General features: G+C 35.8%; 1 protein-coding gene across 1 annotated transcript; it reads right to left on the bottom strand.

Annotated features, from left to right (window-relative positions):
• Nucleotides 1–62956: 62956 nt before the first annotated feature.
• LOC127120178 (protein FMP32, mitochondrial) lies at nt 62957–68061 on the bottom strand. Its single transcript, XM_051050587.1, has 8 exons — nt 67887–68061; nt 67501–67785; nt 67208–67339; nt 66986–67045; nt 63770–63846; nt 63607–63663; nt 63435–63501; nt 62957–63339 (listed from the first exon to the last, which is right to left on the bottom strand). Exons 2-8 carry the CDS (start codon nt 67687–67689, stop codon nt 63220–63222), a joined length of 702 nt encoding a protein of 233 aa, XP_050906544.1. The 5' UTR covers nt 67690–67785; nt 67887–68061; the 3' UTR covers nt 62957–63219.
• Nucleotides 68062–72089: the final 4028 nt, after the last annotated feature.

Raw genomic sequence — 72089 nt, 5'->3', positions numbered from 1 at the left:
TCTTTACATTCAAAACAGGTAATATCTTTATTAGGTTTACCTTTTGAAGTTGACTCTGATCTATCCCCTCTGGGTCTTGATCTTCTGAAGTTGTTGTAGTTCCTTCTTTTCCAGAGTTGCTTAACTCTTCTGGTTAGTAAGGACAGTTCTTCTTCATCATCAGAGTCTTCAGGTTCAGAGTCGTCAGTATCTGCAGTTTCTGCCTGGAGAGCTTTGGTTCTGTCTGACTTCCGTCTTTCAGGTCTGGACTTCAGCGCCACTGACTTGTTCCTTTTCTGAGGCTCATCCTCCTCTAGTTCTATCTCATGGCTTCTGAGAGAACTAACAAGTTCTTCAAGGCTGATATTGTTCAGATCCTTTGATAATTTCAGAGCAGTAACCATTGGTCTCCATTTCTTTGGCAGACTTCTGACTATCTTCTTAACATGATCTGCAGTCGTGTATCCTTTGTCTAGCACTTTAAGACCTGCAATAAGAGTTTGAAATCTGGAAAACATAGCTTCTATAGCTTCATCATCTTCCATCTTGAAGGCTTCATATTTCTGGATCAACGCCAGAGCCTTCGTCTCCTTGACTTGGGAGTTTCCTTCATGGGTCATCCTCAGAGAGTCAAGTATATCTTTAGCCGTCTCTCTGTTGGTGATCTTTTCGTATTCGTTGTATGATATAACATTTAGAAGTATTGTTCTGGCTTTGTGGTGATTCTTGAAAACACGTTTCTGATCTTCTGACATTTTGCTTCTGGGAACTTCAGCTCCATTTAAGGTTGGAGGTTTGTATCCATCTGTGACAATGTCCCAGAGGTCAGCATCATAACCCAGAAAGAAACTTTCGATTCTATCTTTCCAGTAATCAAACTTTTCTCCATCAAAAACAGGAGGCTTGGCATTGTAAGAATCTTTCTCATTTGAGTGGGCCATTTGTTTTTCTCGCACTGGATCTCTCTACACGGTTAAGTGTTTGATTTGAAAATCAATAACAGAGCCGGAGCTCTGATACCAATTGAAGGTGAGAAAAACAAGAAAGGGGGGGTTTGAATTGTTTGAAAAATAAGCGCTATTGCAAAATGAAATCACACAATGATTTTATACTGGTTCGCTTATAACACAAAGCTACTCCAGTCCACCCGGCCAAGGTGATTTCGCCTTCAACAAGGACTTAATCCACTAATCTTGAAAGATTACAAACAACCCCTAAGAGAGAAGAAAATCTCTTAGTCCTCTCAAGTCTACAGACTACAAAGAGTCACTTGAGGAAATCAAATAAAAATTAGATACAAGATGTGTAATCTAGAGTGCTTCTAAGAAAGCAAATATTACAAACTTAAGAACAAATTTTTCACTTGATAAGCAAAAGCTTAGTGAAAATCTTTGAAGAACAAAGATGTTTTTCTTGAGCGTGATATAATTTCAGTATAGTTTTGGCTAGTGATTTCTTGCTTACTGAAAGTTGATTTCTTCTCTATTTATATAGGAGTTGAAGTAGTGTTGAAATAGAGTTGAAGTAGAGTTAAATCTGCTGGATAATGAGATGTAATTACGCCATTCCATAAATAGCTTCTGCAGGAGACTTTTTTCTTTTAGAAGTGACTACTTACCACAAGTAGTATCTTCTCTCTTGGAAGAGGAGATTAACGTCTCTTTCTAATTGAGGAAATCCATTTGCAGAACTTTAACTTGGCTTAAACGTTACTTCATCATGATTAACAAATCCATAATCAGAGTATTTGTGTTTCTGGAGAATCTTGGAATCTTGCTTCTGATGTTGATCTCTTGAGAGTTCAGATGGCGCTGATAACGTTTCTCCAGAATCAGAGCTTCTAGACTTTACTTCATGTTCAGATGCTTCTGATACTTTGCAGTTTTGTCCAGAGTCAGAGCTTCTTGAAACGAGATACCACTTTAGATGCTTCTGATACTTGATAATTTGTATCTGATCTTGTTGTGCATCTGATGACATCATCAGATTTATTTCTTCTTTCTTTAGAACCCTGCACACTTAGAAACTTTTCGTTAGGGTGCCATTTTTGGTTTCATCCTTTGTTATCATCAAAATCAAGGAATCTGTTGTAGAACAATTTTTGTTCTTACAGTCCTTTCCTTTTTCAGGTTTACTTCGAGCGTTTCCTTTCCCTCCTTTGGGATGAATAACGCACGGTGGCGACTCTTCTGTCATTTTCTTTCGCCGGTTGTTTTTTTGCGCACTGTATTTTTCAGGTTGCGACACTTAGTTGAAGGGGGTTGTGTTTTTGATAGACACATACCATGTTGCATAAGTATGAATCCTTTCTTGGAATCATGCATATTAAAGCGTCTCAACACTTTGTCTATGTATGTACGTTGACTTAGGCCAAGAAGTTTTTATGATCTATCTCTATAGATCCTGATTCCTAATATATGGGCTGCTTCACCTAGGCCCTTCATAGAAAAGCATTTCCCCAACCAAGACTTTACTTGTTGTAGGGTAGGGATATTGTTTCCAATGATTAATATGTCATCTACATATAATACCAGGAAGACGACCATGATCCCACTAACCTTCTTGTGGACACAAGGCTCATCTTCATTCTTGATGAATCCATATTGTTTTACTGTTTCATCAAAACAAAGATTCCAGCTTCTAGAAGCTTGGTTCAATCCATAGATTGATCTTTGTAACTTACATATCTTTTGGGCTTCTTCTGGTATGTCAAATCCTTCAGGCTGTGTCATGTACACATCCTCAAGAAGATTCCCATTAAGGAAAGCAGTTTTGACATCCATCTGCCATATTTCATAATCATGATATGCAGCGATAACAAGTAAAATCCAAACAAATTTAAGCATTGCAACTGGTGAAAAGGTTTCATCATAATCAACCCCATGAATTTGTTTATATCCTTTTGCGACCAGTCTTGCCTTATAGGTATGTACCTTACCATCCATGTCAGTCTTCTTTTTGAGCACCCACTTGCATCCTATAGGGTTAACTCCTACAGGAGGCTCTACTAAGGTCCAAACCTGGTTTGTGTACATGGAATCCATTTCATATTTCATGGCTTCTAGCCACTTCTCAGACTCGGGACCAGTTATGGCCTCTTGGTAGCTCACAGGCTCATCTTGATCCATGAGTAACACATCACCTTGATCAGTTATGAGATATCCATATCTCTCAGGTAGGTGACGTATCCTGCTTGACCTACGTTGGTCTTGTTCTACTTGAGCAGGTTGCTCTTCTACAACTACTTGTGTTTCCTACTTTAATTCCTCTATAGGTGTATAAATTCTTTATGATTCTTGAATTTCTTCAAGCTCTACTTTCCTCCCACTGATTCCTTTGAAAATAAAATCCTTTTCTAGGAAGACTCCAGTTCGAGCGACAAACACTTTGCCCTCAGAAGGATTGTAGAAGTAATATCCCCTTGTTTCTTTAGGATACCCCACAAATAAGCGTTTGTCAGATTTGGGCTCAAGCTTAATTGAAATTTGTCGTTTCACATAAACTTTGCAACCCCAAATCTTCATGTAAGACATATGTGGTTTATTACCACTCCATATCTCATATGGTGTCTTCTCGACCTTTTTGGATGGAACACGGTTAAGTGTGTAAGCTGTTGTCAATAGTGCATGTCCCTAAAAAGAGTTTGGAAGATCGACGTGACTCATCATGGATCAGACCATGTCTAACAAGGTTCGATTTCTTCTCTCAGATACACCGTTCCATTAGGGTGTTCTAGGAGGCGTAAGTTGGGATAGAATCCCACAATCTTTCAGATGGTCATCAAACTCTAGGCTTAGATATTCACCACCTCGATCTGATCGAAGAGTTTTAATATTCTTACCTAGTTGGTTTTATACTTCATTCTTGAATTCCTTGAACTTTTCAAAGGACTTTGATTCGTGTTTCATTAAATACACATAACCATATCTACTGAAATCATCAGTAAATGTGATGAAGTAGTAAAAACCTCTTCTGGATGGTATGTTCAATGGTCCACATACATCAGTATGCATGAGGGCCAAAAAATCATTAGCTCTTTCACCTTTTCCTGTGAATGGAGACTTTGTCATCTTTCCAATTAAACAAGATTTGCATGTCTCATATAATTCATAATCAAAAGAGTCCAAGAGTCCATCTTTATGGAGTTTGGGAATGTGTTTCTCATTTATGTGGCCTAATCGACAATGTCAAAGGTAAGTTGGATTTAACTCATTAAGTTTCATCCTTTTAGTATTAATGTTACAAATAGGCATTTCAAGATCAAGGACATATAGTCCATTGTACATTTGTGCAGTAACATAGAATATATCATTCAAATAAATGGAGCAACAATTGTTATTTATTATAAATGAAAAACCAAACTTGTCCAAACAAGAAACGAAAATAATATTCCTGCTAATTGCAGGTACATAATAACAATTCTCTAACTGAGTTATTAAACCACTAGGTAAAGTCAATACATGAGTTCCTAGGGCTAAAGCAGCAACCTTTGCTCCATTGCCAACTCGTAGGCCAACTTCACCTTTTTCCAAATCTCTACTCCTTTTTATCCCATGTACATTGGTACAAATATGAGAACCGCATTAGTATCTAATACCCATGATAAAAAAGTAGATAGATTAATTTCAATAACAAAAATACTTAAAGTTGAAGTCTCTACTCCATTCTTCTTATCTTTCAGGTACTTTGGGCAGTTTCTCTTCCAGTGTCTGGTCTTACCGCAATGGAAGCAAGTGTCGTCCTTTGCTATGCCTCCACTAGGCTTCAAAACAGGAGGAGTGGGTTTGAGTTTGGCAACTTCCTTGCCTTTCCCTTTACCACCCTGCTTGGCGGGCCTTTTGTTTTGTCTCTTTCCATTTCCGATCATCAGAATGGATTTCCCTTTTGACTTCAAATTCTGCTCAGCAGTTCTTAACATACCTAGCAGTTCAGGAAGAGTTTTATCCATATCATTCATGTTGAAATTAAGGATAAATTGACTGAAGCTATCTGGCAACGATTGCAAGATCAAATCAATTGCAAGTTCCTTTCTGAGGGGAAACCCCAACCTCTCAAGGTTCTCCACATACCCAATCATCTTGAGCACGTGGGGACCTACAGGGGCTCCCTCAGCTAACTTGCCTTGAAAATGGGCTTTTGAAACTTCAAACCTTTCATGCCTTGCCTGGTATTGATAGAGCATCTTCAGGTGTCCGATCATATCGACTGCTGCCATGTTCTAATGTTGCTTTTGCAACTCCGGGTTCATGGTAACTAGCATGAGGCAAGCAACTTCATTGGCATCATCAACATGCTTCTTATAAGCATCTCTTTCTGCCTTAGATGCAGAACTAGGAGGTTCCTCTTCGAGAACAGGTGTCTCCAAGACATACAGCTTTTTATCATGCTTGAGGACAATCCTCATATTTCGGTGCCAATCCAGAAAATTTGTCCCAGACAATTTTTCCTTATCAAGGATTGATCGCAAAATATTGTTAGAGATGTTTGTTGTCATGGTAATCTACATGAAAAATATGAAAATATAAGTATCATTATAATAACATATTTCATTAGACCCTCGCCATTTGATTCGGAAAATCCAGTTGGAAGATTTTCTAATGGGTCGAGATCCACATTTCACTTTGTTTTAAGTACGCGTAGGAGGATTACACAAAACTAGGTTATTTAGGTAGGAACTCCTTCCAATTGTATCTAATACAACTCTTGAATATTTTAGTTGGGTGAATAACTCCTTATTCCAATCCATCATATGGATCATTTCCAACTCTTGCTTCTAAACGTATATAATCTTATTATAATTTATTTAGTTAAGTTTGACCCATTGTTTTAGCAATTGGATATTACAATTATTCCATTGCACCTTACTAATATAGAATATGCTCCTCACGTAGGCGAAACCTACATTATTCGATACTAGTCTTGATGAGTGCTAAAACTTAGAAATCATAAACTTAATATTTAATTTAAGGGAATTTGCAATTATTTTGATCTCATTGGCTTATTTATAAATCGTCTCTCACATGCATCAACATACATTCACATGCATCAATATACATTCACATGCATCAACATACATACAAATGAAACAATTATGGCCCCTAATGCAATTGTTCTCTCAAGCTAATGAGAGAACCTATGCTAACCTAATAATGATCTAAGCTTCTCCAAGCAAGATCTTCATGGTTGTCCTCCTTTGATATTGTATTCTTCTCTTTCTTCATAACATTACATTACAGAAAAAAACTCGTTTTTCATACGAGGGAGTGAGATGAGAAAAGAAGTTACATTAAAAGATTAAAAGAGAGGCACGACACGTAGGTCGTATTTTAAAATCCTAAAAACAAAATAAATAAAAACTAAGGCCATAATCGATCACCACAAGACAATAATAATAAACACATTATTATTATTAATTTAAATTATGTTAACTAAATAAACCAAATTAAATTTCGGCGACTAATCACACTACACAGAGTTAGACGGTGGTTCCGCTGCCCGGTCAAGGGGGCAGCGCCCCCTACTGGGTTGTAGGGGAAACGCCCCAGCGTAAAATTTTAATGAACATTTCATTTGAAAACGATGTCATTTTTTGCATCAACACTTGATACTTTAAAGCACAACTCTTGTGCAGTCACAACCCTAATCGCATAACTCTTTGACATCACAACCCTTGTACCGTCATGAACCCTAATGCAGCAATTTCATACCGTCAAACACACCTCGATTTTTAATTCATTATGATTGATCAACACATCATTGTTTCACCATACTAATGTCGGATTTCGGAGTAAATGACCTTTGATCGCTCAAAGGAAAACAGTCATTAAGTGTTTGAATGAACGAAACATAAAAAGTATATCATATATACCTTATTTTGCATCAAAATTACTTATATCATATATATAAATTGATCGATCTCATTTGTGTAACCTATGGACGATCAATGTATCGTTGCTTCACCATACTAACGTCTGATTCCGAAGTATAGTCAACATCAATCATTCAAATCGTACACACATGATTCCAAATTTAATTACTCGTTTATTTTTAATTTATCCTGTCTTTTAATCGTATTAATACAGAAAATACAAAAAATAAATAACTATTAGAAGCATGGTTTCGTAAGTGGCTCTGATACCACTAAAGGAAAATTGCGATCCAAAATGCAGTGGAAATTAAAAATTCTCCTTTAGTGATCCTTACGAATGGGCATGATCAGTGATAGAAAGAGTTACCTCTTGTGGCGATTGAAACCTTTGGTGCAGATCTAAGGAGTGATCATGAGCGTTGAATTGTGACAACGCCTCTACTCAGTCCACACGAACGAATTCCTTCAGTCTCTGGTGGGCGCATTCTCGCTGCTCAATCCGAGGACCCCGAGATTGGGAACTTGCTTTAGGATGTCCTGTTGAGGGGAGTCAATGAAGGTCTTTTGTCCCGTAATAATGCCAAACCTTCAGTGGTAAACGTATTATTCGCGACTGAAGGGCTGAAGCTGGCGAACTTCTGTTCTTAGAACCTACCAGTGAGGGGCGGGCTAAATTCAGGAAACCTTAACCTCCAACCAACCCGGTTTTCTGGGGCAAAGCTTTGATCTTGTATTATATTCTTCAATGGGTTTTCTCTTCAGACAGTGCAACCTGACAGATGTTCAAGCAGATACAGCGATCCTGATTCCCATGCCACTGCACTGCATTCACATCATTTTGCATCACATCATTTTGCATTCATAATCATTCACACATGTTTATCCATTTCTGTGGGGTTTATATCTTCTTCTTGATTCTAGTCGGGGTTTTTCTGGTACTTTTTAAAAGGGATATTTTATCAAATGTGAGACTGGAATCAAGGGGGTAGAATGCCTTTTGGAATTGATAAACATGTCATTGCATTTGCATAGTCATCCGCATGTCTTGCATAACAGGTACCGCCACAGTGTTCTCAGTTGTTTGGTGTTCCATCAGCAGGACAGCTGACTCAGGCATTCACCGATACGGTACCCGAAGGAATCAACAGAGAGCAATGGAAGGTGTACAAGCAGAGCTCGCTAAGATGAGGATCCGCATGACCCAATTCATGGATGTGGTTCAAGGGGTGGCCCAGGGACAGCAAGAGCTCAGACAGATGATGCAGAGGAATCCCGCCGCTACTCAACCAGAGACATTGGATGATCCTCCAGCTGGAGAGGCTAATGGTCCCAATGGACCGGGGCCTATCCCGATCCCACATGTCAACCTTGATCAACAGCTCGTCCATGATGATCAGGCCGATCAATTCCCCCTACTTCAGGAAGACTTTGGCATGGACCATGGCATGGACCCCATGTTTAGAATATTAGAGGAGAGGCTGAAAGCTGTGGAAGGACAGAATCCTCTGGGAGTAGATGTTGCTGACTTGGGGCTGGTCCCAGGTGTGAGAGTGCCACCGAAATTCAAAGTCCCGGTCTTTGACAAATACAATGGCAGCTCTTGCCCCAAAACTCACGTGCAAGCCTATTTCCGTAAAATGGTTGCATACTCTGATGACGAGAAGCTACTTATGTACTTCTTCCAAGACAGCCTGGCTGGGGCATCCTTGGAATGGTACATGAGGCTGGATAGAGCCCACATCCGTTGCTGGAGGGATTTGGCGGAGGCTTTCGTGAAGCAGTATCAGTATAATGTAGACATGGCTCTGGACAGAACTCAACTTCAAAATCTGTCTCTTAAAAGCAATGAGTGCTTAAGGGAATACGCTCAACGCTGGAGGGAGATAGCTTCCCGTGTTCAGCCTCCTATGTTGGAAAAGGAAATGACCAACATGTTCATGAATACGCTGCCTGGACCTTATCTGGAGCGTCTGGTGGGGTGCAATGCCTCCAACTTTGCTGATGTGATCTCTACCGGAGAGAGGGTGGAGAATTACCTGAAGACCTGCAAGATCCAAAATGGAGTTGGATCTTCATCAGGGGCAAAAAAGTCGTTCATTGGAGGGCATAAGCAGAGAGAGGGGGGAGTGAATTCTTTGACTTCCTATCAGAACAGAGGTGTTAGAAGGAACAGTTTCCAGAATTATCATCAACAACCGTATGTTGCGGCTGTGACCATTCCAGCTGCAGCACCACTACAACAACAACCACAACTTCAACCAGCTCAGTACCAACAGCAGCAACAACCGGGTAACAGGCCCGCCTATCAACAGAGGCAAAGGATGATGGACCGGCGTTTCGACACCCTTCCAATGTCGTACGCTCAGTTGCTTTCTAGTCTTCAACAACTACAACTTGTGCAATTGTGCACTCTGGCTCCTCCTGTTGGTAGACTTCCGGTGGGTTACGACGCCAACGCTAGGTGTAACTTCCACTCTAGGGCACCTGACCACAATATTGAGAACTGCAAAGCTTTTAAGCACGTAGTTCAGGACCTCATAGATTCAAAAGCCATCAACCTTGCACCGTCTCCTAATGTCGTCAACAATCCCATGCCGCAACATGGTGGTGCAAACATTAATATGATGGAAGGAAAAGCCAAGTCCATTAAGGATGTGTTGAAGTTGAAGACTCCATTGTTGGATATCAAAGGATGCTTGCTGAAGGCCGATGTTTTCCCCGGTTGTGGGAAGGATTGTTTGGATTATGCCACTCAGAGTGGAGGTTGTTTGAAGCTACATCAGGGTATCCAGGCCTTGCTCGACAAAGGTATCCTCCAGGTTGAAGATTTGTCTGTCCAAGAGTCTGCGGAAGGGGTTGAGGGAGAAGTGTTTGAAGATGCTACTGATGAATTCGCAGATGTCGTTCCTACTGATTCTGTGATCCATGATGATGTTGTCGCTGATATTCCAAACATGGCGTTTGATTCTGATGTACTTGCTGAACTTGGTTCCGATGTTTCGGATGTGTGTACTTCAGCACTTCAGACTCATCAGGGGCCGATTACTTTCTCCAGCGCTGGCATCTTTCAGTATGGCCAGGTATCAGCAATCAATGAAGAGGGTGGGGATAGTGATTGTGACATCGACAACTGGGTGCGTCCGAGGATCCCGGGTGAAGTCATCAACAATTGGTCTTCTGAGGAGATTGTCCAAGTCACTTTTCTGAAGGAGTAATTTTCTTTGTTTATTCATGCATGTCCAAGTCTTACGTTCCGCCCAGGGCATAATGACTCATTGTAGGGCTCATCTATGTGACACTTGCATTTTTTATCATAAATAAAGGACGTCTTTTTGCATTCAAATATTTCGTTCCCTGTCTTTCTATTTTTGCAGTTTTTCAAAATAAAAAAAATGGCGTGTTTTGTTTAGTTTCCACTTTTTTCTTTCACACTCATAAGCACATACCATCACTCATGCAGATGCACGTCACCGGATCCTATTGATAATGGTTCTGCTATGGCTCGCTTCGACTTTGAAAATCCAATCTTTCAAGCTGAAAAAGAGGGTGATGAAGACTGTGAACTCCCTGAAGAACTTGCCAGGTTCTTAAAACAGGAAGAAAGGGTCATTCAACCGTATCAAGAGCCTACTGAAGTGATTAATCTCGGCACCGAGGACGCCAAGAGAGAAATCAAGATAGGGGCTGCTTTGGGAGATGATGTGAAGAAAGGGCTGATTGAATTGCTGCAAGAATACGTTGACATCTTCGCCTGGTCTTATCAGGACATGCCCGGGCTGGACATAGACATCGTGGTACACCGCTTGCCTCTCAAAGAAGGTTGTCCTCCGGTCAAGCAGAAGCTCAGAAGAACAAGACCAGAGATGGCTGTCAAGATAAAGGAAGAAGTGCAAAAGCAGTTGGATGCAGGGTTTCTAGCAGTCACCAATTATCCGCCATGGGTTGCAAACATCGTCCCAGTACCTAAGAAGGATGGAAAGGTACGGATGTGTGTCGACTACCGGGATCTGAACAGAGCTAGCCCTAAAGATGATTTCCCATTACCTCACATCGACGTTTTGGTGGATAATACAACTCAGTTCTCGGTATTCTCCTTCATGGATGGCTTTTCTGGCTATAACCAAATCAAGATGGCACCAGAGGACATGGAAAAGACAACTTTCATAACCCCATGGGGCACCTTCTGCTACAAGGTGATGCCGTTTGGTCTGAAAAATGCCGGAGCAACATATCAACGAGCTATGGTGACTCTGTTCCATGATATGATTCATCATGAAATCGAGGTTTATGTGGACGATATGATTGCCAAATCTCAGACAGAAGAAGAACATTTGGTGAATCTGCAGAAATTGTTTGAACGGTTAAGGAAATTCAAACTGAGACTTAATCCGAACAAGTGCACTTTCGGGGTGAGATCGGGAAAATTGCTGGGTTTTATTGTTAGCGGAAAAGGGATTGAGGTGGATCCTGACAAAGTGAAAGCAATACAGGAAATGCCTGAGCCAAGAACAGAGAAGCAAGTCCGTAGTTTCTTAGGGAGGTTGAACTACATTGCAAGGTTCATCTCTCACCTAACAACCACGTGTGAGCCAATTTTCAAATTGCTGAGGAAAGATCAGGCTATCAGGTGGAATGAAGATTGTCAAAGGGCTTTCGAGAAGATAAAAGAGTATTTGCAGAATCCTCCTATCCTTATGCCTCCAGTCCCAGGGAGACCGCTGATTATGTACTTGACAGTACTTGACAATTCTATGGGTTGTGTTCTCGGTCAACACAACGAGACAGGTAGGAAAGAACATGCCATCTACTACTTGAGTAAGAAGTTCACAGATTGCGAGTCGAGATACTCAATGCTTGAGAAGACATGTTGTGCACTTGCATGGGCTGCTAAGCGATTGAGACAATACATGCTGTCTCACACAACCCTACTGATCTCCAAGATGGATCCAGTCAAATACATATTCGAAAAGCCAGCTCTCACCGGAAGGGTGGCTCGTTGGCAAATGGTACTGACAGAGTACGATATCCAGTATACATCCCAGAAAGCCATCAAAGGGAGTATTCTGTCACACTATCTTGCTCAGCAGCCGATTGATGATTATGAGCCGATGAAGTTTGATTTTCCAGATTAAGACATCATGTTCCTCAAGATGAAAGACTGTGAAGAGCCAATTGTTGAGGAGGGACCTGATCCAGCAGAAAAGTGGACTTTGTTGTTTGATGGGGCTGTCAATGCCAGAGGAAGTGGAATTGGCGCTGTCATTACTACTCCGAAAGGTGCCCACATGCCTTTCACCGCTCGTTTGACTTTTGAGTGCACAAATAGTTAAGCTGAGTACGAGGCTTGTATCTTGGGTATTGAGCAAGCCATTGATTTGAGAATCAAGACTCTGGACATCTTCGGAGATTCAGCTCTGGTGATCAATCAAGTGGATGGTGATTGGAATACTCTCCAACCCACTCTGGTCCCCTACAGAGATTACACGAGAAGACTGTTGACTTTCTTCACAACAGTAAAATTGTATCATATACCTCGTGATGAGAACCAGATGGCAGATGATCTTGCCACTCTATCCTCCATGATCAAGGTGATTCGGTGGAACCATGTTCCCAGGATTGATGTTATGCGCCTTGATAGGGCCGCACATGTGTTTGCTGCTGAACTGGTAGTCGATGACAAGCCCTGGTATCACGATATCAAGTGCTTTCTGAAGAATCAAGAGTACCCTGCAGGGGCATCCAACAATGACAGAAAGACTTTGAGAAGATTGACAGGCAGTTTCTTCTTGAACAAAGACGATGTGCTGTATAAGAGGAACTTCGACATGGTTTTGCTCAGATGCGTGGACAGACACGAGGCGGACATGTTAATGCAGGAAGTTCATGAAGGTTCCTTTGGTACTCATGCCGGCGGACATGCAATGGCTAAGAAATTGTTGAGAGCGGGTTATTATTGGATGACCATGGAATCAGATTGCTTCAAATATGCTCGGAAGTGTCATAAATGCCAGATTTATGCTGATAAGGTGCATGTGCCGCCAAATCCTCTGAATGTGATGACTTCGCCGTGGCCGTTTGCTATATGGGGTATTGACATGATTGGAAAGATTGAGCCGACTGCTTCCAATGGGCATCGCTTCATCCTTGTTGCCATCGACTATTTCACCAAGTGGGTCGAAGCAGCGTCGTTCGCGAATGTCACCAGACATGTGGTTGCCCGTTTCATCAAGAAAGAAATCATTTGTCGCTATGGGATTCCCGAAAGAATCATTACTAATAATGGTTCTAATCTCAACAACAAAATGATGAAGGAGTTGTGTCAGAACTTCAACATTCAGCATCACAATTCTTCCCCTTACCGCCCTAAGATGAACGGCGCTGTTGAGGCGGCAAATAAGAACATAAAGAAGATTGTGCAGAAGATGGTCGTCACGTACAAAGATTGGCATGAGATGCTACCCTTCGCCTTGCATGGGTACCGTACTTCAGTACGTACGTCGATTGGGGAAACCCCTTACTCCCTGGTGTATGGTATGGAAGCAGTCCTGCCTGTTGAAGTGGAGATTCCTTCTCTAAGAGTCCTGTTGGATGTCAAGTTAAACGAAGCCGAATGGATTCGGACAAGGTTCAATGAGTTGAGTCTTATCGAAGAGAAGTGAATGGCAGCTATTTGTCATGGGCAGTTGTATCAGAGTCGGATGAAGAGAGCCTTTGATCAGAAAGTGCGTCCTCGTTGTTTCCAAGTCGGAGATTTAGTGTTGAAAAGGATCCTTCCTCCTCAGACATATCACAGGGGCATGTGGACTCCTAACTATGATGGACCGTATATTGTCACCAAGGTTTTTGATGGTGGGGCCTTAATGCTTGCAACTATGGATGGTGAAAACTTCACTTCCCCTGTGAACTCAGACGCAGTAAAAAAAATACTTCGCATAAAATAGACCCGCTGGACAGTAAAAAGAATAGTCCAAGCAAAAATGGGCATCCCGGCGAACCAAGAAAATGAAAAGGTTCGGGCAAAAATTAGGGATTAAAAATGAAAAGATCGTACACCCGGTAAGTTGAAAACCTGAAAAGGCAACTTAGGCAAAAATGGGTATCCCGGTGGATTGAAAACCCGAAAAGGGCGATCCAGGCAAAAGTTAGGGATTAAGCGAATGACTGCGTTCTGAGTTAGTTCTGAATCTCATCTCATGTCGATGACTGGAAATTTTCGAAAGGTAGGAAACAGTCCAATCACCTCTTCAGAAGGCTGATCATCTGGAGGATCTTGAAGACGGGCAAGTCATAGCAGAATTGGAACCCAATAGAAATCCATTTCACATTGCCATTAGATTAATTTCTGTTTTTATCTTTTGTGCGATTACCTCTTTCCAGGGATTGCTTCCTGATGTAAATGCCTATTCAGAGGCCATTCAATCAATAAAATCATGTTATTCAGTATATCTATGTTTTCATTTTCATTTTACTGTTTTGTTTGCAAAAATGACGTCCGAATTTTTGATAAACATTGCATCATGACACATAAGGGCTTTACAGGTACATGCTTAGTAAACATTTAAAATTGCTGTAAATTTTAAGTGCTTTGGATCGTCTATTCAGAACAGATACCCTCGGGGCATTTCCTTAAAATCCCCTGCAGATGATCGTGAATATCTTCCCCAGTGAAGTCGCCAACAGACGAATCCGGTGTCTTATCCCTGCAGAGCTGATCAGAGTGTTGGATTCTTCAATCCCCAGCAGGTTCTCACCACTGTACTTCCCCAAGCGTTTGTTTCAGGACATACACTCCCCAATAGAGTTGACAATGCCAAACTATATATCCCCAACGGATTTGACAGTGCCAGACTGTATCTTCCCAGCAGAAGTGGCTGCTCCTTAGAGTTCGAGGCCAGATCGATAATCCCAATGCCAGATCCATGGTTTCTTTCCTTGAAGCAGAACCTCGGTACCGTATCAGTGTTTGCTTCCCCTGCTGAGTCATCTCTCACAGATCGTGGTTGCCAGAACCACTATCGTTTTCCCCAACAACAAGTTTTCAGTGTCGTTCTCTCCCCAGTCTGAATCTCGGCATTCGGTCATTGCTAGAACACCGTGTGGCGGGTCATTTCCCCACATAATTCTTTGCGCTGTGCATCTCCAGCAGCCTTGCCAGGGTCCAGAAGATGGTGATCATTTCCGCAGCAGATCCCATTGCCTCAGCTTGGCATTCTACCCAGCATTTCGCATCCCTGCATGTAGAATCATATTGCATTGCATCCTTCCAAATCGCGTAGCATTTCCATTTTCATGGAGCATTACGCCATTGAAAAATTCAAACATACGCATGTAAGCATAAAACATTCTCGGTGTCCCAAGTGATAAGCTAGAAGTTGTTTCCAGTACTCAGACTGAAGATTGTTCATGACTTACCTTTGTTATCCCCAGCAAGTGTCATTGGCCCATGCGCCGCCTCTATTATCTTTCCCTATTTCTGCCGATGCTGACAGGCATGAAGTTTTTCCGGTATTCAGACCGAAGTGGCATTCAGGCCAATTTTCCGGTATTCAGACCGAAGTGGCATTCAGGCCAATTTCCGGTATTCAGACCGAAGTGGCATTCAGGCCAATTTCCGATATTCAGATCGAAGTGGCGTTCAGGCCAGTTTCCGGTATTCAGACCGAAGTGGCGTTCAGGCCAGTTTTCCGATGTTCAAATCGAAGAAGTTTCCGACGTTCAGGTCGATGCAACTTGTGGCATTCAGGTCAATTTTCCGATGTTCAGATCGAAGAAGTTTCCGACGTTCAGGTCGATGCAACTTGTGGCATTCAGGTCAATTTTCCGATGTTCAGATCGAAGAAGTTTCCGACGTTCAGGTCGATGCAACTTGTGGCATTCAGGCCAATTTTCCGATGTTCAAATCGAAGAAGTTTCCGACGTTCAGGTTGATGCAACTTGTGGCATTCAGGTCAATTTTCCGATGTTCAGATCGAAGAAGTTTCCGACGTTCAGGTTGATGCAACTTGTGGCATTCAGGCCAATTTTCCGATGTTCAGATCGAAGAAGTTTCCGACGTTCAGGTCGATGCAACTTGTGGCATTCAGGCCAGCCTCTCGGTGTTCAGACCGATATTAATAATCTCATATCTCCCGATGTTCAGATCGAAGTCATTTCCAGTATTCAGACTGATGAGCGGCATTCAGGCCATGGTTATTTTTGTGTTACCATTTATTTTGGTATCCAAGTTAACATTCTTTTTCGGTATTCAGACTAACTCTCACCGTACCAGACGGATTCTTCTTTCAAGACCACCTCTTTGCCGATTCTGACAGACATTGTTACTTCACTTCACTTCAGTGCAAATTTTTGGGCTTTTATTGTATTCAATCCCTTGATACCTCGAAAGCACGAAAGTCGCTGCTATCTTCTTTCCAGGTCTCCAGTTGATTGAATAGGGGCAGCTGTAATACCCCAAAATTTACCCTTCATTTTTCCTAGAAGCATACGCTTTACACCTCATGCATGCATTCATTTTTAGGTCATTTAACATTAGATACATTGCATTTCATCATATCAATCAGAATTAGATCCAAGAAACTTTATTTAAAAAAAAAATAAAAAAAACGAAAAATAAAACGAAAAAAATAAATAAATAAATAAAAATAATAATAAATAAATAAATAAATAAAAGAAAAAATCTCAGACTTGGACCTCTCTCAAAAGCCCACTAAGCTACCAATATTAGGATATAAATACTAGAGTTTCAGTGAAACAAATATGGATTCTATTCCTATTACCCTGAGGAAAAAGATAGTGAGAGAAGAGCTAACAGAGTTCAGAGCAGCCTCCAAACCCTGAAGGGAACTCAACTGCACAGAATCACCTCTGCCTCACATAAACCACAAAGATTGTTTTGTAAACCTCACGGGTGCAACTCAATTTCAATCAAGCTCTCCAATTAGGTTTGCCCTATATCCATCATCTTTATGCCTTTAATTTGAATGCTCTAAATGTATGAGGTATTATGGGTGAATTTGATACCCTTTTGATGCATGTCTTTTTTTTTGTGAATTTTAATGGCATGATTCATGTGGTTACATTTTGATTTGGGGGCAACCCTTGATTACCCTATTTTTTTGTCTCTAACCTGTTTGTTGAGTTTTTGTGAGGGCTTACATGACTTTTGCAGGGATAACTTGCGTGGTTTTCCACTTTATTTGTGGGATACCCCCTGGAGGTTTCATTCCGATTACCTGTACTGACTCACTTTCTTTGATGGTCTTTAGCTTGGAAGGATCCCTGGGTTTCCCATTCCTCTAATTGTTATTACTTCGAATCTTTATCCGCGTGGTACTTTTACATTTTTCCCGCATTTTACTGCTTTCCTAGCTGGAAGACCTCGATGGGAGGCAATGTTTTTGTGTGTTTTTTTACAGGTTCCTTCGTCAAGGACTGCCTTTTTGCATGAGTTCACCAAACCCTAACCCTTTATTGATTTTTCTTCTCCTAAACACACGTTTACTCCTTCTACTACAGGTGAGTAAGTCTCCAAAGGTCGAGCATCCGATAGATTGCGTAGTAACATCGTTCGTCCAAAACCCACTCCATAACCCCGTAGTTAGCCGAACTATGGCTTGCTCTGATTCTCATTCCAGATGAGATACGTAGGCATAAGACGCGATGTCTTAGCGAGCACACATCCCCCCAACCCATAGGTCAGCCGAGCTACGAAGACTCTGATTCTCATATTCAGATGAGATACGTATGCAGTGGATGCGGCATCCGCGCGAGTCATTTTCATTTAACCCTTTTTTTAGTAAATAACACATTAGATAAACTCACACCCTTTAGACAAGAACTACAAAAGTGGATCCCGTAGAGTACTACGGATCCGTAGGGGTGCTAATACCTTCCCTTCGCATAACCGACTCCCGAACCCAAGATTTGGTTGCGAGACCCCGTCTTGTCCTTTCCTTTTTCAGGTTTACTTCGAGCGTTTCCTTTCCCTCCTTTGGGATGAATAACGCACGGTGGCGACTCTTCTGTCATTTTCTTTCGCCGGTTGTTTTTTTGCGCACTGTATTTTTCAGGTTGCGACACTTAGTTGAAGGGGGTTGTGTTTTTGATAGACACATACCATGTTGCATAAGTATGAATCCTTTCTTGGAATCATGCATATTAAAGCGTCTCAACACTTTGTCTATGTATGTACGTTGACTTAGGCCAAGAAGTTTTTATGATCTATCTCTATAGATCCTGATTCCTAATATATGGGCTGCTTCACCTAGGCCCTTCATAGAAAAGCATTTCCCCAACCAAGACTTTACTTGTTGTAGGGTAGGGATATTGTTTCCAATGATTAATATGTCATCTACATATAATACCAGGAAGACGACCATGATCCCACTAACCTTCTTGTGGACACAAGGCTCATCTTCATTCTTGATGAATCCATATTGTTTTACTGTTTCATCAAAACAAAGATTCCAGCTTCTAGAAGCTTGGTTCAATCCATAGATTGATCTTTGTAACTTACATATCTTTTGGGCTTCTTCTGGTATGTCAAATCCTTCAGGCTGTGTCATGTACACATCCTCAAGAAGATTCCCATTAAGGAAAGCAGTTCTGACATCCATCTGCCATATTTCATAATCATGATATGCAGCGATAACAAGTAAAATCCAAACAAATTTAAGCATTGCAACTGGTGAAAAGGTTTCATCATAATCAACCCCATGAATTTGTTTATATCCTTTTGCGACCAGTCTTGCCTTATAGGTATGTACCTTACCATCCATGTCAGTCTTCTTTTTGAGCACCCACTTGCATCCTATAGGGTTAACTCCTACAGGAGGCTCTACTAAGGTCCAAACCTGGTTTGTGTACATGGAATCCATTTCATATTTCATGGCTTCTAGCCACTTCTCAGACTCGGGACCAGTTATGGCCTCTTGGTAGCTCACAGGCTCATCTTGATCCATGAGTAACACATCACCTTGATCAGTTATGAGATATCCATATCTCTCAGGTAGGTGACGTATCCTGCTTGACCTACGTTGGTCTTGTTCTACTTGAGCAGGTTGCTCTTCTACAACTACTTGTGTTTCCTACTTTAATTCCTCTATAGGTGTATAAATTCTTTATGATTCTTGAATTTCTTCAAGCTCTACTTTCCTCCCACTGATTCCTTTGAAAATAAAATCCTTTTCTAGGAAGACTCCAGTTCGAGCGACAAACACTTTGCCCTCAGAAGGATTGTAGAAGTAATATCCCCTTGTTTCTTTAGGATACCCCACAAATAAGCGTTTGTCAGATTTGGGCTCAAGCTTAATTGAAATTTGTCGTTTCACATAAACTTTGCAACCCCAAATCTTCATGTAAGACATATGTGGTTTATTACCACTCCATATCTCATATGGTGTCTTCTCGACCTTTTTGGATGGAACACGGTTAAGTGTGTAAGCTGTTGTCAATAGTGCATGTCCCTAAAAAGAGTTTGGAAGATCGACGTGACTCATCATGGATCAGACCATGTCTAACAAGGTTCGATTTCTTCTCTCAGATACACCGTTCCATTAGGGTGTTCTAGGAGGCGTAAGTTGGGATAGAATCCCACAATCTTTCAGATGGTCATCAAACTCTAGGCTTAGATATTCACCACCTCGATCTGATCGAAGAGTTTTAATATTCTTACCTAGTTGGTTTTATACTTCATTCTTGAATTCCTTGAACTTTTCAAAGGACTTTGATTCGTGTTTCATTAAATACACATAACCATATCTACTGAAATCATCAGTAAATGTGATGAAGTAGTAAAAACCTCTTCTGGATGGTATGTTCAATGGTCCACATACATCAGTATGCATGAGGGCCAAAAAATCATTAGCTCTTTCACCTTTTCCTGTGAATGGAGACTTTGTCATCTTTCCAATTAAACAAGATTTGCATGTCTCATATAATTCATAATCAAAAGAGTCCAAGAGTCCATCTTTATGGAGTTTGGGAATGTGTTTCTCATTTATGTGGCCTAATCGACAATGTCAAAGGTAAGTTGGATTTAACTCATTAAGTTTCATCCTTTTAGTATTAATGTTACAAATAGGCATTTCAAGATCAAGGACATATAGTCCATTGTACATTTGTGCAGTAACATAGAATATATCATTCAAATAAATGGAGCAACAATTGTTATTTATTATAAATGAAAAACCAAACTTGTCCAAATAAGAAACGAAAATAATATTCCTGCTAATTGCAGGTACATAATAACAATTCTCTAACTGAGTTATTAAACCACTAGGTAAAGTCAATACATGAGTTCCTAGGGCTAAAGCAGCAACCTTTGCTCCATTGCCAACTCGTAGGCCAACTTCACCTTTTTCCAAATCTCTACTCCTTTTTATCCCATGTACATTGGTACAAATATGAGAACCGCATTAGTATCTAATACCCATGATAAAAAAGTAGATAGATTAATTTCAATAACAAAAATACTTAAAGTTGAAGTCTCTACTCCATTCTTCTTATCTTTCAGGTACTTTGGGCAGTTTCTCTTCCAGTGTCTGGTCTTACCGCAATGGAAGCAAGTGTCGTCCTTTGCTATGCCTCCACTAGGCTTCAAAACAGGAGGAGTGGGTTTGAGTTTGGCAACTTCCTTGCCTTTCCCTTTACCACCCTGCTTGGTGGGCCTTTTGTTTTGTCTCTTTCCATTTCCGATCATCAGAATGGATTTCCCTTTTGACTTCAAATTCTGCTCAGCAGTTCTTAACATACCTAGCAGTTCAGGAAGAGTTTTATCCATATCATTCATGTTGAAATTAAGGATAAATTAACTGAAGCTATCTGGCAACGATTGCAAGATCAAATCAATTGCAAGTTCCTTTCTGAATGGAAACCCCAACCTCTCAAGGTTCTCCACATACCCAATCATCTTGAGCACGTGGGGACCTACAGGGGCTCCCTCAGCTAACTTGCCTTGAAAATGGGCTTTTGAAACTTCAAACCTTTCATGCCTTGCCTGGTATTGATAGAGCATCTTCAGGTGTCCGATCATATCGACTGCTGCCATGTTCTAATGTTGCTTTTGCAACTCCGGGTTCATGGTAACTAGCATGAGGCAAGCAACTTCATTGGCATCATCAACATGCTTCTTATAAGCATCTCTTTCTGCCTTAGATGCAGAACTAGGAGGTTCCTCTTCGAGAACAGGTGTCTCCAAGACATACAGCTTTTTATCATGCTTGAGGACAATCCTCATATTTCGGTGCCAATCCAGAAAATTTGTCCCAGACAATTTTTCCTTATCAAGGATTGATCGCAAAATATTGTTAGAGGTGTTTGTTGTCATGGTAATCTACATGAAAAATATGAAAATATAAGTATCATTATAATAACATATTTCATTAGACCCTCGCCATTTGATTCGGAAAATCCAGTTGAAAGATTTTCTAATGGGTCGAGATCCACATTTCACTTTGTTTTAAGTACGCGTAGGAGGATTACACAAAACTAGGTTATTTAGGTAGGAACTCCTTCCAATTGTATCTAATACAACTCTTGAATATTTTAGTTGGGTGAATAACTCCTTATTCCAATCCATCATATGGATCATTTCCAACTCTTGCTTCTAAACGTATATAATCTTATTATAATTTATTTAGTTAAGTTTGACCCATTGTTTTAGCAATTGGATATTACAATTATTCCATTGCACCTTACTAATATAGAATATGCTCCTCACGTAGGCGAAACCTACATTATTCGATACTAGTCTTGATGAGTGCTAAAACTTAGAAATCATAAACTTAATATTTAATTTAAGGGAATTTGCAATTATTTTGATCTCACTGGCTTATTTATAAATCGTCTCTCACATGCATCAACATACATTCACATGCATCAATATACATTCACATGCATCAACATACATACAAATGAAACAATTATGGCCCCTAATGCAATTGTTCTCTCAAGCTAATGAGAGAACCTATGCTAACCTAATAATGATCTAAGCTTCTCCAAGCAAGATCTTCATGGTTGTCCTCCTTTGATATTGTATTCTTCTCTTTCTTCATAACATTACATTACAGAAAAAAAACTCGTTTTTCATACGAGGGAGTGAGATGAGAAAAGAAGTTACATTAAAAGATTAAAAGAGAGGCACGACACGTAGGTCGTATTTTAAAATCCTAAAAACAAAATAAATAAAAACTAAGGCCATAATCGATCACCACAAGACAATAATAATAAACACATTATTATTATTAATTTAAATTATGTTAACTAAATAAACCAAATTAAATTTCGGCGACTAATCACACTACACAGAGTTAGACGGTGGTTCTGCTGCCCGGTCAAGGGGGCAGCGCCCCCTACTGGGTTGTAGGGGAAACGCCCCAGCGTAAAATTTTAATGAACATTTCATTTGAAAACGATGTCATTTTTTGCATCAACACTTGATACTTTAAAGCACAACTCTTGTGCAGTCACAACCCTAATCGCATAACTCTTTGACATCACAACCCTTGTACCGTCATGAACCCTAATGCAGCAATTTCATACCGTCAAACACACCTCGATTTTTAATTCATTATGATTGACCAACACATCATTGCTTCACCATACTAATGTCGGATTTCGGAGTAAATGACCTTTGATCGCTCAAAGAAAAACAATCATTAAGTGTTTGAATGAACGAAACATAAAAAGTATATCATATATACCTTATTTTGCATCAAATTTACTTATATCATATATATAAATTGATCGATCTCATTTGTGTAACCTATGGACGATCGATGTATCGTTGCTTCACCATACTAACGTCGGATTCCGAAGTATAGTCAACATCAATCATTCAAATCGTACACACATGATTCCAAATTTAATTACTCGTTTATTTTTAATTTATCCTGTCTTTTAGTCGTATTAATACAGAAAATACAAAAAATAAATAACTATTAGAAGCATGGTTTCGTAAGTGGCTCTGATACCACTAAAGGAAAATTGCGATCCAAAATGCAGTGGAAATTAAAAATTCTCCTTTAGTGATCCTTACGAATGGGCATGATCAGTGATAGAAAGAGTTACCTCTTGTGGCGATTGAAACCTTTGGTGCAGATCTAAGGAGTGATCATGAGCGTTGAATTGTGACAACGCCTCTACTCAGTCCACACGAACGAATTCCTTCAGTCTCAGTGCTAGCTGCTAAGAATGAAGGCTTTTTTTTTTGTATGTGTGCGTGTGTGTATATGTGTGTGTGTGTGTGTGAGAGAGAGAGAGAGAGAGAAACAAAATTTCAATTAATGAAATGCTTCTGCACAAAGGTTCTATTTATAGAACCACTTGTGTGGGCTGCAAGCTAAAAAGACCACTTAAGTGTATGTAGCCCATATCTTATGATATACTAAAAATCACGTAAGCACATGGTACCTTACCATATTTTATATTCTACTTAAGTGCACCGTAGCTTACGATGTTCTACAATTCACTTAAGTTCATCGTACCTTACGGTGTTCCTTATTTACTCTATCTCTCACCAATCCGTCATTTTGTGTGTGACCATGTAGGTTTTCGCAACATTGGCAATTATATTAAATCACGTATTTAACATAATAAACATTGAGCGGTATCTAGCAACACATCACTGCTACCCAAGACACGAAAATGTCATGTGATCTGACAAATCTTTTTGTGATAATACTTGTGTGTACAATTATCCTTTTGCCCTTATGTCTATATTGAACACAAGGCATAGACTGTATCATCCTTGTCCAGTTCAATATTGAGCCCTTGTACATCTATCTTGTTACGCATTATGGATAAATTCCATCTAGGTCACTCATGTCCCTCAACATGCTTCGTGGAGTACTTATCAACTCTCTTTATGGTCATCCAATTATGGACAATGTTTGATCAACAATAAAGTACTTGACTCTATATCAAGGGTCCATAGTGGTTTCAGGTCGAAGGGTGGTATACATCACTATCACCGTGAGAATAACTTATGACATTTTGCATAACATTTTATGTAGTATTCTCATCGCGGGTCAATCTAGTATAAATATTACTCCTAATATTCATACCTATGTTTAAGACGTGATAACTCATTATCCATGATCCATGAGATGTGATCATCACTCTATATACATAATAGCCTTAATTCTTTAATGTTATCCCACTTCACAACAAAGCTCGACTACGAATACTTTAAGAATAATGTCCTTATGTTTAATGAGATCTCATGATTAAGACACACTTGATACATTAAACGGACTAGATATTCTAGGGACTTTATTAAATAAATATAATAAAGAAAAATCCTTTTATTATTAATAAATAATTTGACAGAAGTACCAAAAGTATTGGCCTTTAGGGCTTACACTAACAACCTTGGCATGACTACAACTTGATGCATGTTCACCCAAATTTCACAAATTTGATATCAATGGAAAGAGGGAATATCAAGGAACATATTTCATGTTGAAAGTATTTTTAAATGAAGCCTCTAACATACCTTAAAATTTCCATGAACTTGCTTGCAAATTCTGACTTGAAACACTTAGAAAATTTTCTAAGTGTTGAGCTTTTGATGAATTTGAAACACCCACCTTAAAATGTTCATAACTTTTATCATGATGCTCCAAATGCTACAAACTTGGTATCTAATTAAAGCTTGAATAAAGGAGAACAACTTTCATGTTAAGGGAAACTTGATTTGAAGCCTTTATCATAGGGAAAATTGGCCATGAAAAAAGCTAATCATTCAAACAAAACCTGCCAAAAATAGTAAGTTCTCAAAACCCTAAATTTCCAAATTAGGCCATTTTGGAAAATCTCTTGATTTTATTGCTTCTTGTGATTCCACTTGGACAAGTCTCATCTACTGTCCATATTTGACTCATGAGACACAAGCTTGACCTTAAAAAGTCAGGAGTTGACTTTTTGGTTGCATAGTTGACTTTTGTTCTACACGATCAATTTATCCTCACTCTTGATCACTTGAGCTTCTTCTGATTAAATCCAATGATCAATACTTCACACATGAATGCCTTGAGACATATATAGGACAATGGAAACAAGTTTTGCTCAAAAAAGTCAGTCACAAACTGACTTTGACCAAAACCCTAGTTGATAGCCAAATGATAGGAGAATGATGATCATCTTTAAATCCCTTGCCAATCTCAATCATCTGAAGATACAATGAACATGTCTAAACCTCTTGAGGCATATGGAACCCTTGTGTATTGAGTGACCCATGATATTAAGGATATCTCCTCACCATTGGCATATCCTTCTTCTTTCTTGCTTGATATAAACCAATAGACCAAGATACCTTGATCCCATAACCATAGAACCAATGATATGCATGAGTCTATATGATAATGAAACATAAGCCAATTAGGATTGAAAAGAAGAGGGTAAATTTTGGTGTACAATAGTGTTCAACATAAACCATTCACATCCAAAAGGGTGAAAATAAGAAATGTTGGGCTTTCTGTTCTTCCATAATTCATAAGGAGTCTTACCCAGAAAAGGTCGAATAGAAATCTTGTTCTAAATGTAACATGCCGTGTTAACTGCTTCTGCCCGGAAATGCTTAGCCATATCAGTTTCTTGGATCATGGTGCGAGCCATTTCTTGCAAAGTTCTATTCTTCCTTTCTACAACTCCATTTTGCTGTGGCGTTCTAGGACGGGAGAAATCATGGGAAATATTATTTGAATCAAAAATATTTTCAAAATGTTTATTTTCAAATTCTCCACCATGATCACTTCTGACTTTGACTATTTTTAAATTGATTTCTGTTTGCACTAGTGAGCAGAAGGTAGAAAACACAGAATGTGACTCATCCTTGTATTTCAAGAGTTTTACTCATGTCCAAGGACTGTAATCATCAACTATGACCAATCCATACTTCTTTCCATTTATAGAAGAAATATTCATTGGTCCAAACAAATCAATGTGAAGAAGTTCTAACGGTCTATATGTAGAAACAACAGTTTTTATTTTGAAAGAAGTTTTAGAAAACTTGCCTTTCTGACATGCTTAACAAAGAGCGTCTGAAGCAAACTTCAGTTTGGGTAGACCTCTGACTAATTCAAGCTTATTTAGCTGAGAAATCTTTCTCATGCTAACATGGCTCAAACATTTACGCTAGACCCATTACTCCTCATTAACAGACATTAGACATTTTACGTTTTAATCTTCAAGATCAGAAAGTCTAATTTTATAAATGTTGTTCTTCCTCTTTCCGTTAAAAAGGATTGTACCATCTTTCTGACTAACCACCTTATAAGACTTTCGATTAAATATGATATCATAACCATTGTCACTAAGTTGGATAATAGACAACAGGTTATGCATCAAACCATCAACTAAAAGAACATTAGTAATAGAAGGAAGTTTATTGTTACCAGTGGTTCTAGAGCCAATGATCTTTCCTTTTTGGTTTCCTCCGAAACCAACGAAGCCTTAAGGCTTAAGTTCCAAATCTTGGAACATAGACCTTCTTCTCGTTATGTGTCGCAAGCATCCACTGTCTAGGTACCATGGCTGGTGTTTCAGCTGAGCTGCTAAGGATGCCTGCAACATAAATTATTTTATCCTTAGGTACCCACTTTTTGGATCCTCTTTTGTTAGTTTTCCCAGATTTTCTTACAACTTTGGGTCTTTTAGCAAAAGGATATTCATGATAGATTTGTGCATGATACTTAGGTTTCAGAACAAAGTTCTTATCCTTAGTATGCTGTTGTGTCTGTGAAGAAGTATCAAGCTTAGTGCCAGTAGGCACGAAATGCACATAGAGAGGTTTTGGTTTGACCTTCTGACTTTCATCAAGTTTTATAGATTTTGTACAACCTAAACCTTTCCTGCCATTTCTACTAACTCCATAAATCAGGAAATCCATTTTGCTTCTATGTTTTTAGCCAGAAAGTACTGGAATACTCTGTCATATCTGATGACGCAATCAGTACCAGAAGCTTTTGAAGTTATTTCCTCCTATAGTTTTGAAATTTTGCTTTTTAAAGCAGAGTTGTTACTTTCTAAGGAAAATACTTTTTAATTTAGAGAGGAAACATCTTTCTCAAGCTCTTTCTGAGTTTTAGAAGCAGTTACTTGGACTTGTTTAAGGTCCTTGTATTTACTCTGAAGACTCTGCTACTTTTCTAGCATTTTAGAGAGACATGATTCAATATTAGAACGAGATAGGTTAGAAAATATCTCTTCAGAATCGGAGTCGGATTCTAATTCTCATAATACCTTATCTTCTGGTTCTTTAGAACTTGTGGGATCCTCTGTGGTTGCCATCAGTGCAACGTTGGCTTTTTCTTCGTCAGAATCTTCTTCTTCAGATTCTGAGTCATCCGAGGTAGCCATCAGCCCCTTCTTGACTTTGGAGAACTTCTTCTTGGGCCTTTTGTCCTTCTTACGCTTAGTACAATCATTTTTTAAATGGCCTGGCTCCTTGCATTCGAAGAAGATAACTTCTTTTCCAGAAGCTTGCTTTTTTTGTCCAAACGAAGAATCAAAGTGACCAGCAGTCCTTCTCACTCTTCTGAACTTCCCTTGACTACTTTGCCTGTGTTTCCAGAGTTTGTTGGCTCTCTTTGAGATTAGAGACAGATCATCATCATCATCTGAGTCTTCACCAGATCCTTATGATTCTTCCTCAGCTTGATAGGCTCTTGTCTTCTTAGGCTTGCATTTTAGAGCAAGAAATTTTCCTCTCTTCTGAGGTTCATTTTCTTCTAGCTCATTCTCATGACTTCTTAAAGAACTAACAATTTCTTCAAGACTGATGTTGTTGAGATCCTTTGCCAGCTTCAAGGAAGTTACCATAGGTGTCCATTTTTTTGGAAGACTTTTGATAATTTTCTTGACATGATCAATTGTAGAATACCCTTTATCCAGAAATTTAAGTCATGCAACAAGCATATGAAACCTTGAGAACATAGTCTCAACTTTTTCATCATCTTCCATTTTGAATGCCTCATATTTCTGGATTAAGGCCAAAGCCTCTGTCTCCTTAACTTGAGCATTTCCCTCATGAGTCATCCTCAGAGAGTCAAAAATGGATTTGGAAAAATCTCTGTTTGTTATCTTCTCATACTCTGTATAAGAGATATCATTAAGCAATATGGTTCTGGCCTTATGATGATTTTTGAAGTCTTTCTTCTGTTGATCATACATAACACTTCTTGCTAAAGTATTTCCTTTAGCATTTACTGGGTGAACGTAGCCATCTACTACAAGATCCCAAAGACCAAGATCGTAACCAAGAAAGAAACTTTCTATTCTATCTTTCTAGTAGTCAAATTTCTCACCATCAAAAATAGGTGGTTTAGCACTGTAATGATCCTTATCATTATTATTAACAATGTTAGCAGCGTTAGCAGTAACCATTGTTTCTCACACACAAACTGGATCGGTACTGAACACTGTGAAGTGTTGATAAAAGTTTTTTTTATCACAATCAAAATTGGAGCCCTGATGCCAATTGAAGGTGTGAAAAACACAAGAAATGGGGATTTGAATTGGGTTTTATAAGCAAAAACGTTTTTCCAAAACAAGAACACCGCTAACAAGTTAATAATTAAGAGATAAAAACACAAGTATTTTTATCCTGGTTCACTTGAAACTCAAAGCTAATCCAGTCCACCCGCTAAGGTGATTTTCCTTATACACAAGGACTTAATCCACTATAAACAACAAATTACAACAAACATAAAGAATAACCTTCTTTGTCTTCTCAAGGATCCAACTAAACCTTAGTCTCTTTAAGGACTCACAAAGAACAACCTTCTTTGTCTTCTCAAGGATAACCTCCTTAAGGAAACAAACAAATAGTTTGAAGAATATTTTGTGTGTTACAAGATGCTTCTACACAAGCAGATTTTATACAAATGAAAAACAAACACTTAAAGAAAAATTGTATACAAAAGAATGATAGCTTTTGACAAAGAAAATAATTTCTCAAAATATTTGTGTAACCAACATTTTTCTTCAAGTCTCCAATGCATACTTATATAGCATAAGCATACGACCACTGGAGGGAAAATGGGGAAAGCTCATTTGAGCGGTTGTCCACTGTTGTATGGGAAAGGAATGATATTGTATACTTTCCTTTCGCCCATAAAATCAGTGACAGGTGTGATGTATAGTATTATCCTTGCCCAGGAAATCAAGTAGTGGAAAGGATGTTCGTTTTGTACCATGTACTATTTAATCACGTTCTCATTTTGATCTTATCTTCAAATTCATTGGCTTATGATGAAAATTGATGAAGCATGAAAGGAAGAAACATAGAGATGGACTCAGAAACTTCAGAATCTTTGGTCAGAACTTTGACAACATTAGTAGTCTGGTTTGAGATCTTCAGTATCTTCAGAGTCTTCAGAATCCCCAGTCAAAACCTTGATAACTTCAATCATCTGGCTTGATATCTTCAGAATCCCCAGTCAAAACCTTGATAACTTAAATCATCTGGCTTGATATCTTCAGAATCTTCAGCTATATAACACAACTTCAGAAGCTTGCCATTCTTCATAAATTAGGTGATCAGAGTCACATCAAGAAGCATGAACTGAGAGAACATTGCAACAACAACATAGTGTCTCCACAGAAGCTTCTGATGAATGAAACAACACAGAGGCAGAAAGGACATTGCAACAATAATATTGACGTCTTTCAGAACTTCTAATAGCTGGCGCAAAAGCGGAATAAGAATACATAGTTCAGAAACTGATGAGGTTCCACATCATATATTCAGAATCAGAATTGGTTGTTAAAGCTGCACAATAATAAACCATTAAGGTGCCAAAATTGTTCTCACACAAATACAATATTGTTATCATCAAAACTCAAGGTATATATGTAGAACCAAATCTTGTTCTAACATAGAATTCTTCGACAAAGGTCCAACTTTGTATATTGTCTTGAGGGGCGAAAAGGATCTTCGTTATGAAGTTCAACATAATGTATATCGCCTTAAGGGGCGGAAAGGATCTTCTTTATGAAGACTAGTACAATGTATATCGCCTTGAGGTTCCGAAAGGATCTTCGTTATTCAGTCCAACATAATGTATATCTCTTCGAGGGGAGACAATGAATTTTGTTATGAAGTCCAACATAATGTATATCGCCTTGAGGGGAGGCAAGGATCTCCGTTATAAAGTCCAACATAAAATACATTTTAAAGAGGGAGTATCCCAGGCGAAAACAAAAACACTTAAACAATTGTTCAAGATTACACAGTCATAATGTTTACTGGAGAGTTACAAATAATTCTAACTATAATAATATTTGTGATATGGTCCTCCCCACTTAGGTTGCAGCTTTCCCTGTTGTGCATGTGTGACTACTTCCTTTAGCATTAGGTCTCCCTCCTACATCTCACTTGGCTTTACCTTGTATTTATACCTTCTTGCGGCCTTGCGCTTAGAAGGAAACTCTCAGACATGGGCAACTTCTCGTAGCTCAGCGATTAGGTCCAACACATATTTTAGACTTATCTCGTTTGCTTGTTTGTTGAAATGGGTTCGCCGCCATGATGGTGTCTCGACCTCGATTGAAAAAATGGTGTCCTCCCTATAAACTACGGAGAACGGGGTTTTCTTGGCAGTCTACTGTGGCATGGTGTGGTATGACCATAGTATCTCATGTTTTAGTTCGCCCATAGACCTTTGGCGTCGTCCAATTTATTTTTGAGTCCTTTAAGGATTACCTTGTTTGATGATTCGGCCTGAATTTGGCTTGGGGTGTACTATGGACACAAATTTTTCCTGCACACCCAACTCTTTATAGAAGTCAGTGACCATGGTGTTGGCAAACTGTGTCCCATTGTTTGAGACAATGGTATCAGGGAGGTCGTATTGACATATAATCCATTTGGTGAATTAGTATACTCCCACCATTAGGAATTTCAATCGACCTGGTGCCAGGGGAGCGGGCCCAGGATATCCATGCCCCATTGGTAGAATGGCCATGGCGAGATCATCGATTGGAGAAACTCTGTTGGGGAGTGGTAAAGGTCAACGTGCCTCTGCAATGTATTGCACTTTTTAACTAAGATGATGCTATATTTAATTAGTTTAGGACAATAATACTATTATCTTAATAGCTTGTGAGCATGAGATTTTCTGCCGATGTGGTTGAGGCAGACTCCCTTATGAACTATTGTGAGTACTAAGGTGATACCGCTCTCACCCATACATCTCATCATGGGGCAGCGTTCCCCATTATTTAAAGTTTTCCTAAGAGTAGAGTGTACTTCGTATCTTTTATTCTAATCTTTATAGATTTTCCCACATTCGGTGGGAGTTTGCCTAACTATAGGTAGTGCAGTATCGATGATATCCAACTAGACTCGGGGATGAGCTCCAAGAGTATGTTTCATATGCCTCGATGCTAGGGGAGGCGAGGGTTTCCTGTATGACTGTCCTATTAAACCCTGTGACCTTCTAGGTGGCTAATTTAGACAAGAGATCCGCCCTAAATTTTTGTTCTCATGGGACGTGTTCTACTTCAAAAGAGAGAAAACATGAGGATGGATTTCATATATTCTGTAGATATTTTATCAGCTAGAGCTCACTGGCCCGATATTGTCTCGAGCCTTAGTTTGCAACTAGATGAGAGTCACTTTTGGATTTTTATTTGGTAGCTCCCATTTCTAAGGTGAGGATCATACCGGTGATGAAAGCCTCGTATTCTGCTTGATTGTTGCTGATGGTAAACTCAAACATTAACGACTGCTCAATAACTATGTCACCCGGCCCCTCAAGCATTATTACTGCATCGCTTCCTTTTATGTTGGAGGCGCCGTCCACAGATAACGTCCACTATGAAGGGGGATTTTCACCGACAACCGAGATGAATTCGGCTACGAAGTCAGCCAGGGCTTGAGATTTGATGCTCCCTTTCAGAATGTACTGAATATCGTATTCTGAGAGTTTTACTGACCATGATACCATCCTTCCTGCCAAGTCGGGACTCTTCAACACTTGTCGGACGGGGTAGTTGGTTTTTAATAGGATGGTGTGCCCCTAGAGGTGTGGTTTGAGCTTTCTCGCCATAATAACAATGGCTAACACCAAATTTTCAATCTTCTAATAGCACATCTTAGTGCCCTTGAACACTTTTCTTACGAAATACACAGGTATTTTTGTCTTGTCTATTTCTTGGACACTAAGCTCACCGCCTTCTTGGTGATCGAGAGGTAGAGGAATAAAGGTGAATCCTTGTTTGGGATAGTGAGGATTATGGGTGATGTGAGGAAATCTTTGACCGTGGAAAAATCTTCCTCACACTCGGAGGTCCATTTGAACTTCTCCCTCCTCCTCAGGGCGACGAAGAAAAGGAAAGCTTTGTCGCCCGCACAAAAGAGGAAGGGAGACAAGGCGGCGAGGTGTCCCATGAGTTGTTACACTTTCTTCATGTTGGTAGGGGTCCTCATATCAATGACCACTTGGAACTTACCCAAATTGGCTTCAATCCTTATCCTAGTTAACATAAAACCCGTAAATTTTCCCTCATGTACTCCAAAGGAGCACTTGAAGGGGTTTAGGCGCATACCGTACCTCCTTATTGATTGCAAGATATCCTCTAAGTCATTGGTGTGACTATCCCCCTCCATCACTTTGACAATCATGTCGTCGACATATACCTCTAGGTAGGTGGCGCCAACCTTCTTAAGGTCGAAGGGCATGACGTGGTAGTAAAAGTTATTGTGGTTTGACATGAAGGTTGTTTTAGGCATATCTAGTGGATCCATTTAGATATGATTATATACCGAGTAGGCATCCATGAAACTTAACATATGGTAGCTTGACGAATCATCGATTATATAATCAATGTTTTGGAAGTGGATATGGATCCTTAGGGCAGGGAGCATTCAGATCCGTGAAGTCCACGCACATGCTCCATTTGTTATTGGCCTTTCGTACTAGGATTAGGTTGGCCAACAAGGTGGGGTACTTTGTTTTCGTGATGAATCCGATGTTGGATAGCTTTTCCGCTCTTCATCTATGACAACCCTTTTTTCCTCCCCTACCTTATGTTTCCTTTGCGCCATTGTCTTGGAGGATGGATGGATGGCTAGGCGAAGGCTCACGACATTGGTGTCAATACCTGACATGTCTGAGGGTGCCCACGGGAATAGGTTGAAGTTTCTTTGTAGTCAGTCAAAGAGCTCTCGCTCCTCCCCTGCAGACAATGAGGTGTCTATCTTCGTGATTTGGTGAACGTGAGGACCTATATGGACTTCCTTCATGTATTCTATGGTTGTGAGTCATTATGCCTCCTCACCCAATATGAGGTCCTAACCATCAAAGTCGGCATTTGGAACTTCGGAAGGATGGACATCAACCAATTTGAGCTCTTATCTGACTATCTCCATGCTGCTCAGGTAACATTCGCGAGCCACTTGTTGAGCTCCCCGAATGGTGCGCACTCCGCCATCTAGGAGAAAATATTTCAGGGTTAAGTATGGTGTGGAGATGACCTCCCCTAGGACATTAATGATCAGGCACCCTAGGATGATGTTGTAAGGTGACATGGTGTTTACAATGAGGTGGTTGACATCAGCTCCCTCGTCGATGGCTTTGGCGTCAACTCCCTTTTCACATGTGGTTTTCAAGGTCACACAACCCATTATTTGTACTTGTTCTCCCAATAATCTTGTTAGAAAGTTGGTGAACCTTTGTAGGCCTTCCAAATTCAGTTGTAACTTCTGGAAGACATCCCCAAAAAGGACATTAGTTGAGATGTCTGGCCTATCAGGACGCGCCTGATATCCCAATTTCCATGGTGAACGGTAATTACCAAAGGATCATTGTCATTGCGGTTGATGTTTATGTCATCCTCTTAATAGAAAACGATGTTGGTCCATATCGTTCCTACAATGCTTCAGGAAAGCCGATGGATATGACGTTTTCCATGAACACCTGCTTCACGTATCTTCTTCGGGCGTCCCTTGAGAGGACTCTCCTAGAAATACCTTTGGAAATGGCGTTAGATACATGGTGTAAGACCATATTTGTCATCTCCAGAAAAAGGGGATGTTATGGTTAGAGGGAAAGGCGTGGGCCATGTTAGTTTTACCGTTAAATGAAAGGGGGACTCAGATGCCTTTGTAGGTGTATTATAATTTGGGTAATAAGGGCTTGCTCACGGCGGTGAGAAGGCATGTGCATTGGTTTTTGAGGTTGTTTAAAGGATCATCTCACTTGAGGTAGAGGCACTGTTGGTGGTCAGCGTTGCTGGATTGCAGGCGGTCGACTATGTTGATGGTGTGTTAAGGCTACTAGGAGCGTAATGCTCTCTGAGTAGTGGTAAATGTGTATGAATTGAGAATCCCCTTGAGGGGGTAATGCATGTATAGAGGCCCATGAGACCTAGGATTACCTCGGAAAAGGCCACTACCCACTCAGTCAAATGATGGACAGTTGAATCCCTATTTCCAAGAGTGATGGGGGTTAGCAACGACTCTGATTTATTTGTTATCCAAAATATATCTTATCCCACATTTATTTTCCTCTATGGGTGAGAAAGACTTAAAGGCGAGACGATACCTCCCTTCAGGCGGCTTTATGTCGCTGCTTTCTCCTAGGATGGTCCTCGGGCATCGTCCTAGGCAGAACCTTTTGCAAATATAACACTACACTAGCCTTTACCCTTTCTTTTTCTCCTAAAATGAAAACTTTATGTGTCATCATGTAGCCTCCCGTCTTGGTGGTGTGACAAGCTCTTTCCTCCATACAACCCACTTACTCTATTGGAGTTTTTTTTCATTTATGCTTGCGACTCCGCCACATAAATTTGAGGTGGTTCTCTAGCGAATTCTTGTTCGCTATTTTTCGTTATGGTGGTTCTCTAGTGGATTATTCTGACCTTCTCTAACACACTAATGGTTCTATTTTGGCCTAAAAAACCTACAAAATTTTGTTTTAAATTGTTGGTTGGTGGTGGTGTGACTTACCTCTGATCTCTGATTCTTTTCAGATTTATTGAGATATGCAGTTTTCAAGGTGTTTGGATTGACGCTGTCACAAAACTGATTTTATTCTATTTCAAGGCTTTGTCTCCGCCTTGTTGGGCTAAATATTTTTCAATTATGGTTTGCCATGATTTAGATTTGTTTGGCTTGAAAAAGCTTTTATGCTTGCTATGATTTCTTATAGGGAGTTGTTGGTTCGTGAATATGTTCGTGTTGGCGTCAGTTCATTCGATATTACTTAAGATTGTGAAGACCTACGCATCACCTTTTTTTTCTATCTTGTCTCGTCCATGTAGGCACGTTCATTTGTGTGTGTTTTTACTTCTTTCTTTTACACCATTATTAGTGTATGTGTAGTCTATTTGAGATGTTTTACTTTTTGATGTGGTTTAATTGAGTTGGATTTGTGTTCCATCACTATTTTGTAATCTATTTTATTTTTATTTAATTAGCCGTGATTTACTAAAAAATATTATTTAATTGATTTCAATTTTCTACAACAACAATATTAGATTACTATTTGATTATAAATCCAATATTTTTAAAAACAATAATAGTTTATTACTATTTAATTACTATAATTTTTTGTGATTAATTACTAATTTTAAAAATTTGTTGAAAATTTCATAATATATAAATAATAGTTATTTCAAATAAGTATGTATTTAAAAAATACAAAAATCATATATTTCAAATAACAAAGTATTAAAAAAATACAAAACTCATATATTTATGATAAATAAATATTTATTAGAAAAATGCAAAACCTATATATCTATTTAAAATAAATATTCATTAGTTATTTATTTTAAATGAGTATATTTATTTTGAATATTATTTTAAATTTATAATAAATACATTTAATATTATCATAAATAAATAAAAATATTAGATATTTTTATGTAACTTTAAATATTTATTTTATAGAATAAATAATATTACATATGTAATATATTTTAAGTGAATAGAATATTTAAATAATATTTATTAAAAAATATGTATTAAATAATTATTATTTTAGGTTTATTGAAATATATTTAAAAAACACAAAACATAAATGAATATATAAATATATAATAATATTTGAAAATTTAAATTTAAACTAAGTATATAAAAGATAAGCATTTAATTGGGTTGGAATATTATTTAAAAATATTTGTTTTAAAATAAGTATTTAATTGTGTTTATTATTTAAAAATAAGTTATTTTAAAAATTAAATATATAATTGTGTTTTTCAATTTTTAATGAATATGTAATATAGAAAGAAAAAAGTATGCATTTTTCGATTTTCTAAATCTTAATTTTTATAAAAATTAAAATAAAATAAAAATTCAATACAACATTTAAAAAAAAGACCAACTTGTTAGTCCTCATAATTAAAAAATTACGTGATACCACTAAATTACATATCTAATTAATAAATTTTGTTAAAAACTCAAAATGAGAGAATCTTCAAACGACAGAAATATAAACGGTTTGTTTATTCGAATTTATAAAAATAAGCCAAATGAAATAGAAAATAGATATTAATTTTATGTTTGATGAAAATATGTAAAAATATTTTTTTTACAATAAATACTTAATTAAAATAAAACTGATGTTTTTGTACTTATGATTTATGATAAAAATTTAAGTTTTTTTTTATAATTCGTGACTGAGTATTGTGCATTGTAGCCTTCTCTAGTGTTTTAGAGGGAAAAAATTAATCGGTCAATTGTTTCTTTTACCGGAATTTAGATCTCTTTAGAGTCAATATTATAATTAATTTTACTGAAAGTTTATTTAAAAAACTAATTTGGAGCTAAGAAGGTCTTTGAATATTAGTTATAATACAATTTAAAGTAACCCTTATATTCATATTACATGCATTGACCAACATGTTGTAGTTTGAAGACATTTTAGTTGACCTAAATGCCATTTTAATTATATAAATTGTTAGACTTGTACGTAGTTTATTTGAATAAATAAACCTGACTTGACATAAATCTGGTAGAAGTTTAAAAAATAAGAAAATAAAATTGAATTTTGGTAACATGGACAAATGCATAAGACAGCCAAATCTTATTTTTAATTACATATATTAAAAACTAATATATACAATTCAGATTTATATCAATAATCTTATTATCAGGCATAATCATCAAAATTTCACATGACTAAACTAAAGTACAATTTAGTATAGAAAATCAACATTGTTATTTTTACACTCAAAGTTACATCTACACCGTATACACTGCGTCAATAGTAAAACCATACATGAACAGTATTATGTGAACAATACTTACATATGAGTAGTACTCTCTCAATAGTGTTCATACACATTGTTTGAACCATAGACTTTTTATAATAAACTAAAATTGGTTAATAAAATATAAATAATTGGTTAATGAAGTGATGAAATTGGCTAATAAACATTCAAATATTAAAATTAGTTTTTTGTAGTAAAACAAAATTGATTAATGAAATGTAAAAAGTTGGTTAGCGAAGTTATGAAGTTGATTAATAAACACATAGATACAAAAATAATTTTTAGTAATAAAATATTAAATATTGATTAATAAATATTAAATATTAATTAATAAAATTATAAAATTAGTTAACTATTAAGTACTCTTTAATCCAAAAAATAATATATAAATGAGGAATGATATTTTTACTCAAAACTGTGATCTATATTATATTTAATACAAATGAATCCATATCCTTGCTGTCTTTTAATCTGTGTAAATATGGTGTAAGAATTTTAATGTAAGAATAACAATCCTCTATATAAATTAAGTTTCAAAAATGTTCACATGACACTCAATTTGTACATTTACATCGTACATGATCATATTTTTTAAATAATTTTTCATCTCACTTTAGAACTTGTGCATCACTATATCAATTTGAAACTTATGTATTACTGTATCAATCATGTACACAGTGTGTAAATTGAGTTCGGTGTAGAAAACCGGTGTAAACATATCATAGATCATTAACTTAGGACTTTGAACATACTAAAAATTGAATTAAAATGTATTATAATTTCGTCGTGAGTGCATGCTTTAATTTTAAAATGGAGAAAAGAATAATAAGAACATATTTAAAGAAAATGAAGAATAATTGATGTATAAACTTTATTAATCTGTCAATATATTATAAACTTATATTAAAAAGAAAATCTGCACATTTATGAAGACATTTGTTTTATTCCCAACTGTATTATTTACAACCTGTTTGAAATTGACTAGTGTAATTTTATTTTATGGTATAAAATTAGAACCACTCTTATCTTATCTTATAGTTGATATTATTGCACGACAAACAAACCGTCCTTGTTGCTTGTCTTAATGAGAATAGACATTCCGACAGATGAATTGGTACAGTTTTTACATAAAATTCCAAAATAATTTAATTTGCGTCTCTAATCTTCAATTTTTCATGAAGAATTAAAATTAAAATTCATCTCAAAGAATTTTTATTGGATTCGGGTATCCCGTCCTGTTATTATCTATTTATTAAAATTATTTTTTAAATAAAAATATTTATTTTTCTAAAATCAAATTATATTATAAATAATAAAATAATAAAATCTTAAAAACTTTTATATATAATTCAAATATTTTAAATAATATATACAAATTAAAATATTAAAATATATTTAATATTCTAAATTATTAAAATTAAAATAATAAAATACGTAAATGGGGGTTCGAGAGAATTTTATAATCAAGAAAAATCCAAACCCAAATTCAGTCAAAGAGAATTTTTTTCATCAAATTCTGAGTGGAGTTGGATGGATACCTATAGGTAGGGGTGGACAGATTTTGAGAAAACCGCCCCAAGCCGTCCGATCCATAAAAACCGTTTGTACGCGGTCGGTTTCAAAACGGGTGTCGGGTTGATAAACTGAATCAACCGGATTTCAATGGCTTTTAGCGGTTCGGTTCGGTTGGGCAAATTCAATCTAGCAAAAACTGAACCCGGCCGCTTTCCTAGTTTATTATATAACTACAGTTTCTGGTTTGATTTCCTTTAAAGCCCAATACCAATACCCATCATATACAAACACCACTATATAACTAAAAAACCCTAGTCGTCATCGTTTATCTCTCTCCCCGTTTTTCTTCCCCCTCTTCGTTTGCTCTCACAACTAAATATAAAACTCATCAAAGGCAAACATTTCGATTTTCATTTTAACTCATGTAATCTAATCTTTGTCTTCTCAGTTTTGTTTGTTATCTTCCATAATACTGGTTGAAGCTTGGTGATGGTGTTGCTGACTTTGTTATCTTCGTCTCAGTGTCATTCCTCTTCATTTTCTTAATTTCTTTTGTTGAAGTTTGATGCTTGTTGGTTGAAAAGATTGTATTTGTTGAAGCCTGTGTTTGAGCCGAATTGAGTGTTTGAGCCCGAATCCAACCCAAATCGCTGTCCAGCCCTATATATGATCTCTTCACCTCTATTATCTTTCTACTTTTCTTATTTATTTTCCTTTATTACTCTGTTATCCAAATCAATGGATATTAGTTGCAGAATGATGATAAAGATGTAAGTGTTGAAAGAACCGAAACAATCCATCCGACATAAACCGTCACCGAATGGAACCGTCATCCGAGAAAACCGAAATATAAATGGTCGATAACGGATCTATATTTAGTGTCCGTGGTTTTGTTCGTATTGATATTTTTAGCCCATCACCGACCGGAATTGACCATTTGTCCACCCCTACCTACAAGTACAAAATGCCTAAATACGAATGTATCTCGCGTACTAGTAGAAAAATAACTTTAAAATTATTGATATCATATCTATTTTAAAAAATATATATAAAAGTTATATACAATGATAATTTTGTAATTATAATAAAAAAACTAATTTTTGTGTTATTCATTAATATTAATAAATAAGTGTATAATGTATCTTACTTTTAAAACAAAACAATTTTTTAATATAAAATACTAGATTTAAAAGAAAATAAGTATAAAAGGAAAAACAATAAACATATATATTTAAAATAATATTTGATATTAAAAAAATAAATTGAGAGTAAAAGTAAATTTTGTACCTTATATATTAAAAATAAATATATTCCTAAATAAATATCTAATGTATATTACTTTTAAATATGAAATCAAAATTATATAATTTTTAGAAGAATCTAATTGAAGACGTTGGATATTGAAACAAGTTTGACTTTTATTTTAAAAATCTATAAAATAATACAAACGAGTGATGATGATGAATCGACGGTGTAAAACTTTTTACACTGACAGTACATAGTAATTAATCTCTCTTTAGAAAAATAAATTTTTATAATTTTTATAAATATGATATCAAAATTATATAATTAAATGATAACATATTTTTAGAAAAAAAATATCTAATGTAAGCTACTTTTAAAACACATAAATTTATTTAATATTAATTTTAAGAAAAATAAGTATAAAATTATATATATATATATATATATATATATATATATATATTACATGTTATTAAAAAAATTAAATTTAATAGAAAAATTAATCTGATTTGAAAAAAGTAAATATATTCATAAACCAAGAAAATTTCACTTAAAAATATGTTGCCAAAAATAAATAAATAAATAATACCCAATTTTAAGAAAAACAAATATCTAATATATTTTATTTTAAAACAAATAAATTTGTTTAAAATAAAATATTGATTTTAAAACATATATATATATATATATATATATATAATATATATATATATATATATAATATATATATATATATATATATATATATTATATATATATATATATATATATATATATATATATATATATATATATACACACACTTAGGTGTCAAAGTTAGCACTTGTACCGTGTCATATGGGTATGTAAGTATTTATACCCATTCCCCTGACCCGCATTCCTATTAAAAATAAATAGATCAATTATAAAATATTATCTAATTTTAAATTTTTTAAAATATTAAAAAGTTTTCAAACAATTTATTATCGAAATAAATGAACATTTATATTAAATACGTAATGGTAACATTGATATAAAAATATTTTTATTTAATGATATAAATTAAAATATATTAATATAAATATATAATGTGCGGATATGGGGCGGAGTGGGTACTAAGGTGTTCATATCCGCACCCGTATCCGTTTATTTTTATGAATAACTATCTGAGTTTATACGCGGATTTTTATTCTACCCGTTGTGGATAAATTTGTTGGTGCCCATTTGAGATGGGTCAAATTATCATTCCTAAGGGAGAGGGACAGATTTAAGTGTATGCAATTGGGTGCAGGTGTTCCCATTTGTTTAATTTTTTATTTAGTAAATGTTTAGTTATTTTATATTAATATCATTAAATATTAATTATTGCCCCGTTAAATTAGATATTTTTTTTCAATATTTAATTATTTTATTAAATTAATATCAAATATTATTTATAAAGGTAATAACAAGTTATCTTATAGTCATTTAAATTATTTTTTTGTATTTTAATTATTTTATTTTTCATTCTTATTTATTTATTCAATAAAAAAAATTTAAAATTTTTTATAAAACTTTGCAAGTTCTATTATTTTGATTGATATAAAAACAATCTTAAGAATAATAAAAATAATGTCATCATTGTTAAACAAATTTATTTTTATATAACATTGTAGTAAAAAAAACTTTTTATATATATATATATATATATATATATATATATATATATATATATATATATATATATATATATATATATATATATATATATATAAACTTTATATGCCATTCAGAAAAATTAAATATATTTCTGAAACAATCAATAGAATCTCGTTTATAAATGTGATAGCAAAATTATATTAATAAATGATTAACATTGGCATAGAAAATCCTAGTTCTTCACAAAATTTGGATTTTTGAAAACCTACCCTTTTGAAAACTTTAAGCAGCTTATCTCATAAAGTCTTCATCTCACATATTAGGAATCAAAAACACTCTTTCAAAAAATGTTTGGAATCAAAAACTCTCTCGAAGTAGGGTTTAAATAAAAAACGTAGTCCATCTCTTTAAGGTTTCTTTCAATTGAAATTGTTGATCGGTTTCACTATCGATTTAGAATATATCTCAATTTGCTTAAATATAATCGGTGTTCCCTCCTTCTTGTGGTATTACCTTTTAAGCACTCTCCTATTGTATTTCCATCTATTTCTATGCATTTAAAAATATTAGTCTATTTTAAATATTTCTCATAACATATCTTACTTTGTACTCAACAGTACTTTGTACTCAACAGAGAGACTCTTCGTGCAAGAAGGTTTTATATCGCACGTTTCAAGGATTACATGAGGTAATAATAAAAGATTTCAATGTTTAATAGATAAATCATATCACTTCATGTTTTAACATGTTTCCATTTAATTTAATTTATTGTTTACGTTTGTAGATATATGATTATCCATCATCATATGACAAAGATGTTATTGATAATATCCGACAACTTTGGTCTCAATTCTTTTTGCAAACAGTTGAAGAATAACATCAACTTGAAGACAAAGATGGTGTTTTATAAGAATTAATATTGACTAACATTATTTTTTTAATATAATTTTCTTTTTAAATTGGATTTACACTCTTTGGTATAATTTATTAAATTTAAACTAAAATATGTGACTTTAATTTTATTCAGTTGAAATAACAATAAAAAATTTATAGGTGTCAAATGTAACCTCAATTCGAGTTAAGATTATACAATTATGATGTATATTTTTTCCCAATTAAAATTAAATCACACTCGATGTCATTTATAAAACCAACTTTAATAAAGAACATGTGTGATACATATGTCATACAAACACTATAAGAAAAGTTATACGTCCAATTTAAGAAAAAAAGTGTTAAAATTATAACATCCAATTTTGGAAAAAATTAGTACGATATATATGTTATACATCTTTTTTTAGTAAAAATAGGTGTCATAAGTTGGTTTCTAATCAAACTATTCTCCATTAAACTTTAATATTGATTTTTGGAAAAAGTATGTATAATTTATAAGTGTTTACACCTCTTTGAAGGAGAAAAAAGATATTGAATGTTAACTTTAACACCAATATATAACACTTATAACACTAATTTATTATCGGTGTTAAATTGATTTACCATACATTTTTTAAAATAGATGTCAAAATCATATTTACAATACCGTTAACAAACTCACCGGAAAAAAATCAGTATTAAATATCTAAAAAAATTAGTGTTAAATTCTCTATCTACGCTAGTGCTGCTATATGTCTGAGGACTTCCCACAATGTTATTTAACAAGTTACAACACTTATTTTTTTTATTTGAAGTCGTGAAAAAAAAATTGATTTGAAGTCTTGAAATGTTTTTATTTATCTGAAGTCTTAGAAAAGGATAATTATCGAATAATATAAAATTGCACACTTTCTTTCATATCGATGATAATAAAATTAATGTTTGTGAAGTTCGTTGTAGACCACTTGCCGGGATATCTCTTGTATTTTTTTTCCATTCAATTACAAAGTGTATGTTTTTTAAACTAAAATAACATGATGTCTTTCAATACTATTAAAAATAAATAATAATAATAATAATATAAAGAATTAGGAGAGACTAAACTAAATAGTAGATACAAAATAAACAAATTGTCTTGTTAATATTTTTTTAATTAAAACCATTAAGAAAAATCAGGTAAAGGGAAAAAGATTACAATACTCTAATTTGATGGTATCTCATATTCAATAAACAAATTATAGACTTCTTGTGGTAGATTTTACTTTTGAAAATCGGTGGAGTACTAAAGCGATGTTTATAGGGTTTCAACTACCTTAGAGACTTTTGATTAATTTTTTTAAGAGTTGTTAATGTGGACTCTGTCTTTCTAACATATGTAGTCGATTTTCTTAATTGTGAGATTGAGACTCTTCTTTTTAAGTACCTTGGTTTGTCGGTAGGGACTCATCTTAGATTAGAATCTACATGGGACCCTTTAGTCGATTTGATATCCAAGAGACTCCATTCTTAGAAATATATATATATATATATATATATATATATATATATATATATATGTGTGTGTGTGGTGTGTGTGTGTGTGTGTGTGTTATAGTTTATGAGAGAATGTTTGTAAGCCTAAAAGTAAATGGGGGTTGGGGGTTGGGAGTTAGGGACTTTCGGGTAGTTAATCTAGCCATTTTGGCTAAATGGAAATAAAGGTTTCTTACAGGTACTTCAGGCTAATGGTATAATATTATTGTAGCTAGGTATGGTGCTTCAGTCGCTTCCTCTTTGTCAAGAGGAAGAACATTGAGCTTTCAATCTACTTAATCTTGGTGGCAATGTGTGTCTCTTCTAGGGTCAAAAGAAGGAGACCCTTTTGATTGAGTTTTTGATGGTATCTTTAAGAAAGTAAGGTCAAGCGTTGCGACTTCCTTCTGGAAGAACCCTTTAGTTGGGACACATTCCCCTAAATTTCATGTTCCTTAGTCTATTTTCTAACTTCGTTTAATCAAATGGCTGGTGAGAGAGATTGGTTGGGTGGATAACGGGGACCTGGTTTGGAATCTCAGATCGAGGAAGCTCTTCTTTCTTAGAGAGATACATATGTTTAAAAATAATCCATCTATACTCTGGGGTATTATTCTCTCATAGGAGAGAGATATGTGGATTTGAAGGTATACAAGAGAGGGTTTTTTCCTTTGTCGCCTCTATTAATCATGTTCAATTTGTTGGTTCATTGTCGTCTCTTATGGCTAATAATTTAACCATTTCCCTTATTTGAATAGCTGAGCTCCTTATAAAGTGTCAGTCTTCTCTTGGAAACTTTTGTAGGATATATTACCTTTTAGAGAGAACCTGTTTAAAAGAGGGTGATTAATGATGCTAGTGGGATTTTTTTGTCCTTTATGTGGGAATTTGGTTGAATTGGTTTCTCATGTTTATGTCACTTGTCAATTTCTGCTTGTGTGGTATAGAATCTTCATTAGTTGGGTGGTAGGTGGTTCTTCCTAGTGACCATAGGCTTATTTTTTAATCATTCCTTTATTTAGGTTGTAAAGTCAAGTCAAGGGGTGGTTTTGTTATGATCTAGCACACACTAGTTTGGTCCATTTGAAGAGCTCGAAATGATGTCATCTTTAACGGTGTTACAAAAAATATGAAAAAGATGGAGAAGAGTATTTTTTTCTTGGAAAATGGTTTTTAGATAGATCAATGGGTGAACTCATGCATATAGTTTGTTTGACTTCAGAACCCTATCCTTTATCTTAACCAATAGTGGATTGAGTGTTTGCCTTGGTTCTGAGATAGGTTCTGGAATGTGGTTTTGTTATTTTCTTGGTGGATTTTGATTTTTTGATGGTGGTTCTAGCAATATGAACTCTAACCTAAATCCCAAGAGGTTGGTCTTTAGCTGCTTGGGCATTTTCCTTGCCTATTTTGTTTTGTTCGTTGTGGTGTTTATTTCTTGTTGGTTTTTTATTTGTATCCTTTGTAGTCCTTTAGGCACTTCTTGTGCTTTGGGATTGTTTGTATTTTGGTGGTTTAAACCTTTCTTATCAAATATTACTTTAATATTAAAAAAATATACTTAACATAATCTATATTCAGGGACGCCATATCTATTTCTAGAAAAAAAACAAGGCAAATGATAGTAGGTATAATATCTCATCATTGGGTGTCAATATTATCAATACTATCAATATATTAATTTCCTTCATGATAAATGTGAGAGATAATGAAAGTCGTCTACTTAGTAAGATCAACGCGATTTATCCATCTAATTCTTATGTGACACAGAATAATGGATTTTTTTAAAGCAAGAGTAACCATTAGAGAGTTAGACTCTAATCATAAAGAATGTCAACCTCTTGAGTAAGAAATATTAATGGCCATCATCACACCAATAATATATGCATGAAAAGCATGAGTAATACCTAAATGCTTAGCAAAACAATCAAGTATGGGAGTAGAGCTATCAAAAAATATACCAAAACATGCAACCACCTTGGGGCTTCCAAGAACAACATTGTCAATATTACACTTAATCCAATAGGTCTTATGAGGGTGCCAATACATTTTTTGATCACTGGAGCTTTATGGGGGTAGACCTTTGAAGAAAATATTTTTAGGATCCGAAATTCCTATATAGAACTTGATGCAGGTGACCTAGTGTCATTGATAACAATACTGGCACACATATGATTCACGACTATTTGGAACTTGATCTTATTATCATTAAACCAAGCTTGATTCCTACAATGCCAAATGGTATCAATAATATTAATGATGTATGCAAGCACAATCTCTATATATTGTTGAGACCAACCACGATTACATAAATTAATAATACTATCAATATCATAGATGACTTACATTTTCAAAATAGAACCAAATCAATGTCGTATTTGTCTAACAAACATGCATAACAGTCCAAAAAAGCTTTCAAAGCACAAGAGATTTTGAAGGAGGAATGTGTTACATATATTCTTAAAGCACATAGATTTTGAAGGAGCAAAATGCTGATAAACATCCTTGAAGGTGAGAGTTCCATGTAATTGCTCTGTCTGTAAAGTATAATTTTATCTATGTTTTGATGTTTTACTACATATTTAGATTTTTTCAATTTATATTTTTATCTAGTTGGTGTCCTTCACAATTATCCCTGATTTTCTCTTAGGTTGAAATCATTCACATTGTTTTTAAAATTGAGAAATTGATCAAAATTTAATTATGGCTAAAATTACAAGTTAGAGACTTGAAGCATTATTTTTTTACAAACTTGACTCGAGTCATAAATTTGTTTGACTCAAATCATGAATAAATCAGAAATTTGGGTTTTAGAACTAAAAGGATTAATTTGATTCAAGGTCTTTCCTGACTCAAATCAACAGGCACCTTGACTTGATTCATAGCCATGTTTGACTCGAACCATGAATGAATTCAAAATTTTGGAATTCATTCGGGATATGTGACTTAAGTCATGAATTTTGCTGAATCGAATCACATGATTCAAGTCATGACTCGAATCAAATAAGCTAAATCCTGATTTTATCATCTTGATTCAAGTTACTCTTTCATTTGATTCATATCATTATTTTGGGTTTTGACTCAAATTTCATTGCTAGTTTTTCACCTATTTTGTACCTTATCTCTAGCACATATAAAAAGAAAAAAAAATCTCTCTCTAGATAATCAATAACTTTGCAAAAAATAGTTTTTGCATTCTCTCAGAATCTTTGAAAACCCATGATTTTTTTGTCAATCACAAAAACTTTATATAAGTTAAACTTGAAAAAAAACTTCTTCCTTTAGTTGATTTCTTGAGTGTGAACAAGTTGTGTGTGTGCTTATTCTGAAAAGCTTCACCTTCAACCTTTAGCCAAAAAATACTATTTTTGTAGTTAGTCAAATCTAAAGAGAGAGTGTGAGTGGTATTTGTGAGATACATTAAGGACTCTAATGTTTTTGTGAAGTTTGTTTGTGCTTTTATATTGAAGAATCAGAATGTGACTGAATTCTGGAGATTGACGTCCAGTGAAGAAAAATAAGGCTTTATTCTCCAAGGGATTTTCAGTAGTGTCGAGTGAAGATCATTGTCGACAAAATATTGGATTTTTTGGCTCTTTCATAAGCTCAAAGACTAGAATAAGGGGACTTTGGTTCCTCTTGCATATCCAGAATCCATTTTATGTCCAAAAGAGTTTTATCAATTGATATAGGCTCTATCAGAGACACCATACCCATAAGAAATTCTTCATAGGCCTTGAAAGACGATCTGGTTCTGACAGGTTCAGACTTGTTAACCGTAATCAATTCTTCAGAATGTGAAGATTTATGTTTGTGCATTCTCAGAGGAGTCCGAGCTTCAACAGCTTCTGGTTGAGGAGCTTTAGAGTCTTTACCTTCAGCTTCTTTGGCTTTTGAATTCTTTCCTTCAAAACCTGAGTAAGTGATCTCCAGATCTGTAAATTTCTCAAATAGCTTTGACTTTTCAGAGTCAAGCCTATCATCGAATCTGACATGGATTGATTCTTCAACAATCTGTGTTTCAGTGTTATACACTTTGTAGCCTTTTTAGCGTTTAGAGTATCCTAACATGATGCACTTTTGTGCCTTAGAATCAAATTTGCTCAGATTCTCTTTAGTGTTCAGCATAAAACAGGAACATCCAAAAGGATGAAAATATGAAATTTTGGGCTTTAAATTCTTCCACAATTCATAGGGAGTCTTACCCAGAATATGTTTTATAGAAATTCTGTTCTAAATATAACATGTTGTGTTAATTGTCTCTGTCCAAAAGTGTTTGGCCACATTAGTCTCGTTGATCATGGTTCTGACCATCTCTTACAGATTCCTATTCTTCCTCTCTATAACTCCATTTTTGTGGAGTTCTAGGGAAGGAGAGATCATGGTAAATGCCATAGCATCAAAGAGTTTTTCAAAAAAATTGTTTTCAAATTCGCCACCATGACCACTTCTGACTTTTACAATTCTGATATCTTTCTCATTTTGCACTTGAGAGCAAAAGGTAGAAAACACAGAATGTGAGTCATCCTTGTGTCTAAGAAATTTCACCCATGTCCATCTACTATAGTCATCAATAATGACTAGTCCATACTTCGTACCATTGATAGAGGCAACTTTCATTGGACCAAACAAGTCAATGTGCAGAAGCTTCAATGGTCTGGAGGTTGAGACAATTATTTTTAGCCTTGAAATGCGTTTTAGAAAATTTGTCTTTCTGGCATGCTTCACAAAGAGTATTTGAAGCTAACTTCAAATTTGGTAGGCCTCTGACAAGATCAAGCTTGTTAAGCTAAGAAATCCTCCTTAAGTTAACATGGCTCAATCGTCTATGCCACACCCATTTCTCTTCATTCACAGACATAAGACATTTTACATTTTGATTTTTCAAATCAGAAAGTCTTATCTTGTAAACGTTGTTCTTCCTCTTTCCATTAAAAATAATTGATCCATCCTTTTGATTGATAGCTTTACAAGACTTTTGATTGAAAATAATGTCATAACCATAGTCACTTAATTGACTTATGGGCAACATATTATGCATTAATCCTTTAACTAAAAGAACATTAGTAATGGAAGGAATTATATTGTTACCTACTATTTTGGAGCCAATGATCTTCCCTTTCTGATCACCTCTGAAATCGACGATGCCTCCGAGCTTGAAATTCTGGTATGCAGATATCAGATGTCATATGTGGTGTCACGACACTAATATCAAAACTTCATACAACAATAATAGTAAGCAGATAACATATGTTGTATACGATGTCATGACACTAGGTTCAGGACATATCACACCAGAAACAATTACAGTGTAAAAAGCAGGAAGCAAATAACACAAGTCAATTGTTAACCCAGTTCGGTGCAACTTCACCTACATCTGGGGGCATCCAAGCCAAGAAGTAAATCCACTATAACAATATTAGTTTTAAGTTCTAAACAACCTCTGGTTTTACAAACTTCTCACCTAATCACTATTCGTGGAATTTATATTTAAGACCCTCCTAGATATGAGACCCTTCTCACTTCCTTTCAATCACACAATAATGATAATAACTGAAAAACAATCAAAGAACATAACACACACTTCCAATGAAACATAATGCTCTCTTGCTTAAAAGCTCATGAGTGATTCACAATTACAACTCAATAAACTCACTCCAATTCAAGTATTAAAGAGATACTAGAATGGATCATAAATAACAACGACAACTAAACCCTAACAATGACAATTTCCAGCACAGCTTCATACTTTTCTTAGGTTTAGAATCACTCTTTAAATAGCCCTAGAGTAGCATGGGCTTCAGGCTAAAAAATCAGCAGATCCAAATCGAATCAAATCAAATCAAATCTGATGTATCCTTAAATGTTGACATCTATTCTGCAGAATCAAATCTGATGTCTCCTTAAATGTTTTGACATTCATTATGTACAATCAAATATAATGTTTCCTTAAATGTTTCATTAAATGTTTCGACATCCATTCTGCATAATCTTCTATAGAATCAAACCAAATGTTTCCTTAAATGTTTCGACATTCATTCTGCACAATCTTCTGCATAATCAAATCAAATCTGATCTAATGTTTCCTTAAATGTTTTGACAACCATTCTTAGGAAATATTGCACACCAGGAACCGATCTTTGAGCTTCTAAAATACGCACTTTGAACCATAAAATACGTGAATTGAATCATCAAAGAATCTTCACTAATCACACACTGAAAAAAATCTTCCAAGAAACTGAAACAACAGCAGGCCGTGATGTCGTACAAGCATGTCAAGACATCGTGTCCAACATCTTGCTATTTCACTTGTTTGAACAAAATGCTGCCAATCATAAAACACATAACTATTAGGGCTTAAGTTCCAAGATTTAGAACATATGCCTTCTTCCTTTCATGTCTCGCGAGCATCCAGAGTCCAGGTATATGACTAGTGTCTTAACTCTGCTGCTAAGGATATCTTCAACATATACTATTTTATACTTATGTACCCATATCTTTTTGGGTCCTTTAGATTTAGTCTTTCTAGAGTTCTTAACAAACTTAGGCTTTTGTGCAGGATATTTATACATGTATGCATAACTGAAACGGGCATGTGGCTTTGTTTTAGCCTTAGGTTTAGAAAGAGTTCTACTTTAGGCCTAACATAACTTTGTTTCCTAGAAGGAACAAAATGTGACTGAAGAGTATTTGGCTTATCATCTTTTTCAGAATTAGATTCGTCATCAGAATCATAGTCAATACCCATTGTCCTATTTCTGCTAACGCCATAAATCATGGAAGCCATCAGACTTTTATTCAGGCTTCTAGCAAGAGATTTTTGGAAATATTTATCATATTTCTTTATGATATCTCCAGAATTTGTAGAGGCTTTAGAAATAATTTTCTTTTCAGGTTTGAGACTCCTGCTTTGAGACACAGAGTTATTGTTTTTCAAAATGAGATTTTCTTCACTCAAACTTGAAAAGTCTTTCTGAAGCTTACAGTAAGCTTATGATTCAGATACATGAATCTTTTTCAGATCCTTGTATTTGTCCAGAAGATTCTGATACTTTTCCAGAACTTCTGATAAACTAGATTCAGGCTCAGAACGAGATAGTTCAGAAAACATCTCTTGATTCAGATCCTGAATCTAATTGAATCGTTTATGCAAGAGCTTTTGTGCAAGCCATCAGCGTCACGTTAGCCTAATCTTCTTCAAAATCGTCTTCTGAAGACTCTGAATCATCTAACATAGCCATTAGTGTTGGTGTAAGCCCTAGAGGCCAATACTTTTGGTACATGTATCGAATTATTTATTAATAATAAAAGGCTTTTTTCTTTATTATGTTTGTTTAATAAAGTCCCTAGAATGGCTAGTCCTTAGTCGAGCTTTGTTTAAAAGGAATATTAATGTATCAAGTGTGACTTAATCATGAGATCCCATTAAACATAAGGATAATATTCTTAAAGTATCCTTAGTCGGGCTTTGTTGTGAAGTTGGATAACATTAAAGCATTAAGATTATTATGTATATAGACTGATGATCACATCTCATGGATGATGGATAAGAAGTTATCAAGTCTTAAACATAGGTATGAATATTAGGAGTAATATCTATACTGGATTGACCTGCTATGAGAATACTATATAGAATGTTATGCAAAATGTCATAAGTTATTCTCATGGTGATAATGGTGTATACCACCCTTTGACCTGAAACCACTATGGACCCTAGATGTAGAGTTGAGTGCTTTATTGTTGATCAAACGTTTTCCGTAATTGGATGACCATAAAGACAGTTGATGGGTACTCCACGAAGCATGCTGAGGGACATGAGTGACCTAGATGGAATTTGCCCATCCTACGTAACAGGATAAGTGTCTAAGGGCCCAATATTGAACTGGACAAAGATGACATAGTTTATGCCTTGTGTTCAATATAGACATAAGAGGAAAAGGGTAATTGTACACACAAGTATTATCACAAAAAGGATTTGTCAGATCACATGATATTTTCGTGTTCTGGGTAGTAGTGATATGTTGCTAGATACCGCTCACTATTTATTGTGTTAAATACGTGATTTAATATAATTGCCAATGTCGCGAAAACCTACAAGGTCACACTCAAAAAGACGGATTGATGAGAGATAGAGTAAATAAGGAACACTGTAAGGTACGGTGCACTTAAGTGAATTGTAGAACATCGTAAGGTACGGCGCACTTAAGTAGAATACGAAATATGGTAAGGTACCACGCGCTTAAGTGATTTTCGGTATATCATAAGATATGGTCCACATACACTTAAGTGGGTTTTTTAGCTTGCAGCCCACACAAGTGGTTCTATAAATAGAACCCTTGTGCAGAAGCATTTCATTAGATGAAATTTCGTTTCTCTCTCTCTCTCTCTCACTCAAAGCTTTCATTCGTAGTAGCTAGCACTGAGACTGAAGGAATCGGTTCGTGTGGACTGAGTAGAGGTGTTGTCACCATTCAACGTTCGTGATCACTCCTTAGATCTGCATCAAAGGTTTCAATCGCCATAAAAGGTAACGATTTCTATCACTGATCATGCCCATTCATAAGGATCACTAAAGGGGAAAATTTTAATTTCTGTTTCATTTTGGATCACTTCTCCTTCAATTAGACCCTTACTCTTGCCTCTGAAGTTCTTTTAGGGTTTTTCCTTCTTTAATTTGGGACATTCATTCTTGAAGTGGCCGGGCTCTTTGCACGCAAAGCACGCGAGTTCTTTTCAATCTCCATCCTTCTTGGATCCATAAGTGGACTTAGAACGACCACATGTCCTTTTTTGTCCTCTGAATTTATCTTGTCTTTTCTTCCAGAGTTGATTAACACATCTGGACAAAAGAGACAATTTATTTTATTCTTCTTATTCCTCTTCAGACTCCTCATCAGTTTCAGCTTGAAGAGCTTTAGTCTTCTCAGATCTTCCTGAAGACTTTAGGTAAACTGACTTGCTCTTCCTCTTGGCCTCATCTTCTTAGAGCTCAATCTCATGTCTCATAACTTAATAGCAGTTACCATAGGTCTCCAACATTTAGGTAGACTTCTGATGATCTTTTTAACATGATCAGCAATAGAACACCCTTTGTCTAGAACCTTAAGTTCTGCAACAAGAGTCTGAAACCTTGAGAACATGTTCTCAACAGTTTCTTCATCCCTTATCTTCAATGCTTCATATTTTTGAATCAAGGCAAAAGCCTTGGTTTCTTTAACTTGAGCATTCCCTTCATGTGTCATCCTTAAAGAGTCAAAAATAGATTTAGCAATATCTCTATTGGTGATTTTCTCATACTCAGTGTATGAAATAGAATTTACCAAGATGGTTCTTGCTTTGTGATGATTCTTATAATCTTTCTTTTGTTGATCTACCATCACTCTTCTTTCAACTTTGTTACCACTTGCATCTACTAGGCGTATGTAGTCATCAACTGACATATCCCATATATCAACATCGTGATCTAGAAAGAAGCTCTCAATTCTAGCTTTCCAATAGTCAAATCTATCTCCATCAAGAATATGAGGTTTAACATTGTAATGATGTCTATCATTTGTTTGAGTAACTGGTGGTGTAGGGGAAGCCATTATGTTTCACGTTGGATCTTTATCTGACACTGTTAGGTGTTTGATAATCTTATCAATACCAGAACCATAACTCTGATACCAATTGGAGGTGGCAAGAAACACAAGAAATGGGGGTTTGAATCGGGTTTCTAAAAATATTTTTTTTTCAAAACCAACTCAACAAAGCAACAATACTTATTTTTATAATGGTTCACTGTTAATGAAACTACCTCCATCCACCCTACCAAGGTGATTTCTCCTTCTCAAGAAGGACTTAATCCACATAACCAAAATTTGATTACATACACCACAAAGACAAGCTGTCATTGTCTTCTTAAGCCTATCTGACTAAAACCTAGTCACTCAAGAAAACCACTATAATTAAAACTTGATTACAGACATCACAAAGACAAACCATCCTTGTCTTCTTGAGTCTATCTGACTAAAACATAGTCACTCAAGGAAACCATTCAAACAAATTTGAGATTTACAAGTTGTGTTTACAAAGAATGCTTCTAAAAAGCATATTAGCACAAGTTAATTTAATGAATATTTCTCACACAGTAACGAGCAAAAACTCTTGTGTGTTTACAAAATTTATACACATAAATAATACATTTTCAGCTATAGCGTGTGTAATAGCGTAGTTATGAGCGTAGTGAATTAGCAGCTTTTTACAATCTTCAAGTATCCTTTATATAGGTATATAAAAGAGTCGTTGGATGGTAGAATTGGAATACTGAATTGTAGTTGTCTCTTTCATAACGACTTCCGTATGGGAGGAAAAATGGTACAATAGTACTGTCCTTAACCTACAAAATCATAGTAGTGGAGGAAAGGGTGATCTTGTACTGTGTACTATTTTCCTGACACAAATCTTTTTGATCTTATCTTCTAATCTACACAGGCTTCTGATAAAATTATGTTGAAGCATTCTTAGAAGGATCAAGAGACAAGTTGACAAAATCTTCAGAACCGTGGTTTTTAGAGTCTTCAGATCTTATTCTTCAAAGTCTTCAGAACTTGAGCGCAGAATCTTGAAGGCAGACAAACATTCAGAGGCTCTAATAATCAAAGTCACAGTTAGAAGCTGTAAGACCCCAATTTTGTCCCTAAGATCCCTCATGGCATCATAGCATTGCATTTGCAAAGCCTTAAGGATCATAAGCATCTTGGTTCCCCTTACCTTTGGGTGGGACCTCTTGTGAGTGGTTTGAGATCACCAAGTGTGCTTGAATTGTATATTATTGCTTTTCTCATCTTTATTCACTAACCAAAAGCACAAAAATATGTCACTAATATCTTTTGTTTGTAGCTTGAGCAATCACAAGGTCAAGAGCTTCAAGGAGATCCTTTGTGCAAAGATATGGTCAAGAGAAGATGAAAGCAAGCATGGCAATGGTTCTCAAAGCTCTTACCCATAAAATATGCCTCCCTAGAATCTCAATTCATCATTTTTTATCAAAGCAAGTCAAAGGGTTTGAAGTTTGTGTCCCAAAGAGCCCTAATTCATCTGTGAGCCCACAATGCCTTGCTAATGAAGCAACCTCAGCCTATGGTCAAATACAATCAAGGGAAGTTCTCCAATTCATCATTTCATGCATATTTGAACTTATTTGAGTTCCCTCAATCATCAATTCATCAATATATGAGTTGTGGACTTGAGAAGTTGATCAGTCAATTCATCTGACTATTTTGAAGTGCATTGAGACCTAACTTTTTATGTGTTGGTCAAATGGAGATGATCCCAAAATAAAAAATGTTCTTAAGGACAATATGAACAACTTTCATGTTCATAAAAAATTGATTTGAAGCTTGTAAGGTCATCTCCCATTCCAAGACATTATAGGTCATTTTGACTGAAACCCTAATTTTGGGTCAACTTCCCAAGAACAGAACTCATTCATTTTTTATGATTTTGGGGTGGGATCAAATGCATTGGAAATATTAAGATGTCTAATTCAAATGTTATGTTGAACACAGTTTCAAAATCTCAAACGAAATACATGTGATAATGCAAAACATTATAGGTCACTTTGGACCAGATGCATTGAAAGGCAAAAAAGTCCAACTTCAAGTGCCCATAACTCCTTCATAAAAAATTCAAATGATGCAAAATTACATCCATAACTCCATGTGTGTCTCAGTTGACTAAAGCCTACCATGAGCGCGCATCTCACATCCGTCTGATCAGCCACGTCAATTAATGAGGCTTGATCAGACGCTTGTGGTTTTTTTTATTTTCTTAATTTCTGTTTTATTTTCTTTTATTTCCTTTATTTTCAAAAATCCATAACTTCTTCATTTTAATTCCAAAAAATATGGGACCAATTGCATTTTTCTCCATTTAAATTCTAGTTTCTAAAACTGATTTTTAATATTTTTTATTTCATCATTTGGTATTTTTTATAAATTTTCTCTTTTCTGGTTATTTTTAATTCATTTTAAATAGTTTTTAATATTCAAAAAATACAAAAATATTTTCCTAACCTATTTGAATGATGATGGATCTATGAAAAATATTCTCATCAATTTATTAATTTATTTGAGATTTATTTGAGATTTTAGTTCAATTAGGTTATTTTTATTCATTTTTTATTGATTAAAAATAGTTTCTGACTTTTAAAAATGCTGAATTTTTTTGTCAAACTTGGTTTGACCTTGTTGAACTTGGGATAAATCACTTGGACTTTTCAAAGTTGATTTGAAGTGATTTTGAAGTTTGACCTTTCTTCAATATTTTAATTCAAGTTTATTTTGGATATTAAAAAATGCCAAAAATATTTTGTTCATTTCTTGACCTCCAATCTTCATCTCACTTCTGCTTTGATTGTTTGACCATGATCCTCAATGTCATTGGTCAACACTTGTTGATTGGTACATACCATTTCATTTAATGCACTTATTTCTTTTCATTATCCATCTTCTTCTTCTTCTTCTTTTCTTTTTTGATCAATGAGTTAAAGGTTGATAAGTTAGCATTGATTAGGGAGACTTAATCTTCCTTGATTCAAATCTAATTCATCTTGATCAATTGATCAAGTGAATGGCTTTGCATTAAGGATAGGTTGTTTCCTAAACCATGCAAAAGACTTAAACCAATACAAGATCGATTCTTTTTTTCTTTTCTTTTGGCATGGCAAGTTGTTGGAACTTGGTTCATTAATCAAGACTTCTAACTTATGTTGTTGCCTACATTATTATTGACCGGCCTCAGATAGTTGTGACTTCTACATAAGTCCAATTATGATTGCTTAACATAGCGCTAAATTTGCCTTATGGCACACTAACTACTAACACTAACCATTAACCATTAACATTTACTTTTTGCACTTTATTTTTATGCAATTTACTATTCTTGTACATATTATTCATTTGCTTTTTTCCCTTTGCTCATTTGAGCACATGTTTATGTTAATGTCATTTGCCTTTTGCTCACTTGAGCACATAATTTGTGTATATACTTTTGTGTTGTGTTGTTTGTTTGTTGTTGACCAAATGCAAAGAAATGGACAAATGGACTTAGACTTTAGGACTTTCCCTATGCAAATTTGGAGTCAAAGAGCAACTAGGCATTGGGCCTTTAGAGTGCTATAAAAGTCAAAGAGCAACTAGGCATTGGGCCTTTAGAATGCTTAATATTGAAGATGGCCTTGAAAGGACCAACTTCTAAACTCTTCTTGTCCATTCCTTGTTTGTTTTGCTAGAATCTCTTGATGTGTGTGTTCTTGTGCTAGGGACTCCAACTTGATCCAAAGTGAAGAACCATTGCCATGTTCATCCAAAGTGAAAGATACAAGATTCATTTAGGATCTCTTAAGAGACTTGTTTGATTGTTGCTTGAGCTTACTATTTTTGCTTGCTTATTCCAAAGGATGGGAGCTACTTGGATCATCAATATGATCTCAAGAGAGGAACTCCATTTGTGGTCTTGTCTCTTATCCCTTACCTCTTGTATGCTTAGGATTTTAGCCTTTCTTCTTCTTCCCTCCACTCTAACCCAAGCCAAAACATTTGTGCAAACATTAACACTTGTTTTCAACATTAGAAACCCAAGCCTTATGCTTTTGATTTTCCAACTTTCTTTTCATAACACTTATTTTGAATTGAATCCTAAGTCAACTTTGGCCATATTTTGTATATACTTTTCATTGGTAAATATAACTCATTCAAATGCTTTTTGCGGTTTCAATGGCCAGCTTCTTAATCAAATTTTCCATAACCTTTAGCTATTAGGTTTGAGTTATCGCTGAGGTAGATGTAATACTCACCTATATCCTTAGTGATGGACAATGAGTCTTCCATGCTTATTATAGGGTTAACCCCTCACTAGCATGTTGAAGCTATCCTCACATGGTGGATTTGTGATTTTAGGTTGCGTTTTCTCCCTTGGATAACAAAAGACCTTAAAGCTTTTGGACCAATCAACTCACCAACTCATTTTTGAGATTTTTACCCCGAACTGCGAGGTTTTGATCCTAATCTTTTTTAAGATGGTACGTAGGCAATGGATTTATCCATCCAAACACAAAATGTAAATAACTTGTACATTCTCTTCTCATCTCTTCAATCATGTTTGCACAAATAAATTTTCACAAAATATCAACCTTACAACAAGTATGAAAAGGGCTCCCTAGGAGTACCTAGGATGTTTTGGGTGCCTAACACCTTCCCATTGCATAACCAACCCCCTTACCCAGATCTCTGACATTTTTACTAGTTTTTGATTTGATAAAACTTTTAGGTTTTTGTTCGTTTTCTAACCATTCCTTTGGATAAATAGAAGTGCGGTGGCGACTCGACTTGTATGGTTTACCTTGGATTTAGTCAATATCTCTAATGGTAACGAATACCCGCTACAGAAGCTTTAGCACGAACATTCATCAGAACCGTTGCCCAAGAGCTTTCTAGACCTTGACATCATCTTGTAAAGTTCTTGTATCTCCTCGGAGTCAGTGTGTATCTCCTCATAGTCACATGTCATTGCTTCAGAGTTAGGACATGTTAGGAAAAGCTACACACTAGACAACCAAATCATTAGTCTATAAAATTGTTCTCTAAAAAACAATGCATTGTTATCATCAAAACTAAATGTCAGATGCAGAACCAAATCTTGTTCTAATAACCAGATGTGTGAACTTTACCCCAAAATTGAGGGAAATTCATTATTTCATCCAACCATTTTATCATGGAGTTTCTTTTTCTATCTTATGTCTTATAATACCATGATATTTGCAAAATTCATCAAACATGTCACCAAGAAACTCTAAACCATTATCGATTCTCAGGTTCTTAATCCTCATTTATATTTGAGTGGAAACCTGCATGACACTCATTTATGATTTCATTAGAAATGTGATTTAACGCAGGTTTTCATACTCTTGTGACAAGGATCTTAATGACAATAATGTTTGATTTTCATCGCCGACAGTGATGTCAATGTTTTCAAAATTGAGAATTACCTGTTGAATTACCTTGTTGAATTTGTTGAAATACAAGAGACTAAGAGACATTTGAATAAACCGTGTGTTTTGAAAAGCATTACGGAGACTTTATTATATATAAAGAGATTATAACTAATTACATGATATAGTCGATGTGGAACTATTCGATATACAAATATTCTTAATATTATATTTACAAATATCAACACTCCCCCTCAAGCTTGAGCATATAAGTCAAATTCACCAAGCTTGTTACATATATAATTAGTTATAGGGTTTCGCAAAGATTTTGTAAACACGTCTGCCAATTGATCATTAGAGTTGACAAAGTTTGTGACGATGTCACCTAATTCGATTTTCTCTCTGACAAAGTGACAGTCTATCTCAATATGTTTGGTCCTCTCATGGAAGACTGGATTTGAAGCAATGTGCAATGCGGCTTGATTATCACAAATAAGTGTCATTGGTCTTGCTTCTTCAATTTGAAATTACTTGAGAAACTGTTTTAACCAAATAAGTTTACATGTTGCCATTGCCATGGCCCTATACTCTACCTCGACGCTTGATCTTGCAACTATGTTTTGTTTCTTACTTTTCTAGGATATAAGGTTTCCTCCAACAAGTACACAATACCCAGAGGTGGATCGTCTATCAATGGATGATCCTGCCCAATCAACATCGAAGTATCCAACTATCTGAGTATGTCCTTTATTTTCATACACTAGACCTTTTCTTGGAGCACGTTTGATGTATCTCAGAATCCAGATAACTGCATCCATGTGTTCCTGATAAGGGGAGTTTAAGAACTGACTTACCACACTAACTGCAAAAGAAATGTCTAGACGAGTGACTGTGAGATAATTGAGCTTTCCAACCAATCTTCTATATCTTCCTGAGTCAGATAGAGGCTCCCCCTGATTGGGTAGTAGTTTGACACCTGGATCCATAGGAGTATCAGCTGGTTTAGCATTCAACAAACCTGTTTCTTCCAAAATATCCATAGCATATTTTCGTTGAGAAATAACCAAATCATCTATAGATTGGGCCACCTAAATACTCAAGAAATAACGAAGTTTATCAAGATCTTTTGTCTGAAATTGATTTGAGAGATGTTGCTTTAACTGGAGTATACTCTGCTGATCATTACCAGTTATGATAATATCATCTACATACATAATAAGATAAATACACCTTTGGGATGAGTGACGATAAAAAACAGAATGGTCAGCTTCACTACGGACCATACCAAACTGTTGTACTATAGTGATGAATCTGCCGAACCAAACTCTCGGAGATTGCTTAAGACCATAAAGAGACTTGTGTAACCTACACACCATATTCGATGACTCCCCCTGAGCAACAAATCCATGTGGTTTCTCCATATATACTTCCTCTTCAAGATCACCATGTAAAAAGGAATTTTTCATGTCAAGTTGATGAAGAGGTCGATGTCGAATGGCTGCAATGGCTAGAAGAAGTCTAACATATGCCATCTTGGCTACAGGCGAGAAGGTATCACTATAATCTAATCCAAAAATCTGAGTGTATCCTTTTACTATCAAGCGATCTTTAAATCGATCAATCTTACCATCTGGACCAACCTTCACTATATAAAGCCAACGACAACCTACTAAAGATTTCCCTTGGGGTAGAGGAACCAGTTCCCAAGTACCACTGCTTTGAAGAGCACACATTTCATCAATTATTGCTTGCCTCCACTCAAGGAGAGACAATGCTTCACATGGAGTTTTAGGAATAGAAACAGAAGACAAAGAAGACAAACAAGTATACTGCAAAGGGGAAAGACGATGATAACATAAATCAATATAATGTGGAGAAGGATTTCGTGTTTGACATATACCTTTTCGAAGGGCAATCGGAAGATCTGACTCAGGTTGCAGGATCAAATCTGGTGATGGCAGAGGCGTCAGAGGAGAGTCTGCAATGACCTCAGGGACAGGTATGACCTCAGGGACAAGTATGACCTCAGGGACAGGGACGACAGGCGTTGGGTGACGACGCTGATATGTTTGAAGTGGTCGAGAAACGGGTGGGTCAGGAGCCCTAGACTGATGAGGGATAGTGGTAGGCGGGACATTAATAGCTGTCGGAAAAGGTGTGAGAGTACTTTCTTGAATGGGTTCTGGAGTTACGTGACTGGACTCGAAATATGGAACCGACTCGAAGAAGGTAACATCGGTCGATACTAGGTATCGTTGTAGAGTATGTGAATAACAATGATAACCTTTTTGGGATCGATGATAACCAAGAAAGACACATTTTAGTGATCGAGCTGAGAGTTTATCAAGACCAGGAGAGAGATTGTGTACAAAACATGTGGACCTAAAGACTCGGGGAGGAATTGGGTGAAGTGGGGAATTGGGAAAAAGGATTGAATGAAGGATTTTATTGTTAAGAACAGATGAGGGCATGCAATTTATAAGATAACATGCTGTTAGCACAACATCCCCCCAAACCGAAGTGGAACATTACCATGGAGAAGTAGGGTCCGAGTGGTTTCTACAAGATGCCAATTTTTGCGTTCGTCTATCCCGTTTTGTTGAGGTGTGTGAGGGCAAGATGTTTGATGGAGAATACCATTGCGTGACATGAAATTCTGAAATTGTTAGGATAAATATTCACGGGCATTGTCACTTCTTAAGGTACGGATAGACACACCAAATTGAGTTCTTATTTCTTGATAGAATTGTTCAAAAATAGAAAATAATTAAGATCTATTCTTCATTAAGAATAACCACGTGCAACGTGAAAAATCATCAATAAAAATGACAAAATACCTAGACTCAAGAGTAGAGACAGTACACGAGGGACCCCAAACATCGGTGTGAACTAAAGCAAAAGGGGACGAAGCTCGTTTATTGACTCGATTGGGAAACTGACCACGAATGTGTTTCCCTAGCTGACACGACTCACAATGTAAATTAGATACCTTCGACAAATTTGGCACCAACTTATGTAGTTTGGAAAGACTGGGATGACCTAATTGAGCATGGATAGTGAGTGAGAATCTTTGGCTGAGCATGTCTGAGATGACACTGAGAGATAATAAAGGCCTTGAGACTCACATCCAACACCAATCGTCCGTCCCGAACTCCGATCCTGCAGGGTAACATTATTGTTAGTGAAGGTAACACTACAATCAAGAGAACGAGTTAAACGACTGACTGAAAGTAAATTAAATGGACAATTAGGTACATAGAGGACAGAAGTAACCGAGAGAGAAGGTAGAATTCGAACAGTACAAGTTATGAGGAGTAACCATGAGTATCGGATCTGAAACAATTGTCCTATGGAGAGTAGAGCATTGGAAAAATTGTCGGGATCGGTCGTCGAACGTGCTGTCACGTGCGGAGGTTTCTACCGATGGAAAGTGGGGAACGACTGGATCAGAAGAGGCGTTTCTGCAGGTTACCGGAAAATTTTGAAAAGTGAGAGGCAAACCGGAATGATGACACGGTTTACAAAAAAAAATTCACCGAAAGATAGTGGATCAACCGGATAAAGTACGGCGAAGAAAGAATTGTCTCTTAGCAAGCTCTAGATACCATGTTGAAATACAAGAGACTAAGAGACATTTGAATAAACCGTGTGTTTTGGAAAGCACTACGAAGACTTTATTATATATAAAGAGATTATAACTAATTCCATGATATAGTCGATGTGGGACTATTCGATATACAAATATTCTTAATATTATATTTACAAATATCGTTAGATTTCATCAAAGTAATCCTCCATCTTTGTTCCTTTCAGCATCTTGAATGTGAACAATTTCTATTTCAAGTGAAGATGAATTTCCAAGGCTTAAGATCAAAGCACTATGATATATTTCTTCTCTTTCTTTGTAAGAGTGTTGGATAATTTCTTTTCACTGGCTAATGCATTCTCAAGACCTTTGACACACCAAGATCGCCATCATCTTCAACCTCCCGATACCAAAATCATTCTTTTCAATAACGAATTTCGTCATTGTCATGTCTAGATCTGAACCAGTGCTACTGATACCAATTGTTGATAATGAATCAAACAAAAAGATTTAAAACTAAAAAAGAAAAAACTGATGCAGTAAAAATAACAAGTACAAACAAATCCAATGTGTGTAATTATGCTCATTAATTATATGTTTAGGTACAAATTGCGCAAGAAAAAAGGACAAGTAAATCAACAAAAGAATTTGTAAAAAATAAGGGCTTTTAAAAAAAGGGCCCATTTGATGACTAATGGAAACTACTTCATCTCCACTCCAGCAGCACTGCAATGCAATTATTTCTTTTACAGAACATACAACATCTTCCAAATAGTTGCTCTAGTTATCTTCACCTTAATTTTGTTAGTGCTAATCTGAATACATTCTGTTTTACATCAAGATACGAAGAACGGCGAGGCCAACGGCGGATATTGAAACAAGTGTTCCTATGCAGTATTTTATCACATCATATTTGGCTGCTTCTAGCTGAGCCCTTAAAGCATGGATCTCCTGAATATTGTATTAATATTAAAGAAAATCGAAATGACATGGAACAATAATAACTTGAAAACTATTACTGTTACTGTTCGCGCTCTTTTGCTTACTCTATCAAGTTTGTTAGTCAGGTTGTTAGTTTCAGCATTCTGATTGGCTAGCTCCTCCCTTATTCTCCTGCACTTAAACAAAAACATCAAGAATCGTGGTGGAAAGTATGATATTGCATGGAACACGAGTTCTGTAATGCTCGATAATGGGTTTTTTATTCAAAACTCTTACCCTCTTTCAAGGTTTAAGTCCAACCGCTGTCCAGCCGTGACTTTATCTATCTCATACCTACACCACAACCCAGAACAATGCAACATAAAGATTATAACTTGACAGATGAAGATAATAGTTGATTAAGGATAATCAAAGAAATCATGATAAACAAGAAAAAGACCTCAATTCATTACGCATCTTCTCTATATCATTCCTAAGCTTCTCAGTCTCGTGTTGAAGTAGAGAAAAGTGGTGTCCCTGCATTGTGATATTTTCATTATATGACAATATCAGGCAAACAAACATCAACCTCCGCTGAGGAAAAATATAAGGACAAACAGAAAGATATTTTTTTTAAGTCAAAATATTAAAAGATGGGGAAAGGGTGAAGGACTACCATGATGAAAGCAAAAACTCGGATTTAGGAGGGAACGGTGGGATCGCACCAATTAACCATTCTAATTCTGTTGTTTCGGCGAGTTCTGATATAATTAGCTCATTCTGTAAAGTCAATTTTTTTTATTATAGGATCGCGATTTTGACTACCATGATGAAGATAACTAATGGCTACACTAAAGAAAATTGACTTTGCAGAATGAGCTAATTATATCAGAACTCGCCGAAACAACAGAATTATAATGGTTAATTGCTGTACAAAACAATGTCTACTTGCATTTACCTCGTCATGACAAGGTTGTTAAGATCGAGATCTTACATAAGATCGGGAGAGAATAGAAAGATCGTATAATATAAAATCGTTGTTAAGATCGGAAGATCCTACCCAAGTATTTTTGTAAGATTAAGATGGGTAACAAGATCGTAAAACATAATATCGCAACAAAAATTGTAAGATCCTACTAAAATGAAAAAAAATAAAAATAAAATAATAGCATACATTTAAAGTATTTTTACATGATATATGTTAGTAGGCAAGTGTATTAGTGAGAAAATGACTCTTTTTCATATTCTTTATACATGTATGATTGAGCTTTTATACTTTATTACTACCACATGGAACATTTGTTAGACACTAGGGACATATTTGGTCAATTACTAAGATTATTATAAGTCAATTAGTTAAAACAAATCCTACAAGTGAGATGTTATTCTCTAAACCCTAAATCTAAAACTTCATTATTTTAAAAGGCACGCATTCATCCCCGCCGAACCATAATTGGTGTGCCTCTGCGTCTTGTCATCCTTCTCACCTTTTAATGGTGGTGGCCGGAAATCAGCCAATCATGGCCGAAACTGACAATGATTGCACAAAATCAATGATTTTACAAAAAAAATTCACAATTTGGCTACAACACACGATTCAACTTAAGACCGGGATCGTTGGGGTGATTGAGATAGTAAAATCTTATTTTAAGATCTAGATCGAGATCTTGAGAACCATGGTCATAACAAGAGAAGCATGACACACTTAATTTCTAATGTGGCATATCAACAAGAAGATGTAAGAAAGCCTCAACTTGGTGGAAAAATCTAGTTCAAATTGAACTTTTGTTAGTGTCCCCTTTCTTTGGTTTTCCTCAGCCGTAACAAACAAACACAGAGGTGGGAAAAGTATTAAACTCTTGTCGGATACTTGGCTTGGTACGTATAACTGGGAATCTTTGTTTTGGAGATTTTTCCGACTATCGGTAGATAAGGAGGCCTTCATTATTGACAGAGGAAAGCAGAAGGCTGAAGTAATGTGTTGGTCTTGGATGTGTAAACGACCATTTCTTGTATGGGAAGATGATTTGTTCAGTGAACCAAGCACGCTGGTTGCTGCCATTAGTTCCTCTTAAGGTGAAAAGTACTACTGGGTTTGGAAGGAGTGTAGGTTAAAAATATATTTAGTCCGTTCTGCTTGCGTGTTTTTCAAAATCATTGCATAGTGTTGTTCTCTTTGGTTTCTGCTAATGCAATATTTCAAATTTTCTGGAAAAGGTTGTCACCTTTGAATTTGAAAGTACTTTCTTGGCATTTGATGTTGGACAGATTACCCACAAGGGCTGCTTTCTCTAAGAAAACTGTTGTTAATTCTGCAGGGGCTTTTTGTGTATTCTATAATTTTAAAATTGTCCCATATTTAAGCATCTATACCGTATCATGTATCAGGGCTTCATAGTTGAGGAATAGTATCGTCTTAAAAGATGGTAGGCTTCGTATTTTTACCATTTTGGGCTTGATAAAAGTTATAATGTGTTTTTGATTATCTTTAACTGATTGGTGTATAGATCCAATCTCTTCTATTTTTTTTGTTTTTGGTGTAAGACTTATATTGTAAAAGGGTTGGATTATCCATGTAGTCGACTCTACTTAATAGGATAAGGCTTGGTTGTTGTTGTTTTACTCTTTGCTTATAAAAAACAAGCAGATCTAGTAAGGTGTTTTGTTATGATTTGTGTAGTTTATATCTATAACACTAGTAAAGCAAAATTTGCAGTATTTTCAGTTCATATATATGTGTACACGAGTCATTCATCCAACGTCTAAAATTCCACTCGTGTTAAAAAGTCTCACATTGAATGAGATATGGCCTGAAAATAAGTAGAGGCAATGTTCACCTTACAAGCCGATTTTGTAAGGTTGAGTTAGACACAACACAAATTTTTAAGATATCAGAGTCTATCCAAAATCCTTTTGACCATCTGCTATTAAGCTTTTGCTATCGGGTCACCCACCATTTATGTCCACACACCAAGTCCAGTTTGTGTTGGGCATGAGGGTGTGTTAAAGAGTCCAACATTGGATGAGATATGACTAGAAAATATGTTTTAAGAGGTGACAATCTTCACCTAACAAGCTAATTTTGTGAGATTGAGTTAGGCCCAAACCCCAAATTTTAAGAGCTATATCTCATCCACATGCACCTAAGTCATAAGAGTGCACATATATCATTACTTCTGAATTAATGAATATTACTCCAGTCTCAAATATCACAAAAAATGTCATATTTGGTGGTCCAAAATATAAGCAAAACCTAACAACCTTTACCTTATTAAATGCTTTAATTCTTAAAACCAATGTTGTTAAATAGCAGCTATAGCTGCGCTATACCTCTATAGCGTAGTGGAACTTGGACAAACCGCTTTTGTTCTACGATATGCTATTTATTACAAAATGTTATCAAATAGCAAATAGTGGCTATGGGGGCTCTATAACACTAATGTGTAGCAGAATTTTACCAATCCGCCATTTCCTTCTACCCATAATTAACAACACTGCTTAAAACACCCTTTAATGAAACATGTTCCTATACAAAATTACTAGGAAAAGGGGTTGTTTGGGACATACTAGTAGTTTTTTAGCACATCAAGAAAATGAAACGAGGTTAAGTACTATTCTGAATATGTAATATGTGTAACTAGTTAGTTTTTCCTATAATCAAGAGCAGAGAAAGTACCTGTGAGCTCTGCACTTCTGCTTTGAATTTGGAAAGATTGGCTTCTTGAAGCATCTCAGTCTTAAGATAAAAGCAAACAACCAAAACAGATAACATCAGTTAGTAACTTTCGTATCACTATTCTAAAAGCAATAAAACTTGAAATAGAGCACCACAAAGCAAATCAAACATCCATTGTATCGTAGCCGAAGGAACGTAAAGTAGGTCTAAAAAGGGCATTACCCTCTCCATTTCTTCTTTTGATACCAATGACTGAGATACATTCTCCAAACTATCATTCAACACCTCAGTTATAGCAGCAGTTATTGCCTCGGCTTGCATTAAAGGCACTCCTTGCGCCTCAAGTTTCTTAACCTACACAACAACAAAGGGTGCAAAAGTTATAACCACTGCAACGGAATAAGCTAGTGTTTTAAAAAACGGACCGTTTATATGTCTTGTTTGTTCATCGGGTTCGGTTTTTAAAACATTGAAATAAGGAACATGAAGGGAAAATGAAAAGGAATGTAAATTACAAGGGCTAATGTATCAACAAGAAATAACTGTTTTCCCTTTGATTTAATAAATTGAGAATAATGCATAGAACCAGAAATGTAAGGGGAAAATTTGGAAGCTCCAATTCCAAAGCCACCAAACCCAGTCAACGGAAGGGGAAAATTGGTTCCTATTTTCCCCAATCGCCTGCAAGCCGCCACCGCGGCCATTTGATACCAAAAAACCAAGCTTTTTTTGAAAGCCCCAAATTCCTCCAACAATTCCAAATCGATGATCACAGAAAGTTTATAGCAGCAGCAACAATTCTAACACAAAAAAATCAAACAATCAAACGATTTTTGTTGATTGGTTGGTTGATTTCATGGGAAACCAAAATAGGAAGAAAATAGAAGAGATGTTTGGTTACCTGAATCTGAATATGATAAGGAAGTAATTGGTGGGAAATTGGAAAGAAGAAGAAGAAGAAGGGTTGGTTGGTTTGGTTCCTAGTTCATCCTATTTTGAATCAAAAAATGAGATACCAATTACAATATGATTAAGACATTGGTTTTGTTGGTTGGTCACAAACAATCACGTGGGAATTGTTTTATTCGTGATTCTTAGGATATATTTTGTTGGCTTATATAGTTTTTTTATCTCTAATCATAGACCTTATATTTATAAATATAATAAAGATGTTTCTCCGCTAAATCATTAGAATTTTTTATTTCATATTTACAATAAATATGTATATATTACATAATGCGAATGACTAAATCTAAAAATGAATTGATTTTGTAATTTGAATTTCACCTTCATCCATGACTACGTATTTATTTGGTAACTTTACTCCGTTCCAAATCCTTAATGCATAGCTTTGATTTGTTTCATTTATTTTAGTTCTGATTTCTAATTATGGGATATGGGTTTGCAAGTTATCACCTAATAGAATTGGTGGTGGATTTTTATTATATAGTGGTCGTCTTTAGTCTTGATAAAAGTGTGAGAAATCATTTTTATGAAAAGGGAAAATAAGGAAGAAATAAGGAATAATTTTGGATTTGAAAAAATTCAGGGTTTGTATGATGGTTAGGGATGAAGATATGAATGCAAACCCGGAATTTTGGATTAAATATTATTTTTGTCCATATAAATTGGCGCGTTTTTGGCTTTAGTCCCTGTAACCTATTTTTTTTTAGTCACTAATTCTGGGTTTGAATTCATTTCTTCATGTCCAACCTTCATACAAATCCAGAATTTTTTCAGATCGATGAGAACATATGTGTTTATTTATGAGGTATTCATGTATGTTTATTTAATGTTCCACCATTTCAAACCATAATCATTTTTGATAGTTTGATTATGTAACTTTATTATTTACTCTTTCTCTTAGAATCTTCACCATCATCTTTCATTAAAGTTTCATCTTCATGTTTGTTTATGAAGGAAAGTTTGGATTCTTAGTTTCTCAAAGTACCAATGTTATTTTTATGTATGCAGGGTGGTGAAGCATTTTTTAAAACAAATACATTCATGCATGTATATACACCTATGCAAGTGCACTCATACATTTTATGTACGTGATTATCATTATCATGCTCATATTTCATGAATATCAATTACTATAAACAAGGACTGAAAGTACATGAGTTGAAGCACTTAGTGGAATATTAAGTAATTTATAGTTGAAATAAATTAATTAATCATTAATAGTTGAAAATTTAAGTAATTTATTAAATATTGAATCACTTATGAAATATATATTCTTGTTGCAATATTTATATTAAATAGAATGGTTTACTTCGTACACCATGATGCATGACTCTCAATAGCATGCATTATCACTATAAGAATCACCAAAGTTATCACCATGCATATTTCACCGTTTATGCACAACATCATTCATAATGCGCAACAATTAATCAATATTACGACAATCAACAAAAAACATTAAACAATAGCACCTCACCCATTGCATATTCACAAGCATTCAATCATGTTAATTCATAATAACATCAACTCATCATTAGGCAAACACAACTATTAGTTAATCGATCATACATGTCATCACATACATCCATACAGTAGACACTTGACTTCAACTCAATTATTTCACCAAGCACTACCATGAGCTAGCTATGCGCATTATCTTTCCAACGCTTTAAATGACACCTCATTTGGACTTACGGAACGAAAGTTTCGGCCAAAATCATTGAACAATACAGCAAAGGGTAAAACAATTTTTTTCACAAATTAGCCTATGACAATCGATTGTCATAGGGTGACAATAGATTGTCACCAAGAGGATTTCGCTACTGACTTTTAAAAATAGGAAATTAATCAATTGTACCCCCCTGCAATCGATTGTACTATAATGACAATCGATTGCCAACCGCAATTTTTCCAGAAAACCAAGTTTTCTCACTAAGTTCATCATCCCCTCCATCCCTAAACCTCCATACATGAATCTAACCAATTTTTCCCAAAATCAAGTGACCCAAAACATGAATTTAATAGTGAATCATATTGTTACAACCATCAACATGTTACAACATCTATTTTCATCATGATTCATAGCAATTCAACAATAATTTCGTCAATAATTTCATCAACAATCATGAACACAACTCAAGTATTCAAACACTCATCAATGGCATAATTTTATACAGGCATATTCATGATTATTCAAACATAAATTCAGTCATAGAAACACACGTTATACATCCAATCAATCAACAAATTCCAGATTTCTAACACAACAACAATTCATCAAAGCAAATCATGGAACACTAATGATAGCAAGGACCTCTCTTATCTACCTCATCATGTAATACACACATATTGAGAGCCCTTTCTCCCCCTTACCTTATATTTCCATCAACAATAGAAATTCAAGCAACTTCTATGAATTCTCCCTTCAAAACCTATCTCTCCTTCCAATTGCTCTTGTTTCTCTAGCCTCCTTGTTTTTCACGTACTGCCAAAAGTTCTCACTAACCTAATTTTCTCCCAACTTTTAGAATATATATAGCATTCTAATTATTTCTTAAAATTACAGTTTTTTCCCAACTTATTCATAATTTCTCTCCCCTGCACACATACTTCCCTCAAATCACACAATTGGCACAAATCCTTATTCTTACCAATTTTCTCAATTTATTTCTATTATTAATTAAAATACTACTTATTCTGATTATTTTTTAAATTATTCTACTAAGCTACTACATTCTTACCACACCCTATCATTTCTCTTACACCACCCCCAACAACACATATAATCACTGAATTTATTTAAAGGCACACCAAATAATTAAATTAAAATTCTAACTAATTCAATTAAATTAATTAATCGAATTTCGGGTGTTACAACTCTCCCCTACTTATAGAATTTTCTCCCTCGAAAATTACCTGAAGGAAACAGAGTCGGGTACGACTCTCGCATATGGTTCTCCAGCTCCCAAGTTATGCTTCCACCAACTAGTTCTCCCTACACTACCTTCACTAAGGTAATCTCCTTACCATACAACTGCTTCACTTTCTGATCCTCTATCTGCATGGGCGATGCCTCAATAGTTAGGTTCTCTCTCATCTGTATATCGTTCACTTGGATCACATGAGATAAATCTTGAATGTCTCTCCTCAACTGACACATATGAAACACATCATGAAGATTAGCAAGCGGCGGTGGTAAAGTAATCTGATATGTCATCTCTCCTATCCTCTGCAAGATCTGGTACAGACCAATAAAACATGGTGTGAGCTTTCAAGACTTCAAAGCTTGACCAACACCGGTCAATGGAGTAACTCTCAAAAACACATGATCCTCCTCTTGGAACTCAAGTGCTTTCCTCCTCTTATCATGGTAACTCTTATAGCGACTCTACAAAGCTTTCATATTCTCTTGGATCATCTTGATCTTCTCATAAGTTTGTTGCACAATCTCAGGTCCAATCACCGCACTCTCACCAAATTCATACCAACATAGAGGTGTCCTAACCTCCTATCATACAACGCCTCAAACGGGGCCATTCTAATACTCAAATGGAAATTTTTATTGTAAGTGAACTCAATCAGCGACAGGTAGCTATCCCAAGCACCTCCTTGTTCTAGCACACTAGCTCTCAACAAACCCTTCAATGATTAAATAGTCCTCACAATCTGACTGTTCATCAACATATTATAAGCAGAACTTAACTTCAGCTTTATACCCAACGTTTCTGCAAACTCTTCCAAAACGTCAACGTGAACCTCAGATCCCTATCTGACATAATACTTGATGGAATACCATGCAGGCTAACAATCTTCTCAATATACAACTCAGTCAACTCCTGCAAAGGATAACTGATCCTAATCGGTACGAAATGAGCCGATTTAGTCAACCTATCAACAATTACCCAAATGGAATCATATCCCTTCGTCGTCTTCGGCGAACTTAATACAAAATCCGTGGAAATGCTATCTCACTTCCACTGAAGAATACTCAACGGTTGTATCAGACCCAACGACTTCTGATATTCAATCTTCGACTTCTGACAAGTTAAATAGGCATAAACAAACTCAACTACTTCCTTCTTCATTCCTGGCCACCAAAATAATTTCTTCAGGTCTTGATACATTTTAGTGGCGCCGG

This window comes from Lathyrus oleraceus, chromosome 2 (assembly GCF_024323335.1).
Source record: "Lathyrus oleraceus cultivar Zhongwan6 chromosome 2, CAAS_Psat_ZW6_1.0, whole genome shotgun sequence".
In the NCBI taxonomy this organism is placed as follows: domain Eukaryota; kingdom Viridiplantae; phylum Streptophyta; class Magnoliopsida; order Fabales; family Fabaceae; genus Lathyrus; species Lathyrus oleraceus.
Note: the sequence above shows the minus strand (reverse complement) of the source record. Positions and strands in the feature narration are given on the sequence as shown.

What these genes read in the sequence shown, in the direction of transcription:
- LOC127120178 (XM_051050587.1), bottom strand. Translation starts at nt 67,689, where the DNA reads ATGGCCGCGGTGGCGGCTTGCAGGCGATTGGGGAAAATAGGAACCAAT. An exon ending in GACTTAAACCTTGAAAGAGG is followed by an intron (nt 63,502 to 63,606) that starts GTAAGAGTTTTG and finishes GTTTAAGTGCAG; the next exon opens with GAGAATAAGGGAGGAGCTAG. An exon ending in TGACTAACAAACTTGATAGA is followed by an intron (nt 63,340 to 63,434) that starts GTAAGCAAAAGA and finishes TACAATATTCAG; the next exon opens with GAGATCCATGCTTTAAGGGC.